General features: G+C 33.8%; 3 protein-coding genes across 7 annotated transcripts; all 3 read right to left on the reverse strand.

Moving 5' to 3' along the window:
• Positions 1-1363: 1363 nt before the first annotated feature.
• On the reverse strand, positions 1364-6510 carry LOC107910543 (probable inactive DNA (cytosine-5)-methyltransferase DRM3). 3 transcript variants are annotated; one of them, XM_016838398.2, is made up of 10 exons: positions 6254-6510; positions 5938-6104; positions 5570-5666; positions 5344-5390; positions 4891-4998; positions 4088-4193; positions 3752-3864; positions 3400-3502; positions 3015-3094; positions 1364-2790 (listed from the first exon to the last, which is right to left on the reverse strand). In XM_016838398.2, exons 2-10 carry the CDS (start codon positions 6055-6057, stop codon positions 1456-1458), a joined length of 2109 nt encoding a protein of 702 aa, XP_016693887.1. In that variant the 5' UTR covers positions 6058-6104; positions 6254-6510; the 3' UTR covers positions 1364-1455. The 3 variants fall into 3 exon arrangements, with proteins under 3 accessions (XP_016693887.1, XP_016693888.1, XP_040944170.1); XM_016838399.2 differs by having other exon boundaries at positions 5938-6136; positions 6254-6450; XM_041088236.1 differs by having other exon boundaries at positions 5938-6107; positions 6254-6442.
• A 3244-nt stretch (positions 6511-9754) lies between these two features.
• LOC107910541 (YTH domain-containing protein ECT4) lies at positions 9755-13740 on the reverse strand. Of its 3 annotated transcripts, none has more exons than XM_016838395.2 (7): positions 13555-13740; positions 12670-12812; positions 12508-12581; positions 11935-12378; positions 11270-11815; positions 10925-11137; positions 9755-10724 (listed from the first exon to the last, which is right to left on the reverse strand). In XM_016838395.2, exons 2-7 carry the CDS (start codon positions 12752-12754, stop codon positions 10122-10124), a joined length of 1965 nt encoding a protein of 654 aa, XP_016693884.1. In that variant the 5' UTR covers positions 12755-12812; positions 13555-13740; the 3' UTR covers positions 9755-10121. The 3 variants fall into 3 exon arrangements, with proteins under 3 accessions (XP_016693884.1, XP_016693885.1, XP_016693886.1); XM_016838396.2 differs by having other exon boundaries at positions 13587-13718; XM_016838397.2 differs by lacking the exon at positions 13555-13740 and adding an exon at positions 12997-13512.
• Positions 13741-34307: 20567 nt separating this feature from the next.
• LOC107910540 (DEAD-box ATP-dependent RNA helicase 46) lies at positions 34308-42671 on the reverse strand. The gene is made up of 8 exons (XM_041088237.1): positions 42314-42671; positions 39284-40429; positions 38464-38679; positions 37835-37903; positions 37047-37316; positions 36559-36909; positions 35945-36222; positions 34308-35861 (listed from the first exon to the last, which is right to left on the reverse strand). Exons 2-8 carry the CDS (start codon positions 40412-40414, stop codon positions 34718-34720), a joined length of 3459 nt encoding a protein of 1152 aa, XP_040944171.1. The 5' UTR covers positions 40415-40429; positions 42314-42671; the 3' UTR covers positions 34308-34717.
• Between the last annotated feature and the right edge of the window lie 29418 nt (positions 42672-72089).

A 72089-nucleotide genomic window follows, 5' to 3' on the forward strand; every position in this document is an offset into this window, starting at 1 on the left:
TTTTTCTGTACACACGTTTGGTTGCTCCAGTATCAATCCACCATGCATTATCAACTTGTGTTGTATTAATTTAGAAATCATGACAACAAACTTTTCATTATTTTTAGCCTTAGAAGAATTATTCTTCTTTAAAAATCAACACTTATTCTTGAAAATAAGCCATTTTGTTTCTTCTTAAACTTAGGTGCTCTAATAGTCTACGTGAACTTTCTCTTGGATGGCTTATTAGTTTGCCTTTTCTCTATAACATGCACTTTAACATTTTCAAAATCTAAGTTTTGATATTGCTTTCTACATTCTTCTTCAATATGAACATGACTTGCCAAAGCTTGAAGAAATATTTTCTCTTTCTTATGTCTATAATGGAGGATACAACAAGCATTTAATCTATATTCATATTATATTTGCTTAAACTGATTTAACAATTTTTCAGTATCACGAAGTATTCCATAATAGAACAACTATCAATGATGTGATAATTATTGATATGACTAAAAGGAAATTTCTTACTTGTAGCATCTACGGTCATGTACCTTGTCTCCAATTTGTCCCATAGTTCCTTACCGGTGATTTCGTTCTGGTAGGTGTCAAACAAACCATCGAATAAACCATTTAATATGTGACTTATGCATATGTAATCAACATTATCTCATTTTTACCTTTCTCGATTTGTGTAAACATTAATTTTCATTCTCTTTTGATCTAAGAGTTTCCAAAACATAAACAACCTTCATAATTGATAATAAAAAGTGAATCTTTTTCAGTCATCGTTAAAATTTGTCACCATCAAACCGATTAAACTTGACAAAATTCAAAGAAATTTAAAATTGATCAATTCTAGTTCTATTCAAAATTATTTTAATAGCTTCTAGTATCCAAAACATCTTCTACCGGTTGGTTTGTATCGCGTGAGTTGGTCAATTCTATAAAAACCAATAAAAATGAAAATCCAAAAAAACATATTTAGAAGCTACTAAAATCTTTTTTTAAATTTTTTTAGTCAATAAAGTGAACATTTAGTCCGTCTATGTCATTTTGTAATTTTTCTTTTACTAATTTTTCTGAAATTTTAAAAACAATCTTAATGATTAATAGTTTATAGAAACAAGAACTGCAACCAATTCCACCTTCGGTCCAATTCAATTTTTCTACCATTAACGATGTCAACTCTCTTAACTAGGCCAGCCTGCTGCATGCTCCCACTTCGCATGTTTGGCTACGGTTTATTTGATTGAGCAAAGGCAGTGGGTGACCCCATGGAGCGGTCGACCTAGGCGGTTCTTTGCATGTATTTTAGTGCAACTGTACTGCGCTTTTGCGATTTGCATGCATTCGTAATAATTCTAAACTTTGACAGATATTATGTTCCCTTACGGTTACTAACATATTAAGATGATAACAAGTACACGGAACCATTGAACAAAAAAGCAAGTACAGGGGATCAGACATGAAGAGTTAGCTGCTCCTCCTCCTCTGCATCATACTTCTTACACGTTGCAGCACACGAACAAATTCATTAAACAAAGAGAAGTCAAAACCTGGCAGTGTATCCTCTTCTGTACTCTTCATGTTTGAGTTTTGACAAATTACGAAGTCAATACTACCTAACTTATCTATCAAGCTCTCCAGTCTTTTACTTGTTAGCTTCTGGATGTCTTCTATGATCACCAACTCACCAGTTTGTCCCGTGTTTTGCCACCAATTCAGAAGAATCTTTTGCTTAGCTTCCGAAGTCTCTACAGCCACAACACCTTTTAAGTGAATGCCAAGCCGATGTAGAGAAATTGCAGCCCCACCAATGCCACTGAAAACAGATAACATTGTTAACCCTCCAGGATAAATTGGCTTCAATACTGAGAGATGATAACCCAAAGTGTCGGTTTGGAAAGATTGCTGGAGTAAGTGTAGCCTCTGAGTCAAGTCATTCTCCAAAGGTCGAGTGTGGTCCGATGGGTAGCCTAGTATGCGCTCCCAATGTTCAGGCTGCGCAAGGCAAAGCTTGTTTAGACCAACCCATATGAGATTTGATATTTGGCATTGACGAAGAATATATTTTTGTTGATCCGATGAGAGTAATCCTCGAGAATCAGCTAACATGTTCCCAAGCCTAGCACACAGCTTTGATGCTCCTAGAACTTCAGACCCCATGCAATTCAATTGTTTCCTTGGATCCCAAGATGGCCACCACTTCTTTGTATTTGGTATTGCATCCTGTATGGTCAATGGTGACTTCGGAAGGATGTGAAACCTATTTTCAGCGGGAAGATTGTGTACATAGCCTTCATTTCTATTAAAAGCCGAGAAAGACTGAGTGTTCACAAATTCAGGCTCGATCCCGTATAAGAACTGAGAAATCTTGACCCAACCGTCGTAAGGCAAGTTGACAACATTTCCATACAAAAAATATGGTGGTTTTGCTACCACCTTGTTCACACTCTTGCATGAATTGGATTTGACAGGTCTGGGTACTTCGAAACTAGGAATAACATTAGGGTCTATTTTCTCTTCAAGCCATGGTGGATCAATGAAAGAACTTGCATTACCTACATGGTCTTGCTTTGGCCTTTTCCCTTCGAGTTTTTTCTCATTAAGAGATTGCTTCATCTGAGGATTAGAAACAGGGATGCCATCAAGACTCTCTTCTTTTGGTCGTTTCCCTTTGGAAGAAGATTCCCCGAGGTTGATATTTCCTGACTGAGGAACAGGAGTTGTACTGCAATCCTCAGTTTTAATATCTTCTCTCTCATTCACATTATGTATCAACCCACTGCCTGAAGCTGCTGATTTTAACTGCAATGACAATGTAAAAGTAACTTGACTATGAAAACTGCCTATAATATGGCAGAAGAAAAATAAGTTATTACGAATAAATAAAGAGCAAAATGTAAACAACTTCTGCATAGTACTTTCCTTTCTTTTGAGAACTTCAATGAATGCAGAACAACTCGTATTATGCACCGAAAATGGATCATATCAACTAATAAATTCAACATCAAACGCTACAGTGCACAAACCTTTTTACTTTCAATATAGCTACGAGAAAGATGACCAGTGAACATTGCATCTGCAAGCTCTGTGATTGGAACATCGGAACCTGCAATTTCAAAACAATTTAAATAAACACAGATTGTCCTAGACTTCATTACTGTTAAAACTCTAAAGAGCATCTCAGAAAAGCTTGTCTTGCAATTACGAACTACTTAAATAAGTAATTGGGACGACAAAATACGAAATGCATTTTTTATCTCAAACTAGTTACAGGAAATGATACTCTACAGATCTAAGCAACATAACCAGCTGAGGATTAAGAATATAGAGTGTGCTTTATACATTTATGAAAACTAGATGCCAAATGGCATTCATTATCACTCAAAAAATGTTGTCAGAATAACAACTCACCGAACTTCTCGATTGCTATTGAAACCTCATTCTCTGAGAAACCCATCTCAAGCAAGGAAAGTGTCTTCTCCATAGTCCCAAACAGTGTTTCATTAGTAGCATTCTGGTGATCATATGGTCAAGTTATTTGCTATTCGTGAAATGCAGTGAAACAATAAAAACCGTAATTTAGTTTACTCAAAACAATATATTAAATATATTCATGCTACCAGGAATGGTATATACAAAATATATAAGACCATCACCAATTTCATTCACGGTTTGAACTGGTGAAATGAAAAACTAGATAACAAAAATTGTAACAAGAAAACACCCCAGACAAATTAGTATAACTAAAATGATAATTAAAAACCTGATCGTTTTCTTCCTCACAGCTAAGTGAATCTTCTGATTCCTCCTCAAGTTTTTCTGCTATTTGAGCAGCGGTAATGAAGTCCACTAATTCATTTATTGGAGCATCTTCACCTGAAAATGGAAATGGTGAAAAAAGGGCAACCTCTATAAATAAACCTCAAATAAAGTGACTTATTCACTCTTCTCCTTTATTGAAGCTCCGAAAAGAGATACGAGGAAAAGAAAATAATGTGTTGAATGACAGCAGTGATTGAACCCAAGGTGCAAAAACGTAAATAGAAAAAAGAGCATTTGAGAGTAAAAGGTAATATGCTTATAGAAAATTTCTACAAACCAAGCTTGTCCAATGCAAATTCAACTTCATCTACAGAAAAATTCATCATTAGTAAAGATGCTCTTTTGTCAATAAGATCTTCATCAAATACATCTACATCTGGCTCCTGAAATAAAATTTAAAAAGAAAGGCAAAAAGGAAGAGAAAAGATGGCAGGTAAGATATATTGTTTAAGTTTAACTGAAAAGCATATGAAGTACAAGTTCTATTAAAGGTTGACACACACAGCACCGAGAAAACTTGGGCATTGAGCAATTATTAAAATATCCAAACCCACTAATATATGTAAGAGGGAAGAGGGAAAGAATCTGGCTCCCCAAGGGCACAAAAGACAGAAAGGGAAAGAATTAGTCCCAACCAAAGGGATCATAGCAAATTCATAATCTGGTCTTGCTCTCAAAGCCAATTGTTGCCTCACCTATGAATTTCACAAATATCCCAAAATAATAATTTTTTGGAACATTTTATACTGAAGAGTCTCAATTGGATAGATTTACTATTGTCTATAAAGCCAGAAACTTCAAAGTTCCATAGATATCTACTCAAATAATCTCATGAAATAGAGTAATTAGTATCATTCATATCACGATGCTCAGGTCTACCTCTTTCTTTCTTTTCATCTTTAATACTATATAAGAAAAGGGGAGCAGAGGTAACATGATCGATTCCAATCTATGGAATAAGACTAACTAGATAAGTATTGAACAAAGAACTATAAGCAACAATGAGTAAAATGCCCAAGACAAGGAATAAGGACCTATTTAGTCCAACAGGAAAAACAAGATCAATTAGCAGCAAGTTACCTCTTTTGGTTGTATATAATTGGCAATTTGTGGAAAATTGCTTGCATCCTTGTCAACAAACAAGCTATTGAGATAACCTGATGACTGAGAATTTGCCTTTTGAGTATCCTATTTCATTCCAATGGAAGGCCACATATAGCTGTTAAGAGTTTGCATCTTAAAGAACAAAAGAAGTTCATTTCACTTGAAACTGCAAATTAGCCACTAGCAACATGGTTGAGCTCATGATGCCATATGCTTCTCAGTTCTCAGCATTCACAAACAACAAAGGAACTGTGAGAGAGAGAACGATGATGATGAAGAAAGATATTCACAGAGACCCCTAAAAGGTTTAGTTATACCAAAAAGAAATTCACACATTGAACTGAAACAAAGTAGAGTGTATCTTTGATAAGTTCTTCTCTAATGCCAAATGAAAATCTGACAGTTTACAGTATAGTGTCTTTTACTTACAGAATATTCAGTAAGAGTCTCCAGTAACAGGTCAGCATCGTCTTCACCTGGTTAAAGAGAAGATGCTTATAAGAAATAAACACTATCATTTCTAATAAACTAGAAAGAAATTAGTGGATTTTCTTTTCTCTCCAATGATACTTTATGATATAAATATCACACATTTAATGTCTCCCAACCATTCTCACTAAAGCTCAAATAGGATAATTGTTTATGCATTACATACCCTTTTCTTGAATGACTTTATCAACGAGAGCTGGTAAAAATCCCATCCCAATGAAAAATGATCTCACATTGCTTCCTGATGAACTTGCAACATTGTCCTGAAATCAAATAACAGAAGAGAGGCGAAATAGAAGTTTCAGACATAAAGGGAATCTAAGAGAATGTAAAGAACCCTGCTAAATTTAAGCCCATTTTACCTACCTACCAACATAAACATCCATTACAGTAAACTCAGAACTTAAGATATTGAAAGTAAACTGTAGGGAGAGGTACCATAAAATGAAGAGGGGAGAAATCTTTATGTTACCCTAAGTAACAGAGATTACAAGGAAATTACTATTAAAAAGGAGAGTCAAAGTGGTATCATACCCCAACATGCTGGGAGTAAAGTGCATCCTCAGGGAAATCAAAATCCAACATTTCAGGCTTCGGCACTATCGGGGTTTTCCCTTCCTGAGAGGAACTTTTCCCATTCATATATCTCGACATGGCGATGACTCCTTTAACAGCATAGAACTATGGGTATCGATCAAATGCTGCTAAGAAGTACATGCAGTTGTAGATCAGCCTTCAAAATAATTAGGGAAAAAAGAGGAGCAAATCAATCATGTTGATGCAATACAAGAACTACTAGTGTATCGAATTTTCCTCTTTTTAAAAAATAGAAAAAAAGAAGAAGCAAAACCTCGTAGCAAATGGTTTCAAAGAGACGAACTTAGCTGAAAAAAAGGAAAGAGGGTAAAAGCAAAAGATGATTGATGAGATGAAGTTCAGTTCCACTATAGCTGAACCGATGGCCGGGAAAAGAAGAGCGGCCTGCGGTGAAGGAGGAGAAGGAACATAAAAATACAAATTTTAAAAGAAAAGGGAGTAAATACGAGAGAATTAATATTAATTAGGAAATTAGGGGTTTTTTTAAGTCATTTTTTAAAAGAGAAACTGAAAACGAGCATTGGAAAAAACGTTTTTGTATTTCGGGTTTGATTCGTCTTCTAATTATATTTTTCTTTTTTATTTATGTTATTTCATTTTTTAATATTTTAAATAAATATATTATTTTTTATTTCATTTTTAATTAATAAGTCAATAAATATGCAATTATATATAAATTTATATATTATTATGTTAAAAATATTTTTAATTAATAATTTTGTTATTTATATAAATAAATTAATAATTATATAGTTATATAATAAAATATATCATTTTTATATTTATCATTGTGATAAATATATTTATTTTATAAAAATATTTATTTATATAATAAAAAAAACTGCCTAATTTGCCAATTAACTTGAAAAAAGGACATTTTTTGCTAATGCTACGGAATTGTAAGGGTTAAATCTTAATTTAATTTTTTTATTTCAACTTCAAATCTTAAATGGTTAAAATGTGTCAAAAATCCCTGTACTTTTCAAAAACTAGAAATTTAGTCTTTGTATTTTTCAAATTTCAAAATTAAACTTCAATTGTTAACACTATTAAATTCTTTTTGTTAAATTTATTGTTGTGACATTTTTTAAAAAACTTACTTAGTAGCCATGTAATTAAAAATAATGACTTTGTACTTAAATTTAACAAAAATGATTTAAAAATGTTAAAAATTAGATCTAATTTTTGAAATCTAAAAAAGTAAAGAGACTAAATCTCATTAAATAAAAGTAAAAGAACTAAATTTTTAATTTTTAAAAAGTATAATAACTCCTATCACATTTTAACCACCTTAAATTTATTTAGGCTTGTTTGTTGGGTCTAAAGTAAATATATCACATATTCTAATAATTATACTCTCTTATATTCATATAATATATATAATATTACAAAGTCTATATGCCACGTGAATTATTTATATTTTAAATTAATTAATATTTTTAATATTTTATGATTAGTTAAAAAAACTTATCGATACAAAAATATTATTTTCATCATTTATCTTATCTTATCTTTTGTTAGTCTAAAAAATTTTGATGACAAATTTATTGTGTCGTTTATCTTCAATATAGTTTTTTAAATTTTTTAATAAATTAATAAAATAAGAAATACATATAATTATAAAATTTAAAAAGTTAATTTTAATCCCACATTAAATAAAAAAACATTCTCATGGTTCACTTTTATAAATAAGTGTCAATTAGAGTTGTCCATGGGTCAGGTCACCTAGTCTGACTTGAAAAATGAGAGGGTTTAGGTAAAATATAGGTCTAAAAAATAAGCTTGGGTAAAAAAAGGCCTGTTTAGAAAATGAGTTAGGCCTCGAGTAAGATTTTTTGGCTCAGGTCCAACTCGCCTCAAATTTGCAATAAAAAAAACCCTGCTATTTTGATGTGGTTTTTTCATGTTTTGATGTGGTTTTTCCACTTTTTGCCATTATTTTGCTACTATTTCAGTATTATTTTGCTACTATTTTATTGTTAATTTTTGGATATTATATATCACTTGTTTTATTGTTAGTTTTGCTACTATTTTAAAGGTATTTATTTGTTAAGTTGCACTTATCTTAGTATTATTTAAGTATAATTTTTTTAATTTATTTTAAATTTGTTGGGAAACATTTATTTTAATATTTTTAGTGTATTTGATGTATTATATATTTTTAAATTTTTTATATATAAAAATGAAAAAAATATGGAAGGGCCGGATTACCCCGAGCTTGAGTTTTAGCATTTTTATCCGTGCCGAGCTTGGACAAAATTTTAGACACATTTTTCAAGTCGGGTCGAGCCCAATCCTATCAATCAAGCCTAAAATTTTGTTAGGGCTCAACCCGGTCTGACCCATGGACAACTCTAGTGTCTATTTATTCACAATATTTTCCTAAACTCTTTAGGTAGTGTTTAGAAAGTCACCTAATAAATGGATTTGAGCATAATCCCAATTATACTTTCCAATTCTTCCAATTTTTGAGGAGTGAGAATTGAAGTAATTACGCAGATAACTACACCTGAATCTAATTTTAAAAAATTATTTTTATACAAATTATAAAAAAAAATATATTATAAGCATGAACATGTATGAGTGTTTAAGATGGTTATGACAAAAAAATTTCTTAGATTATTTTATAAAGTTATCACAAAAAATTATATTATTTAAATCTTATAATTTTTCTAAAGTTATGGTAAAAAATTTTATAATGTTATAAAAGTGTTATAAAATATTTATTTATAAAAAGTTATAGAAAGAAGTATAAACATAACTTATTTATATGTCTATGTTATATGTTATAAAAATAATATACTTATTTATAAAAAATTTTACAATTTTTTTATCATAACTTATTTGGAATAACTTTCTAAAGTTGAAAAAATTATATTACTTATAAGAAGTGTTATGAAAAGTCATAATTTATATTTTTTAAAATATCAATTACAATAAAAAAGATATAATGATTTATTTGGCCCTCAAACTTCACAAAAAAATTATTTTAGTATTTTTTTACTTTTTTTAACTCTTAAACTTGTGCTCTTTGTCAAATCACCTCAAAATAAATAAAAAAAATTAACATATATTCCCTTTGCTGACTTGACATACACATGGATTGTCACGAGAATTTTACGTAAGCAATTAATTAAAAATTAAAAATTAAAAAATACAAAAATATATAAAAACATATAAAAATATTTTAAAATTTTAAATTATTGAATTTATTAAAAAGTATAACTTTGTTAATATTTTTATTTTTAAAAATTAATTAATTACTAACATGACATATAAGTGGTCTACTATGTGGATGCCACATCAGCAAAATAAATAGTCGTTACTACAATAATTAATCTAAATGCGATCACAGCCAATTACCCTACCTTCAGGCTGAAGAAAAGTTTAACATAAATGTCTGGAAAGAGGTGTGTGATATGACCTCCCCAACAAAGATAAAAGTGCCCATGTGGAGAATAATAACAAATGCACTTCCAACAAAGACTCAGTTTACTGTCATTTTGCAAGGATCAACAGATTCCCTCATTAGACCACTTCCGTCCAGAGTCTCATCAAATTCATGGTGAATGGCTGAATGCCTACACAAATCGCACAAATTCTTATCTTGCGTTTGGTGAAAAATGAACTCATACCCTTGGGTACCCTTGGGCATGGTACCACTTGATCTAGATAAAACATGATAAAAAGTAAAGTAAATAGTACACGTACAAAAGAAGAAAGAGTTCACTAGGGAAACACAGGTACAGCTATCTTATCTTTGTAAAAGGAAAGGGAATTCTTTGTATCAATAATCGAAATGCAAAATGTAAAAGATTACACTGTATTCCCACTTATTCCGAGACAGAAGGCAAGAGCACTTCCACCCAAACAAAAATCTAAAACACGGTCTCACTATATTTTTTAGTGTAGATGGATTTGAAACCCAGCTTAGGTAATTAAAGGGTTGAGAAACAGCAAAAGCTGACCTGAACAAGTATTTATAGATTAACCAGCCTGTAACAATGAATATGATGATACACTCGGGTTTACAACAGTCAAGATTGCCACCATAAATACACCTGGTTTGAGTATGTTCCAGCCGAAAAATAAGCCCCAGTTAATTATAAGCCTCGGCACAATCAAGTACCCTTTTTAGCAGACACGCCCCCTTCATCAAGCTGTGGGGTCTTGGGATTAAGAGGAATAGTGCCTACTGTTAAAAAACCAGGTGAGTCAGTAAATTTATTGACTTTTACCGTCACTGATCCTATGTTTACCACCTCAACAGCATCACTTTTAGTAGCAGCATCTGTAGAGATTTTAGACTCATCCTGCTTCGGATTTATGCTGAGTGAACTAATCTTTAAAGTAGATGCATCATCTTTAGCTTCAACTGCAATTTTCCCTGAACTTTCATTCATCCTTCTAGCATTAGTCCTATCACAATCTGTAGAAACAGGCTGATTAGATGAAGGAACAATTGTTCTCAATAGTTCAGGATCACTTTGCTTGGAACTTCTCTCATGTTCATTCAGGAGTAGCTCAACACGGTTTAGCTTATTGACAGGATCGAAAGCAGGTGCTAGGACTGGATTCTCAATGCTTTTTATTAGCTGCATGGCTTTCTCTTCCTGCATGATTCTCTGACGATTTTCATAGAACATAAAGTCATCAAGTAGAGAGGTCTTCATCGCATGATTTTTGAATACTTTCAGCATCTCCATACCTTGCTTGTACATTATCTGCACTTGACAAAACATTTATAAGAAACAAAATAACACAAAGATCTCATCAAGATCATAAACCTGGAGAAAACAATTCAAAATTCACAAGCTCAGGTAGCAATGTCAGGACAGAGGAAGCAACTTTTCAAGAGAATAGCAAACCAATTTTAATATTATTGTTTGCCTTCAATTAGAGAAAGCTAAAGCTCTGAACATACCTCTTGTGTATCCCTGCTATTAGTCACTGGCTTGTTTTCATTATTGCCTAATATGATGTGTCTAAAATGGCTGTTGGGAACATCTTTAATGATGTGCCACTTGACAGGGAAGCTACCGCTCCACTTATCTTGTTGCCAAAAATCCATATCCTTCTGAAAATCAACTGGACCAATCATCTCTGCTACGCCACAAAATTGTCCACTGGCATTAACCTGCGTGACAAAGTACCATATTAGAGTAGTTAATGAATACCAGAAATAACAGAGACCTTCTAGTTGACAAAAATTCAGAAATAGCATAAAATCAACAAGTCCCCTAATATCCCAAACAAGTATAGAACTCACAGAAAAGAAGAGGAAAATGGGGCAGCCACTAGGTTTTCCTGCAGCTATTTTCTCTGCATCTTCAAAAGCACTGCCCAGTTTCTTGTTCCCATGGGGTGTTGAAGACCAAACATTATATTTAATGCTCTTGTGTACATCATCCTCACTATACGATTTTATTACAAAAAACTTTGCTTCAACATAGTCAATTGGAAAATCATCCTTGTTATATTGGTCAGTATAAATAATAATGTTTCCCTCAGCATCGCTATTTCCTGCTTTACTTGTATAGGCTTTAACCATGAGTTGATTTTTTGATCGGTTGGTTCTAGGGCCTCGATTCTGTTCAGCCCATGAATCCAGGGATCCATGTGCATCATTGAAAACTCTGCTAACATGGATCTTGGGTCGCAGTCTATCCAGCACACCTCGTCCAGGTGAACTTGCACCATAGTCAGAAATGGCATTACCAACAGGAAGATCTGTTTTTAGTTGATTACGATAAGATGGGAGTTTCCCACCAGGAATGTTGCCAATGGGCTGAACCGATCCAGAAGCAACTCTAACCTGCAAACATAATTAGCAATGAGAACCATAAAACATGCCATTCAGCACAATGACATAGCATTTCCATGAAATTTCAAGAAAGTCCAATTCAATGTGAATTAGAAGCAATGCAAATGTACCTGATGAGCACGTGCTGAAGCTGACCCAGAACTAGCAGAAATGCTTTCCTGGATTGCATAATGCTTACTTTGTCCATCTGTCACCCTACTCAAGGAATCTGCCTGATTTGGAGCAGATTTTCTGGAAGCGGCTGCAGATGCCGAAGCAAGGTTATATCTCACGCCCCTTCCATCAGGTCGAGTACCAATTGATGCATGAGTATCTAAAAAAGAGTCTGTTGAACTACTTGGAATGCCATCTGGTTGAATGAGAACAGGAACATAAGCAGTTGGTGATACAGGGTTCTGATAAGGAGGAAAGGGGTAATATTGTTGTGCTCCTACAAATGAGCCATCACCCACCACGGCACCAGGTATATAAGGATTGTATGGGTTGTATGGAGACTGTGCATATCCATAGCTAGGTGTGTAATATACATAAGGCAAAGGTTCAGTTTGGGCACCCTGAAGAAGAAAAAGCATGCCTTCAGCAAATTCAGACACGATAAATAAGAAAGAAGCAACTTATCTTGGATGCAACATACGACTATGAAAGTGTATCAATTATAGAATTAGAAAGATCAGCTTGCCCACCGCAAATTGTACATCTGGACCATCTGCACTAAAAATATTCTGGTGGTCCTCCCATTCAACGGGTGATTCAAAACCTATCCAATTACAATCAACGGGTTTTTACTTGAGATTTTGTAAGTAATAGTAACACCATGTAAAATACAATTGAAGCATTTAAATTACCTGTACAATAATATCCATAGTTGGTAGCTGTAGGGTAGTACATTCCCTGATCAATAACGATCTCAGGGGCTCCTTCCTGGTACATAGCTTCTACTTGTTCAAAAAGTGGACTTGTGTTGTGGGTTTAGCAGAGAATTTTGAATCTGAAATCCAATGAAACATTAGTCATTGGTAATACAGTTATACATACAAGAAAAAGTGAAAATGGACAAGCCTATTATTGAGCAACAAATCTCAAGTAAAACCTTTTTTCCCTTCCCATGCTTACATGGGAAGGGAGAAAACAACTCATAGTAAAGTCAGCAGCACATATCAGAGCAACAATACCTTAATTAAAAGAGTCAATCAAAAGAGATGATAAGAAAATCAAAAAAGGGAATCCTATAAGCAAACCACATGGTCAAGAAAGAGGCTTCTATCTTGGTTGGTCAAACCCAAAATCCCCCATGAAATGAACAAAAAAGAATAAGAAAACAATAGAGAACAACAAATGAAAAGGTGAGCAATGGCATACACCAAACTGAAGCAGATTCCATTTAGCTATTAAGATTTGGAACTAAAGAGGGAATAAGAAAAGGGGGGGAAACGCGTCATAAGTCAGCAACTACTAAAAACACCCCAAAACAACAATTGAAATTCTCAAACTAGTTGAAGAAATCCCAACACTTGAAGAATCAAATACCCTTCCAAACACACGCATTCATATAATAAGCTCAACCATAACAGCAGAAAACCAAGTTGCAAATCAATCTTTAAGGAATAATTTCAAGTTTTCAGGTCTCCAGTTATAGTAAAAAGGGGGGGGGGATTCAATCAAAGCAAATCAAGTTCGAAGATTAAAAAAAAAAAAGTAAAAAGGGGGGCTTTACGAAGACAGAATTCTACCGGAAAAATAAAAGAATCAAGCCTTGGTTGACCTGGAAAGTCGCTCCAAAGAAAATTCGTGCAATTTATAGAGACAGAAATGGGTTTTCTGCGACATTTCCTTCAATTAGAAACCCTAACCCCATAAAATAATAATAATATAATAAAAAGGGAAGGTAATAGGACACTTGAAAACGGCGGTTTTGATGGTGTGGAATAAAAGAGAACCAGAGAGACGTAGATTGACGATAAGGGTCACAAGTGGTTTTGTTAATATCGAGATTGCCACTCTCTTGAAACGTCGTCAGTTGGTTTCAACTTCTAAACTTACGACCCGTGATGGTTTTGAGATGACAGTCCAATCATGTTTTTTGAAAAAGGGCAAGAGAATGCTTGCCGACACTGTTTTATGAGAATGGGATTGGTTGGTCACTGATGGATGTATTAAAATATTGAGAATGAGGAAACAGTAAATTCCAATTGGCAGCAAATAGGCAAATAGGCCCAATAGGTATCATCAAATATTAATTGATATTCATTTCTGTATTAGTTGGTGTAATTTTGTCAATGTACCAAATTCAAATCTACTATAATTATATATAAAGTTTGAAACCGAAGTCTAAATCAAAATTAATTGGCACAAAAAGTTTTTAAAAGGGAAAAAAGAATTTTCTTTTCGGCGTGCCCATTTAATAAAAAAATTTTACTTAGTTGAGAAGCTAGTAGCGAATACAGAAAATATAGCGTTAAAAATCTGAATTTGATCATTATTTCGAGTATACCTCCTCATGGACAGGGCCATTTGATTCGACTCAAAAGTCCATTCGAAAAGTGAGATCGTTTGAGTAAAATTATAGGCTCGAAAAATAAGCTTGGGCAAAAAATAATATCCATTTAGAAAACTGATTGGGCTTCAGATAAGGCTTTTTTGGCCAAAGCCTGACCTGAATATGCAAAAAAAAAGTTTTTTTTTGTTATTTTTTCACTATTTTACTACCATTTCATTATTATATTGCTACTATTTTATTATTATTGTATAACTTGTTTTATTGTTAATTTTGTTACATTTTATAGGCATTTGCTTGTTAAGTTGCACCTATCTTAGTATTATTTAAGTATACATATATTTTTTAATTTATTTTTAATTTGTTGGGAAACATTTATTTTAATGTTTTTAGTATTTTTGATATATATATTTTTTAAAATTATATAAAAAAATTAATACGGCCGAGCCGAGGCGGGCTCGGGTTTTAGCATTTTTATCCGGGTTGAGCTTGGGCAAAATTTTATGCCCATTTTCTGGGTTGGGCCTAGACCTAAGAAATGGGCCTAAAATTTTGATTGAGCCTAGTTCGACCCATATGCATCTCTAATTCTGAGTGTCTGAATTTTTTTTATTCAAGTTAGTTCCTCTGATTATTGTTCTCAGATTTTGAACTTTTTTTATTCAAATTAGTCTCTTAACTTGGTAATTGTACTCACATTGGAGTTTGAATTTTTTTTAATATTTTCTTGAAAACCCTAAAGCCTTAATGTAAGAATAATTGCAAAGTTTAGGCCTCAATGTGAGAACAACTGCCAAGTTCAGGGACTAACTTAGATAAAAAAAAGTCCAAACCCCATGTGAGAACAACTGTCTAGTTCAAGTCCTAATATGAGAACAATTACCAAGTTCAAAGGCTAACTTGAACCAAAAAATGTTTAGGCTCCAATGTGAGAATTGTTGATAAATTCAAGCTCCAAATAAGAATTTAACCCGAAAATATATTATCCATAAAATATTAAAAATATCAAAATTGAAACACTCTTTGGTTTGTTCCGCCATCCTCCCCGATAAATCATTAGGATTCGTTTTCAATAGAATCCTCCGCATTCACGGGTTCCGTCGTCCCCATCGCTGCTTAGGTCTGAATTCTCCAATGGAGCCTTAATTTAATATTTAATATTTCTATTTATTTAATAAAATAAAAACAAAATTTGTTCTTGACTCAACCTTCTCAGTATTTATTGACTTAAGTTAAGGCTCTTGATTTTTTCTTCAATGAATAGATATTCATCTAATTATTGATGAATCTTTGTTGATGCTCTATTACATTGCTCTTTATGAGATGTTTCATAGGCCTTACATATTGGAATCCTATATCATTTCATTGCTATTTATGTTTCTCTTTTTCTCTCATCCTTCTATTTATCCACATACTTTTTATTTTGCTTCACAATTTTGATTTATTCATAATCAGATTGGTTAAATATTTATTATGGATTGAAAAACCTCTTGTGACCTTTGCGATATATAAAAAATGATCGGGTTAAAAATGCTATAAAAAATGAAAAGTCACAATATTTTTTTTATACATGTCAAAGTGATGGGAAAGAAAAAAAATATCTTTTACATATCCACCCAGTTTAGCAACTTTTGGGGAAATTATACAAAAAAAATATTTTTTTCACACCAGAAAAATTGTTTTCTGATGAATTGTATAACAAGCGTAGATTTCTTTTTTGTTTTCAATAGCCTTTTCTCTATTCTGAATAATGTATCTTTTTCCTAAGACCGAGACTCCGAGAGTGGTAAAGTAAATAAAAAAGTAAATAATAAATAAAGTAAAATATATAAATATATAATAATCAAACCGCACCATCTTTGTAATAAGTAAATGCCTCTTTTTCTCCTGAAGTTATCGGAATTATTCGTAATAAGATATTGGCTACAATTCAAATGGCCTTATCAATAAAATTTCCATTTATCTGCGATCTAGGCATAGGTAGCAATCCATTCTTTAACTCTTTTCATTACCTCTCATGAGAAAATAAAATGATCTCACAAACAAAGGAAGTGTATAGTACGAAATAACATAAAAGTAGACCCATTCCATTTTTTTTAATTCTTTGAGCCCGGAGGCTAAAGAAAAAGTGATAAAAAAAAGTGATGAAAAGTTTTCTATTTTTATAGCAAGTTTCCTTATTAGAATTGATATTGTTCGTACCTATTGAACAATCTAATATGAATAACTCGCTATTCGCTTGGGGTACCGACCATAATAATTATGTAGGAGAGATGGTCGAGTGGTTCAAGGCGTAGCATTGGAACTGCTATGTAGACTCTTGTTTACCGAAGGTTCGAATCCCTCTCTTTCCGCATCTTCACCTAATTCGCCAATGTAACTGACTACAATGTATCAAATCAAATAAGAACATACACTAAAGAATTAGACCCTTCTTTAGTATAGATTCTCTATTCCCAATTCCTTTTTAATATGGAATACGTAAAATAGCATACAGAGGATGAAAATCTCCTTACATATATATCATACATGAATAGGAGAAAATCTCCGAATCAAACCCATTCCCCTGTCTTCCTTTACTTAACCTTAACTAGGGTGAAAATAGGGCAGAACCATTGTTTTGTTATTTTAGTTAGGTTTAAGTTTGACGAGAATAATATTCTATGACAAGCAATTCATTTATTTTCAAACCAACCCATTTCCTATCTATTATTTGATTGACTAATCCTTTATATAGTAATGTATGAAAGGTCAAATGTTTTGGTAATTCCTCATTGGTGGATGAATCAAGATAATTTTGAATCAGAGTTCTAGATTTTTGTTCACCCCTCGCTGGAATAATATCTCGAGGTTTGCAGCGATACATGTTTATAAAAGGAGGCCGATTGAGCATGGTCCGAGCTAGGATGGCAGTTCAAATTATAGATTCAGATATATGACCTGAAGAGGTATTTATCGAAGGAGGTTTAGTAGGCATGGGTTCTCGCTAGGGGATGACAATTCGAATTGTGGATTTGAGTATTGCGAATTCAAATGTTAAAATTACCATTTGCTGCAAATTCAGAGTGGATGTGGATAACCCCCCTCAAATATCCATTATTATAATCCACATTCCTACAATTGCAAATTCAAAATTAAACATCTGATCCAGATTTATTGGTTACAAAATAATTAATCTTAACAAGGTTTGAACCCAAGATCTCTTACATATAAGAGCATGCTTTAACCACTATTATTTGCCTTAAACATTTATTACAATTTTCAAAAAATAATAAATGATGAATAATGATCTAATAAAATATTTTTTAAAATTAAATATAATAATAAATAATAAAATGAAATATATATTTTTTGAAAAAAGATATTTTCTTTTAACATATATATATTTTAAAAAATCTCATTTTGCTTCTCCTAAATCATATTCTTTTGTATCTATAAACCTAACCAAATGATAAGATGGGATCGTCAGATTCCTTAAGTTTGCGTTTATCCTCTTTATTATTTGATCAACTCAATTAGATAAATTACTTTAATAAAAAACTAATCAATATTTATATAATTAAAATAAATACTATAATATGATTTTATTTTATAATGTGAGATATAATTATATCAATACATATTATATTAAAAAAAGAGTATACATACATGTTTAACTACATATTATATATCAATTGTTATATATAAGTAAATTACAAATGTATAATAATTATACAATTATAATAGTGTAATAGTGTAATGTGCATTCTTTTATTAATGATATGCAACCTAAACCTTAAACGTGAAACTAATTTTATGGTAGAATATAATATATACAATTAACATTATGTAATTAAGGTAGATTTTTAACATGTATCCATATATATCGCTTTGTTGTACATTTTTATATTAATGATATGTAAGCTTAAACACTAAACGTGTAACCAACTCTATGATAGATTATAATATATATAATTAACATTATATAATGAAGTTAGATTATTAATTATATGTAACTCGAAATACAATTATGATATTATAATGTATATTTTTACATTAATGATGCATAACCTTAAACCTGTTAGATTATACCTAAAGATCAATCATGAGATGGTTGTAATAACATACTTGATTTACCATGTTTATTAATATAAGGCGTTACCATTATTATTTCAGTTTCTTTTCTATGTGTATAAATAAACTGTTTTATAATAATGTCCTGAGAGTAATATGATTATTCTTAAAAGGTCCTTAGTCAAGTATTATTGTTGGATAGGACAACAATAATGCATTAAGACTAACATGTAGTTGATTGATGATCAAGAGTTGTCATTGATATGGAATGTAAAAATCGATGCATGAATATGTGTGTTAGAGAACAACATATTGGACTAACCCGTTATGAGTATGTTTCTTGGATTATTATGTAATTGTCACAACATTACTCATAATGATTAATATGTATATGATCCTCAGACTTGAGATCATCATAATCCCAACATCATGAGTTGTATATTTTAATACAGTCAAACATACACCGTAACTGGTTGTTCTATGAAGACTGATGTTGGATATACCACGATCTATGTAGAGGGATATGGTTTATCGATATAAGATAAGTCCCTCCTACATAATAGGAGTAATATCTTAGGCCACTTGATTGAGTGAGACTAGAAATGCATTGCCATGCTCAAATAACCTGATATGAGATGTCATACTTATATCATAGTCTACTTAAGATATCAAGGAACATGGAATGGACTATGCAAGTGTGACTATTCCATGACTTGTGTGTAATCCAGAGATAAAAGACTTAAGGATTATTGCATGAAAGGTTAATCATAAAATGATTTTGTCGAATCATGATTTCTTGTGACTTAGGTAGCAATGATGCATTGCTAGGAGCCACTCATTGTTTGTAACATTGAAATCGTTCTAGTATTACTGCAAATGTTACAAGAACTTACAGGGTCACACCCTATAGTTGAAATAAACGGAATAAAACATAGTTGGTATTGTGTTTGGTTGTCGCTTGAATTAAATTAATTATAGAATTAATTTAATAGGATAATCAAATATCGAACACATTATGTACAAAGTTGTTATACGCATAATAAGAACATGAATTTGGTTAGTATATAAATTCAAAGAAATATATAGTTTACCGAAATCATTATTATAATTAATGTAATTATAATTTTTGGTTTAAAACATTGTTATATTTATTTAATTTCTAGAAACCCTAAATATAGATATAAAAATCTCATTTTTTCTTTGCTTGGAGTCTAGCAGTCATCAAAGTAAAGTCTTCTCCAAAACAGTTTTGGGGATTCCTTCTTTCATTGTCAACTGGATGGATTACGTAGAGGCTAGAATCACGATAGATTGCGGCTTGGTTCGATAGTAGATCAGATTACTCGTTGCTGAGGCGTTGCTGTCTACTCAGAATAAAGATTCGGTAATTTTGAAACCTTTATTTCACCTCGATTCGTTCCTCACACATGGATCCATGGTTAGGATCGCCGAATATTTTAATTTTCTACTGCGCCTTAGAGGTGTCGGCGTTCTAACAATTGTTTCAGAGCCACTTGTGTGATACGTACTCGGGTTTAAATACTTGGGTGATGCAATTGTATGAGATGCATGCTTCAATTTTTATTACGTTTTCGACTGTTAAAATCGTTTAAGAGTAACCTGATAACCGTTCCTTTTGACAATAGATTAAATGTTAATAATGGTGTTATGGCCTATTCGGTTTTATGTTATTACTGTTAAGTGTTAACAGATTTGTAACGGTGCGATGGTGGTGCTTACAGTTTCCAGTAAAAGTTAACTGGTTAGTGGAACAAGGGTTGTTCTGGCATGAAACCTCAAGGACTAAAATCCCGAAAACACGATTTTATTGATAAAAGTATCAAATCGTAAGGTTTCATTTGAATGGGGTATGCGGTTCGTACCGCGAGGGCTCCACCCCGCACCCCTAGTCCATACCCCTTGCTCCTACCGTGGCAGTTCCCTATCTTCTTAAAGTATGTTTTATAATAAATTAAACTTGGTGACCATAAAAGTTGAAAGGATATGTTATAATTCACCTTAACAAGATGTTGTATTATGTATGTTATTATTAACATGCACGGTGTTTGAAATGCATAATTATAGCCCAATGACCCATTTGATAAAATGTTGTAATTTTATAAATACGGCCTACGTGTCGTGCCTTACTACTATTCTCTTGTATTTCTCTTCTCATCTTACTCCCTCGTATGTAAAACGAGTTTTTGCATATTGTAATTTGCAAGAGTTGTTGTGGGCTAGACGAGAAGGGAGATGGGCCAACTAGTGTGGATCGATAGCTTGTGAAACGGCTTACACCTTTAGGTTTCCTTTTGGTTCTCCCATTGGCTTGGGTTGCACCACCTTAGTTTATGAGCTATAACTATTGCATTTATTTATTGCTTTATTTATTCATATATGAGATACTATGGATGTCTAAAGCATGCCAAATTTTAAATATGTTAAAATTTGATAATAATGAACCACATTAATTGATGAGATCAATTAAATAGCTAAATGGACTAAGGTAAACCATAATTGGTGAAATGGAACAACCTTAACAAAATCCCTCTATTAAAATATTAAGTCAATATAGCCTTCCAATTTTGCCCTCGTTAAGGCCTTGATCAATACTGTGTAGGTTCTGCTAAAGCGAAGTCTAGTATTTATCTTGGTTAAACGCGAATAAACAAGTGATATTCGTTGGTTAAAGTTGGTTAATAACTTAACTAGGTTATTCTAATAGGATTAGAAACCTAGAGGCAAGTAATTTGGATAAATCATAATGTGATTAGAATAAGAGTTGTTCACCAAACTTTAGGAGTTACATATGATGTAATTAGCAAGTGTTGCTTACCTAGATAACCATAATCTTGAGAGTAAAGCCAAAGCTGACTTAAGAGGAGGTGAAATATGGATCATTAACCCACTTGAAATACTTTTCGAGAAAGTCTTTCTGAAACTAATATATGAGGGTTATTAATTTTGTAATAAAATAATGAGAACATCCTTTAATAAAGTCCTTTTAATGATTGATATAAATTTGATAAATTTACACACACATATTTTATTGTTGTAGATACATTATGGCTGCAAACACTAATACACTCTCATTGCGATCGGTCTTTGAGAAGGACAAATTGAATGGTTTGAATTTTCTTGACTGGTTCCGTAACTTGAGGATTGTCCTCAAATAAGAATGAAAATTATATGTCATTGAACAACCGGTTCCTAACGAACCACCCGCTAATGCCTCGAGGGCTGATAGAGATGCTTACAATAAGCATCTCGATGACATAGTAGATGTTGGACGTCTTATGCTTGCAACTATGAATCCTGAGCTTTAGAAGCAACATGAGGACATGGTTGCTTATGAAATGATTGAGCACTTGAAAGAACTTTACCAGGGGCAAGCACGGCAAGAGAGGTTCGATATCTCTAAGGCCTTGTTCCAATGTAAGCTGGCTAAAGGAAGCCCAGTAGGACCTCATGTACTTAAGATGATTGGTTATATTGAAAGCCTGTCTAAGCTTGGGTTTCCATTGAGCCAAGAGTTGGCCATTGATGTTATTCTGCAATCGTTGCCGGATAGCTACAGCCAGTTTGTCCTCAATTTCAATATGAATGAAATTGATAAGACTCTACCACAGTTGCTCAGTATGTTATGAACTGCTGAAGGCAACATGAAAAAGGTTGAACCTAAGCCTATACCGATGGTCCGTAATAACAAGGGCAAGGGAAAGGCCAAAGTTCAGACAAAGCCCAAGGGCAAAGGTAGGCCCAAGCCTGGAAAAGTAAAGGCTACATTGAAACCTAAAGGTGGGGTGGCTAAGGAAGGAAACTGTTTTCATTGTAGTGTGACTGGACATTGGAAGCGGAACTAGTTGTTGCATTAACTGTGGGAACATATAATTTATCTTTGCCTAGTGGACTTGGTTTATGTTTAGAGGATTGTTATTATGTGCCTAGTTTGACTAAAAACATTATTTCAATTTCTTGTTTAGACAAAATTGGTTTTGAGATAATTATTAAGAATAATTGTTGTTCATTTTATCTCAATAATGTTTTCTATGGTTCGATACAATTGATTAGTGGCCTCTATATTTTAGATCAAATGAATCCCATTTACAACATAAATACTAAAATATCAAAAATAAATGACTCAAATCAAACTTATCTATGGCATTGTCGTTTGGGCCACATAAGTGAGGAACGCATATCCAAGCTCCATAAAGATGGTCTCTTAGATTCATTTGTTTTTGATCAATTTGAAGTATGTGAATCTTGCTTATTGGGAAAAATGACTAAATCTCCTTTTACTGGTAAAAGTGAACGAGCTAGTGATTTATTGGGCTTAATATATTCTGATGTATGTGGGCCAATAAATACACAGGCTAGAGGAGAATTTCACCACTTCATTACTTTCACTGATGATTTTAGTAAATATGGGTATGTCTATCTCATGTGCCATAAGTCTGAGTCCCTTGAAAAGTTCAAGGAATTCAAAAATGAAGTACAAAATCAACTAGGCAAAACTATCAAGACACTTCGATCTGATCGAGGTGGGGAGTATTTGAACTTAGAGTTTAATGATCTTTTAAAGCAATGTGGGATTGTCTCACAACATACTCCTCCTGGTACTCCTCAATGGAATGGAGTTTCTGAGAGAAGAAATCGAACTTTGTTAGACATGGTTCGATCCATGATGAGTCATGCTGATCAGCCGACTTTCTTTTGGGGACATGCACTTGAGACAACTACGTTCACACTAAATCGTGTTCCATCTAAATCGGTTCAAAAGACGCCATATGAGATGTGGACTGGGAAATGTCCTAGTATGTCTTTTATGAAAATTTGGGATTGTGAAGCTTATGTTAAACGTCAGACGTCTAATAAGCTTGAGCCCAAATCTGAAAAGTGTGTTCTTGTGGGGTATCCGAAAAAAACCAAAGGATATTATTTCTTTAATCCCATTGAGAATAAAATACTTGTTTCTCGGACTGGTGTCTTCCTAGAGAGAGAATTTGTTTCTAGAAAAGGAAGTGGGAAAAAGATTGAACTTGAAGAAATTTGAGAATCACAAAATACCACTGAACCAGAGATAGAACAACAGCAAGTTCCACAAGGAATTGAGGAACAAGTAACTGCTGTAGAAACACAACCACTGCTTAGATATTTAAGAGAACGCCAAGCACTTGAGAGATATGGATTTCTCATTACAACGCATGGTGACGTTCTACTTGTAAATCAAGATAAGCCTAAGACTTATCAAGAAGCGGTAACGAGCCCAGAAACTCTAAGAAATGGCTTGAGGCCATGAGATCTGAGATGGATTCCATGTATGAAAACAAAGTATGGACTTTGGTTGACCCACTCGAAGGGTTTAAACCTATAGGGTGCAAGTGGGTTTTCAAAAAGAAAACTGACATGGATGGTAATGTACAAACATACAAGGGGCGATTAGTCGCTAAAGGTTTTCGCTAAGTTCATGGTGTTGACTATGATAAAACCTTTTCTCCTGTAGCTATGTTTAAATCCATTAGGATTTTGCTCACTAAAGCTGCATTTCATGGCTATGAAATCTGGCAAATAGAAGTCAAAACAGCTTTCTTTAACAGGAAACTTGAAGAGGATGTGTACATGACACAACCTAAAGGTTTTGTCAATTCAGAGGATGCTAGAAAGGTATGTAAGCTACAAAGATCCATTTATGGATTAAAGCAAGCTTCTCGAAGTTGGAATCTTCATTTTAACGATACAATCAAAGAGCTTGGTTTTATCAAAAATGAAGATGAGCCATGTGTTTACAAGAAAGTTAGTGGGAGCACTATAACATTCTTGGTACTGTATGTGGATGACATACTTATCATAGGAAATGACATACCTACCTTGCAGTCTATTAAGACTTGGTTAGGAAGTTGTTTTTCTATGAAGGACTTGGGCGAAGCCACTTACATCTTAAGAGTGAAGATCTATAGAGATAGATCAAGACGACTACTAGGTCTAAGCCAAAGTACATACATAGATAAAGTACTGAAAAGGTTCAGTATGGAAGAATCTAAGAAAGGATTCCTACCTATGAGACATGGTATTTCACTCTCGAAGGAAATGGGTCCTTTAACTCCACAAGAGAGAGAACGCATGAGTAAAATTCCATATGCTTCCGCTATTGGATCTATCATGTTTGCCATGTTATGTACCCAGCCAGATGTCTTATATGCCTTAAGTATGACGAGCAGGTACTAAGTAGATCCCGGTGAAGGTCACTGGACCACAGTCAAGAATATCCTTAAGTACTTAAGAAGAACTAAGGATACGTTCCTAATATATGGAGGTGAGGAAGAGTTAAGTGTAAAAGGTTGCACTTATGCCAGCTTCCAAACCGACAAGGATAATTCTCGATCATAATCAGGTTTTGTGTTTTGCCTTAATGGTGGTGCTGTGAGCTGGAAGAGTTCAAAACAAAGTACAATAGCCGATTCTACAACAAAGGCCGAGTATATTGTAGCCAGTGAGGCAACAAAGGTAGCGGTTTGGATCAAGAAGTTCATTGCTGAACTAGGGGTTGTGCCTAGCATATCAGATGCTATAGAACTCCGATGTGATAACAATGGAGCCATTGCACAAGCTAAAGAACCTAGATCTCACCAGCGATCTAAACATATACTTAGGCGCTACCATCTTATTCGAGAGATTATCGATCGAGGGGATGTAGAGATATGCAGAGTACCTACAAATGATAACATGAATATGTGTGTTAGAGAACAACATATTGGACTGACCCATTATGAGTATTTTTCTTGGATTATTATGTAATTGTCACAACATTACTCATAGTGATTAATATGTATATGATCCTCAGACTTGAGATCATCATAATCCCAACATCGTGAGTTGTATATTTTGATACAGTCAAACGTACACCGTAACTGGTTGTTCTATAAAGGCTGATGTTGGATATACCACGATCTATGTAGAGGGATATGGTTGATCGATATAGGATATGTCCCTTCTACATAATGGAAGTAATATCTTAGGCCACTCGATTGAGTGAGACTAGAAATGCATAGCCATGCTCAAATAACCTGATATGAGATGTCATACTTATTTGTATATCATAGTCTACTTAAGATATCAAGGAACATGGAATGGACTATGCAAGTGTGACTATTCCAAGACTTGTGTGCAATCCAGATGTAAAAGACTTAAGGATTATTGCATAAAAGGTTAATCATAAAAAGTTTTTGTCGAATCATGATTTCTTGTGACTTAGGTAGCAATGATGCATTGCTAGGAGCCACTCATTATTTGTAACATTGGAATCGTTCTAGTATTACTGCAAACGTTACAAGAACTTACAGGGTCACACCCTATAGTTGAAATAAACGGAATAAAACATAGTTGGTATTGTGTTTGGTTGTCGCTTGAATTAAATTAATTATAGAATTAATTTATTAGGATAATCAAATATCGAACACATTATGTACAAAGTTGTTATACGCATAATAAGAACATGAATTTGGTTAGTATATAAATTCAAAGAAATATATAGTTTACCGAAATCATTATTATAATTAATGTAATTATAATTTTTGGTTTAAAACATTGTTATATTTATTTAATTTTTAGAAACCCTAAATATAGATATAAAAATCTCGTTTTTTCTTTGCTTGGGGTCTAGCAGTCGTCAAAGTAAAGTCTTTTCCAAAACAGTTTTGGGGATTCCTTCCTTTCATTGTCAACTGAATGGATTACGTAGAGGCTAGAATCACGATAGATTGCGGCTTGGTTCGATAGTAGATCAGATTACTCGTTGCTGAGGCGTTGTTGTCTACTCAGAATAAAGATTTGGTAATTTCAAAACCTTTATTTCACCCCGATTCGTTCCTCACACATGGATCCATGGTTAGGATCGTTGAATGTTTTAATTTTCTGCTGCGCCGTAGGGGTGCCGACGTTCCACCAAAACCCTGGAGGTGTATCTAACTTTATATTAGATTATGATATATATATACAATTAGTATGGGTTAAGTAATTAAATTATTTTGTATTGTTATGTGTTAGATCCTAAACTACCAAGAAGGGGTGAATTGGTATTTTAAAAATTTCTACAAACTTTTCTAAATGTTAAAGAATGGAAGAAAAGCTTGGACAATTCGATTTATAGTGGTTCGACCCCAAATGTCTACCTCCATTACCTTAGCTTGCCAAAACTGAGGATTTCTCAAATTCAGTATATTTGAACCTTTCAAGGACAATGTTTAACCTTTACAAAACACTATCGTTTCACTAGGAAAGATAGAGCCACTTCCCTTAAGGTTTTTTAACCCAAAGCCTTAAATAACCCCTTACAAAGATAAGAAATAAGAACAAGAATAAAAGACAGATCCCAAGGGAAGATATTATAAGGATAAAGCTCACTCAATAACAATACAACACTTAAGAAGAATAAGAAAGATGGTTATTCAAGTTTGTGTATGAAGAACAAAAAGAATATGAGAAACGACTGGATTTTTGTGCAATTAGCTTTACAAACGTTTTTTCTTGTCTTAAATGTGGAGCTATTGACTTGTATTTATGCCTTCTAACAACCACTAGAATGTTGGAGACTGTTATAGTTGTGTGACCCAAATTCCTGTTAAAGAAATAAAATATAATGGCAAAATAGGAGGATTTGTGGCGGCGAATGCTATAGTTATTGTAGATCCTCATTAGCCATAAAACTAGATTGGGGTCGTAACTGGGGGTACGGTAGTTAAAGGCCCCCGCGGTACGGTACAGGCTGTACAAGTAGAATCTATATAGAAGTACACTTCTTCTGTTTGACATTAATTAGAATAAGGTTTTTCAACCACATAAAATCTGTGTTCTTATTTTTTCTTTTTTATTGCTTTTGCGATCGTTCTATATAGCCATTATCGACGTTTTATTTTTACAAACTAGTATAAGAGCTTTTCAAGTTGTTTGTCCCAATCACGATAATGGTGACAATGAAGTATGATATTCTACTTTTGGATCGTAACACCATATTCACGTTGTAGTAGGTAAAGATGCAAACATTTATTGTGCAGATGGATTTAGAGGATGCCCTACTAGGGTTAGATAAGATGCCTTCGACTTTGATGGATGAAAAAAATAAGCGTAAAGATCGAAAGGCTTTAACACAATTATAATTACATCTGTCGAATGAAATTCTACAGGATATATTGAAGGAGAAGATCGTCGCTGCATTATGGAAGAAGCTGGAGCAACTATGCATGCCGAAAACCCTAACTAGCAGGCTGCATATGAAGAAACATCTTTAAGCTCATCGTTTGGAGGGAGGTGCATCTGTGCACGAAAATTTAACTGTGTTTAAAGATATTCTCTCGGTCCTAGAGGCCATGGAGGTTCAATATGATAAAGAAGATTTAAGATTGATTTTACTTTGTTTGTTGCACATGTCTTATTCAACCTTTAGAGATACGATTTTGTATAGCCGTAAATAGCTCACTGTTGATGAATTTCATAGTTCTCTAACCTTGTATGACAAGATGAAGCATCTTTTGGTTGGATTCGAATCTTAGGGAGAGGGTCTCATTGTTCGTGGAAGACAAGAATGAAATACTGATGATCATCGTGAGAGGATACATAAATGAAATCCTTGAAATAAATTTAAAGGTAGATTAAGATCTTCAAACAAAGGTAAAACCTTTAACTAAATTATAAAAAAGTTAAAATATTAGGGGGAAAATGGCAATTTTGCATAAATATGAAATGTGGATTAAATTGAATACCAGAAGTATTAAATTGATTAAAATTATTTATTTAGATCAAGATAAACCATGTACGGACCTAGATCAAGGTAAAACAAAAGCTTCGGATTAGTTCGACCTAATTTCTATGCCCTAGTCATCGAGGTAAGTTCATATGAACGGTTATCGTATTAATGTTATTTAAATTGTATGTTATTATGTTAATTATAATATTAATGGATCGATGTATAAACAAGTTAATGCTATGATGATTATCAAGTCCCGGTTGAACCTTAGGAATTCTTAGGATACAAATGACATGTCATTAGGGATTTTCTGTTTTAGATGCTGGTCTTGAATGTCCTATCGATGACTGAGGTCCTGCATTTGTTGAGGATATGCCACATCTCGTGTGAGCAGCATCGTGCAGCTTACATTCTAACCCACAACTCGTGTGAGCAAACCCATTTCACAGTTCGTGTGAGCAATAAAGTAAAGGAAATGTTACGGTTATATGTAAAGGCACACTTTGTGCAAGCTTTCTCGAGTATCCGAGCTAATTCTAAATGGTTCAACTGGAAAAAAAAAGGGAACGTAATGGTAAGTATTCAAATGGAATTAAGCATAATCTTATAGAAAGAATTTATGAAATAAATGATATGTTTCATATGGAAAATGATTTGTCTTATGGTTAGTTCATTTGAATTATGTAAAAGTGTGCTAACTTGTGTACTGACGGTGATATATAGGCTTATATCAAGCATATGGTTTGGATTATACTATATTTATGCTTTACATTATGCAAATGAAATGGTAAGTTATGTTTGTTTATACGAGCTTACTAAGCATTGTTGCTTACGTAGTTTATTTCCTATGTTTTATAGATTATCGAAAGCTTGATCGGTTTAGAAGTTTGTTGGAGATCTATCTTACTATCTAGAAGTCTTTTCGGCAGTTTTTTAACATTTTGGCCAATGGTTTATAATGGCATGCATAGGATGAATTGTAATGGTATTTTGATGATTGTTTAGTGGGTGTTTTGGCATGTAGAAGTTTTGGAAGTTAACATGGTTGATACCATTTGATGCCTTGTCAAATTGTGTCATTTTGGTTATCTTAACAGGCATGTTTGTATGGATCTTTATGATAAATTTGGAATGGTATAATAACGGTCAAATTTGTGGCATGTTTTGGTAAGTTTTGAAATAGGATGCGATGCTTGAAATGTGGTAGCATTAACATGTTTAGGTAGGTGCTATTTGTATGCATTTGTGGTACCTTTGAATGATATATTGGTTAGTTGAATTAAGGTCTTGAAATGACATTTTGAAGTGTGTTTTGGTGATGTTTGAGTCTCTATAAAGTGTGCTTAAATGGGTTGAATGATTGTGCATGAAATGGTCTTGGAAATAGCTTGATTTTAGGTAAATTTGGGTCTACACGGCCTGAGACACGGACGTGTAACTCATCCGTGTGAGACACACGGCCTGGCGACACGACCGTGTGTCATCTGATGATTTCTTTAGGTTGTAAGTCAATAAGTTACATGGCATGGCACACGGGCGTGTGGGGCAACTCAGAGATTTACACGGCCTGACACACAGGCGTGTGACATGGCCGTGTAACCCTACTCAGAAAGCTACACGGGTGAGGACATGGGCTGGGACACGGTCGTGTGTCCCTAGTTCCAAGGTTACACGGGCTTGTGTCTAAGCCGTGTGACCCCTGTTTCCAAATTTTTGTGACTTTTCCTAAACTTTCTTAATTGTTTCAAATTGGTCCTAAATTGCTTCTAAGTTATATTTAAAACCTCGAGGGCTCGATTTAGGGACAATATGCATGTTTATGATTGGCTTATGTTATGATTAAATTATTGGATGATTTAAAGTTTAAATATTTTCGATTGAACGGTAATACTCCGTCACCCTAATTCGACGACGAAGACGGGTTAGGGGTGCTACAGATTCCATGCATCAATTATTAATTAATAACTCTGGTTATCACAAGTATAAAGAATTTATGCACGTAATTAAACTCCCTGAGTTTCATATGATTTTTTGCAATTTGACTAGCGCGGGAACATTTGTATGTTCTTCCTAAACAAATCATTAGCGGATATATCTATGGAGGATCGCTCTAAATTGTATGGGTCCCGACGACTCTTACAAGAGATGTAAACTTCATCTCAAATTCAGAGTCTTTTTCACTTGATAATCTTATTGGATATCTCGACTCTTGAGCTAACATAAGTATCATTGGTTGACTCTGGCAGACTAGTAGACACTTCGTCATTGTGGCAGATTCTTACCCATTACTCATCATTTTCTAAAAATTCCTGGTAAACACCCAGTATTATTCGGACTGCTTCGTGTATATAATGTAGCTAACTCAGATACATATCCAGAAGGAAACCCTCACGTACTTAACCTCAACAGGAGGCTTCTAAATCAATTGTTTGGAGTGGACTAAAAATTTCCATGATGTCGCTCCGTAGAGCCAGTAGACCATTTATCCAACAAAACCTCCTCAAATCCTCCTTGTTAATTCAAACACCTAAGTGTTCACCTGCAAGGCCGAGCCATTTCATATTTCAGTGACTCCAGTTCTCATTCCATCCATTCATTCTTCTATTACACCAATTTTCCTATCTTCAACTAACCCATCAAATAATTCCCTCGGTACCCTGCTTTTTATAATCATGCATACCACGCACATCATTACAACAAATACTATTTATTCATATTATATTATGGAGTACGCCACATACAAATTCATCTATACACAACCCTATCATGAAATCAAAGAACCTATTACAAACATTCATGCAATTGCACATCTTTATGCATGTATAATTTTCCTAGTCAACCACAATAATATACAACCATAGACTTAGACCAAACTTAGTACAGAACATGCAAACAACACAGCAACCAGCAAACACCAAAAGGTGGAGTATAGAAAATCACCTGCTGTCCTTCCTCCCTACCAACTTAGCTTTTCCAACAACCAAAGTCTCCTCCATCCTGGTTAGCTAAGCATGACAACCAAATATATCAGTTAAATAGAAGACATTCATGCTTTAAAATCTTGAATCCAAAAACTTGTAGAAACCTTTTAAATTTTACAGAAACCCTCAACTTTTTTTTTCAAATCCACGAGCACAAAAAGATTAAGAAGCATACCAGTTCATCAGAGTCTCATCTATTCAAACTCAATCCTCACATTCATCGCTACATGCAGAGCTTTCCTCAACTATCTCTTCTTCGGAGGAATTAAAGAAAATGATGCAAAAGAGAAGAAAATGCAACAAAATTAAGGAAAATTCACACGGGAATAACACATCTCAGCTATATATATAACCTTCATGCACGACCACCGAAGGCCCTACCAAAACTAGCGGCCGAAAATCATTATGCTCCCATTAAGGAACTTACCAATTCCAACATAACCAAACCAGATTTAGAATACAACTAATTTCGATCCTATCCTTGCATTCTTCAAATTTTACCGTAGATTCCATAGAACCTACAATTTCTTTCAATTAACTCCCAATTCTTCTTTAATTCCTGGCCTTTGTAGAAACCGAGTTTGACACCAACATTACCAATCAAGTATGTTAGTCATGTTTACATATCATGAGTAATATCACTAACATTGAGGAAATCAAATGTCATATGTCAAGGTATAAACTTATACTATTTCATTTCCAAGTTTTCTGTTTCAATTTAATTGAATATTGTCCGATAGAACTATAGTAAAACAAACTCGGATAAATAGGTGATTAAGTTGCTCACACAAGCTGACTTATATTAGGTTACCTGTCCAGGCTAAACCTAAATCACATATAACCAAAGAGTCTACAAAAAATGCTAGACCTCGTTATAACATATCTCATCCTTGATCAAACACATGTATAACCCTATTGGCATGCCAAACGTATCATAACCTTTTACTAAGTTCACATGGGCATCATTTCTATATATATGTCATTATCGATCCCTGTACATGATCACATAGTTCATTTACGTATCCTGTAATCAATCAACTTTCACATTTGTACCCTGTACTATTACATAATAGCCAATAATCACATGACATTTCAATTTAGTCCATAATTAGCCATACATGACAAATTCACTAGAAATCTGATTATATCAAAACATATGTATATATGAAATCAAACACAAATCACACACAACATAAAATCAGCTAATATTTCCATATGAACTTACCTATTAGTAACACCAAAACAAGTTGATTCTTCAAGGACTAATCAACAATTTTAGCTTTTCCCCAATTAACTCCACTTCAATCCAATTCTTGATCTAAAAAAATATTTCATATCACCAATCAATATCAAACATTTTTATACTATACCATGATATTTATGATTTCATATAATTCTATTTTTCGATTCCCATCATATTTATATTTTCTTCAATTTAGTCCCTAAACTCGGAATAAGCATAACTTTTGATTCCTAGCTTCAGGTTAAAATCTGATTTCATATATTCTCATTAGAAACTTTATACTATCTATTTCTAACATAATTTTATGATAATTTTTACATTTATTCAATTTGGTCCCTAATGTAACAAAGTTAACAATAAGCTAAATTAATTTTACAATCTAGTCTTTTCTCATATTCTAAGCTTAAAACCTATCAATTATAAGCCTAATTCTTCATGAAATCAACAATGGTAACTTCTTAAAATTTTAACCGTTTTACAAATTGGTACATAGGCTACCTAAATTAAGCTCTCATGACCTCAAATCTATAAAAATTACAAGAAAATGACTTCAAATCACTTGCCAATTAATGGTCGAATGTAATAGCTTCAAAATGGTTTTCTTCCTTCGGTTTTTCTAGGTTTGTGCGGTTAGGAGAAATGGAGAAAATGAATAAATTCCACTATCATTTGTACTATATTACTTAAGTAACCATTCATTACTTAATTATTTTAATCATACTTTCATTAACATAACTTATCATTTAACCACATATAATGGATTATACCATCATCATCCACTAACTCCTTAGAAATGGATTTATTATCATTTTGGACCTTTATCTAATTGTTGTTTTAATCCTCAAGCCTTGTGTCAATTAAAAATCTATAGTTATAGGAATTTTACAAATCAGTCCCTGAGTCTTAATCAACTATTAATTCGGCAAAATTATTGTATCAATCAGTAATATATTTTATATTATCTCTGTAAATATTCATATTTAATATTTATGGACTTGGTTTACGGAAATAGGGTTCTAAAAATCGCATTTTTTGATATCACTAAAAATTGAGTTGTTACAATTAAAGGTTATGCCAATTGAGCTGAAGTTGTCACACCATAGAGTAGAAATGCCAGGTAATTGAACTCCAACTTCACGTGATAGAGGCATAAACCAAACCATATTGGAAGTGGAATCTACAAGTGTCATGAGTCAAGACTTTAGCTTCAATCTTGTGTGGCGTTAGGCTCAGTTCCTATCACAACCAGCCTAATTTAGTCTTCGATCTTTCCTTGGAGAGGCTAAGCCAAGAAAACTACACGAGCATATAAGAAAGAGTGAGAGAGGCTTTAAGAGAATTTGGAAGTATATTACTTAAAAGCTAGCTTGTATACAAATGAGAGAGGGTAGCCTTCACTTATAGAGGGAAGCCCTTTTTTATCTAATAGTTACAAGGCAAGCCCTTTTTCTTATCCAATAGTCACAATTAATCTAATGGACAACATATTATTAAATGCTAAGTATAAATAGTTATAAAGATTCCAAAATCTTAATCATGAGAAAGTGAATTAAAGAAACAACGTCATTATATTTTAGAAGAATTATTTCTTAAAGACTGAATTAAAATACTTTAAAATTTGGGAGCTAATTTAAAATACGGGGACATCGGATTGATGTAGCCTTAAAAGATACTGTCCAGATAGGGCAAATAAAAAAGGTAAAGGAGTGGGCAGAGGATTTTAGGGAAGGTTCCGTTGGTAGGTATCAGCTTCTGCAAGACGAAGAGACGGGAAATGGGATAAGGATTCCATTGGAAAGTGATTTGCTCATCTTTTATCTTTGCTTAATTCTTTCTTCCCCCAACAACTTTAATTTTCCAGCCAAAGGTGAAATTCTCTTCCCATTTCTCTCTCTCTCTCTCTCTCTCTCTCTCTCACACACACACAAGCAATTATGGAAAATATAGAAAATGAAGGAAAGTTTCAGGATATCTTAGTTGAAGTTGTTTATATCATAGAGCAACAAGAAATTTCAAAATATATTTTAAAAATATTACAAATTCATGATGCAGTTATATATATGTTTAAATCCAAAAGAATTAAGGCAAAGTTCATCTAATAACATGATACTGCATCCCACAACATTAACCACCAAGTAGATGAATGGCTAAGTCTTAAAGGGACCCTCCGATACCATATACCAAAACATCTCTATTGTTGGTGATAATTCTAAAACAGAAACTCCAAACGGCAGCAGCATGTAGTACTAGTGTCAGCTGGTTTGATTAAGATTTTTCACCATTCCAAACCTCATCTTAAAAACATTAGCCGCACCATCACTATAGGAAGCAGGCGCCAACATAAGTTGGGATCAGCTAAAATGCCAAGCTGCAAAAACAGAACTTATGGCTCAGTCACTGATTCATGCACTTTGCCTGCACCCTCCTCTCCTTGAGGTAGCTCAGAAATTCCGACTGTTTGTAACGGTTCTATAGAATTATTTTCAGGCACTGAATTGCCTTGTGCACCAGGTGAATCAAATGCCTGCTTTGCAACATCCTTCTGCTCTAAGTTCTGTTTGTTGGAAGGAGGAGGAGAATCAAATGCTCGCTTCGCAACATCCTTCTGTTGCAAGTTATGTTCGTTGGAAGCAGGAGGAGAATCAAATGCCCGCTTTGCAACATCCTTCCGCTCATAGCTGTGACTACGGCTTCGACTGCGGCGGCCATGGCTATGGCTTCGGCTCCGCCCTCGACCAGGACTACGGCTGTAGCTGCGGCTACGACCACGTGACCAGCTCCTGCTTCTGCTTCGACTCCTACTCCTACTACTCCTACTCCAACTCCGACTCCCACTACGGCTACGGCTACGGCTACGGCTACGGCGCCAAGTTCGAACCATGTCAGGACTTCGGCTATAGCTTCTGCCTCTACTTCTATCACCAATGCCTCTTCTGTTATCAAATCGTCCCCGTCCTCGTCCACGACCACGTCCTCGCCCGTCAAAACTATTATACTGATCATGCAAGCTTCTCTCATTCCTGCCCCAACCAACATGACCACCAGCAGGGCCACCAAATCCAAGTCCTCCTCGGTTTCCACGTCCAGAAAATGGGTCACCTCTCCCTCCAGGACCACCGAAGCCACTATCCCTCATACCACCACGACTGCCAAAACCATCTCTCATGCCACCACGCCCACCAAAGCCCCCATCCCTCATTCCACCACGGCCACCAAAGCCTCCATCCCTCATTCCACCACGGCCTCCAGAATCCCAACGCCCACCACTACCACTAGGAGAATTAAATCTATTCATTCCACCTCGATCCTTCCCAAAACAAGGCCCACCACGAGAAGCTATCTCTCGCACCTCAGGAGGCACATGCTGGTTAGCTCTCTCCAGAACTTGAATCAAGTCAGGGGCATACTTCCAGTCCTGCTCAGAGAAAAAGGTGAACGACACCCCAGTTGCACCAGCTCTTCCAGTCCTTCCAATTCGGTGAACATAGTCCTCAATGCCGGTAGGGAAATCAAAATTGATAACCACCCTGTAGCAAGGAAATGCTAAGAACAAAATATTTTCATTTACTGAATAAACAGTTGCAACTACAGAAATTAAGAGCAAACTAACCTTACATCTTTGATGTCAAGCCCACGAGCAGCAACATCAGTGGCAACCAATATGGGGGATTTCCCAGTTCGGAACTGACTCAACACCCAGTCCCTTTCATTTTGAGATTTATCTCCATGGAAAGCAACAGCTCCAAAGTTGCGTCCAAGACTACGAGCAAGCTGGTCACACAACCTCTTAGTGGAGCAAAAAATAATAACCTTTGAACCGCGCTCTTGAGCTTGGAGAACCTGCTCCAGGCGCCTCTCCTTCTCCATCTGGGGAACAACCTCAACATACTGCCAAATCATGAAAAAGTTTGTAAGCTAATGGGGAAGGTATTTGTAATCTAAAAAAGCAATGGAATATTGAACTTCTGGAAATACATATCCAGGAATAACTGAAAAAGGTGCCATGGTTTCCAAGGATCTCAGATCAAGAATTTTTTAAGACTTCCAATAAGAATTGACAGAATAATTAGTTAGCACATATCTCAAAAGGAAAAATCAGGATGCAAATCTTAAATCAAAATGAAAGAGCATTTCACATGGCAATTTCCTGCATACAACATTCAATATTTTGATGGTTACCCATCAACCGAATTCCAATAAAACCATCTAGGCTTTAGAGAATACCTGGGTGATAGACTTATTGGCAGCAAGCTCATCAACACTGCCAATGTTCACCTGGACAGGATTGACAAGGAGGTCACCTGCTATTTTTCTAACCTCCTTGGGCCATGTTGCAGTGTACATCAGAGTTTGTCTGCGAGGAGGTATCTCATTAACAATCTTGCGAATCTGGGGCTCAAAACCCATGTCAAGCATTCGATCTGCTTCATCAAGAACAAGGAGTGACACCTGTCCAAACTCAATTTTCTTCATTTCAAGGATGTCATTTAGCCGACCAGGAGTTGCCACTACAATATCAGCTCCTCGATCTAACTCTTTCAATTGATTAGCCTTTGGAGCCCCACCATACAAACACTGAAGAAATTTGAGAGAACCGGAAAACCAAATTCAGTTGAAAGGAAAAAGTTAGCTCAGTTTTGTCTGCATGTTTGTATGAGTAAGATGTTACTATAATCTTTTCTTTAAAAAATAAATGAGCAGTCAAGCCCCACCGTGCAAGAGACTCTTGAAGATCGGCCAAATTTTATGGCCTCTTCCTGTATTTGTGTAGCAAGCTCGCGAGTTGGAGCCAAAACCAACACTGTTGGGCCATTCAGAGGGTTGTTATGCCGTTGCCTCAAAAGCATGAAAGCGGGAATCAAGTAGCCCAATGTTTTACCAGAACCAGTTTTAGCAATAGCCACAATGTCCCGACTTTGTAGTGCAATGGGCCATGTTTGTGCTTGTATTGGAGTGGGAGAGGAAAAACCAGCAGAATGAATCTGAAAGGAAGCATAAATCATAAATAGTGAGTATTAACTGAATTTGCAATGGATCTTATATGTTCTTAGGGAAAAAAAGCAAAAACACACATTTCGGTTATCATGCAGTTTAACTCAAAATCCATAAGTATATGTTGCTTACTGAAGCAACTTGAGGCAACAAAAGAGGGCAATATAGAATTAAGAGGCGGAGCCATTAAGCAAGGTCCCAGTCACATCCAAGTGTGATTTGGATTAAGGGCCAACCACCCTTCTAGAAGCACAAGAAAGGCTCCAACTATCCATTTTGCATCCTCCAAAAATGAGAATTTTGTTGCATTTGTAAGTGTACCAATTGCAGTGCAGCGTACGACATTTGCTCCTCCTCCGGAGCAGATATCGCACCTGCGACAAGCGAAAAGAATAAGTTTAAATTAAATTTAAAAAAGAAAAGCAATAAAAAGCACAAATGGTACAAGCAGCATACATATTTCATTTCCATACCAAGGCTTAGGGATCATAACATCTGTAGAACTTACCTCTCTCAGTATCTCTGGAGGGAAACCAGTATCTTCAAATCTTATGAATGGTGCTGGAACGTTGTCTCCCTATGCAATTTAATAAACAATCAAAGTCATGAATAATCTTGAATTGGCAAAATGAATCATTTCTTCACCATTAAAACAAAGACAGCTCTTCAAATATTGTAATGGAAGAACAATTAAGTGAGAATTAAAAAGAACAAGGCACAAAGCAAGAGATTTTCAAAAAATGATATTTATCCAACCCCCTTCCCCTCATGAATGGTGCTGAAACGTTGTCTCCCTATGCAATTTAATAAAAGTCAAAGTCATGAATAATCTTAAATTGGCAAAATGAACATTTCTTCACCATTAAAACAAAAACAACTCTTCAAATATTGTAATGGAAGAACAATTAAGTGAGAAATTAAAAAGAACAAGGCGCAAAGCAAGAGATTTTCAAAAAATGATATTTATCCAACCCCCTTCCCCTTCAGCAGTTTCCCAAAATTAAGCTATAGCTCTTACAAAGAAATTAGCCTCAAAATTTTAATATCTTAGGTATTGGTAATTTATTCTATACTAGTCACACATTTTCACAATTCACTAATCACACATAAGTTAACAAGAACAGATGTAATACAGACCGTTGCTGTGACTTCATGCTGCTTACGATATGCATCAGCTGGAGACAGATGATTAGCATCTGCAGATGCAACAAATGGAGGCCTGATCAAGGCATTATTGGGATAAGGTGGACCAGCATGACCATACATGTTATGCACCGCATGACCTCCAACAGCATTAAATCCCCCACCATGACCAAGCACATTTTGATGTGGCAGACCACTCATCCTTGTCTCCTGACAGCAGAAGCAGTATTATGAGGAAATTGCATTAACATATGAATTATGAAATGGTATCTATTACCAATTTAGTCGTATGAAGAAAAGAAAAACACCTTCTCATACAATAAATGAATAAAAATACTTAATTTCCCAACAAATCATTTTAAAAACTGGAAGAAAAGAACAGGTTATATAATGAATGCTCTATCTTGCACTAGGTGCAAATGAGTTGCATTTATGAACTAACATAAGAAATAAGAAAGAAATCAAGAACTACAAATCTCTATGTCCTATTTGCCAGAGACACCAAAATGACTACCCATCATTTCCAAACAACTCTCCAAGAAATGATGAAAATTTTACATGGCAGCAGAGTAGGTATATTTCACAAGGATCCTAAATTCAGTTGATGTGTGAAAAGGACAGTTAATTCCATGCTTTTGATTTCCAGAAGTAAAATGAAACTGCATTTATACAGGTATCTGGAAAATAAGTAACAGTTGGCATTTGCACAAACCAACAGAGGAGAGATTTTCAAAATTAGCACCAATATAACCACATTATAATGCCAACATATAAATGAATAACCTGAAAACGAAAACATTAGTTGATATCTCACCATGGGTATAGCAGAAAGAGATGGCTGCTGTGGACCCATCATTTGCCCATCTTTGCTACCACTAAAGTAGTAATCATTTCCAGATCTGCCGTGTAGTTTATCTTCATAACCAGTATTTAAACCAGGAGGAGGCATACTAGACTGTATAACGGATGGGCCCATCTGATTCTGAAACCTATGACCCTGCTGCCGCTGAACCAAATCTGTTCCAGTTTGCTGTGAATGAGTCATAGAGGTTGGCTGTTGCATATTGACAGAGGAGCCTGTAAACTGCTGTTGTTGACCTGAATATAAACCTGCCGGTGGAGTCTGAACTGAATTAGTTCCAGCAGAGTGGTTCTGAGAAGATGTGCCCATCTGTTGAAATTGAGCAGGAGAAAACCCAGTTTGGTTCCCTAGCTGAAAATCAACATCCTCCTTTTTCGGAACTGCTGCTTTATAATCTTCTCGATTTGGATACTGCTGACCCTGGTGTTGTGCACCATGAGGAGCGAGCTGCTGAGAACTTTGTTGGCCCTGTGGAAGCACACTTTGTTGATATGCCATATACTGCAAATGCTGATGTGCATATTGTTGTCCTTGTGGTTGTGCCATTTGTGAGTTTTGATGCTGCATTGTCTGCTGCCCAATTTGAGACATCATTTGCTGATTTGGGTGCTGCATTGCCTGTGGCCTATGTTGCTGCGGGATAAACTGCCCCTGCTGTCCCATTTGTGGACCTGGTTGTTGTGCACCCTGCTGATCCGTAACCTGCGCTACCATTGAACCCTGTTGCTGCCCAACTATTTGTCCTTGCTGTTGAGCTAATTGGCTCATTTGCTGCCCCAGCTGTTTTGCACCCTGGACAACTTGCACCTGGCTCATCTGTGCCACCGCACCATTAGGTTGTGCGGAGTGGGCAACAGAAATTGGAGTTAGCTTAGGTGTGGAAACTGCAGGAGGAGGTCCCAGTGGCAGGGGTGGAGGCAAAATGGTTGGCCTTTCGTATTGGGTGACATTGTTCTCAGGGTTCCAGTAATAAAGGAGGCCAGTTGTTCCATCAATCAGCCCCTTCCAAGGTTTCGGAAGAGTAGGATCATCCGGTGCATACCGCGGGCCAAGATTGGCTGCTGCTGCTTCTGCAGTCGTCATTTGTCCAATATATATCTAAAACCACATAAAGTCCTTAGATTCAGAACAAGGGTGGAAAAACCCATGCCGTAGATAGTCTAATGCAATATTTTTTTTAATGTGAATCCACTCAACCGAAACAAATACGAAACGCACCCACAAAAACATGTAAACTTTCCCTCCAAAATCAGCAAATTTCTAATCAAATTACAGAAATTAAGACAATATTGCATAAGTCATCAGAAAAAAACTCTAAAAGTAGCAATACTTATCTGTTATATGTAATCTGAAATATATATATAAGAAATCATATCATATGACAGAGAGATTTTTCAATCAGTAGCAATTCAGACTACTAGTCATATATCAATTAATAAGACCCTAAAACAAGAATTACATAAACAAAGAAACAAGATAATTGAATCTGACATCCAATACACCAAATAGCATTGGTAATACAATTATACATACAAGAGAAAGTGAAAATGGACAATCCTATTATTGAACAACAAATCTCAAGTAAAACCTTTTTTTCCCTTACCATACATAATGGGAGGGTAGAAAACAACAGAACAGCAATTCCTTAATTAAAAGAGCCAATCAAAACAGATGATAAGATAATCCAAAAAGGGAATCCTATAAGCAAACCACATGGTCAAGAAAGAGGCTTCTATCTTCGTTGCTCAAAACCAAAACCCCATGAAATAAACAAAAAGGAACAAGAAAACAGTAGCAATTCAGACTACTAGTCATATATCAATTAATAAGACCCTAAAACAAGAATTACATAAACAAAGAAACAAGATAATTGAATCTGACATCCAATACACCAAATAGCATTGGTAATACAATTATACATACAAGAGAAAGTGAAAATGGACAAGCCTATTATTGAACAACAAATCTCAAGTAAAACCTTTTTTTCCCTTCCCATACTTACATGGGAGGGGAGAAAGCAACAGAACAGCAATTCCTTAATTAAAAGAGTCAATCAAAAGAGATGATAAGATAATCCAAAAAGGGAATCCTATAAGCAAACCACATGGTCAAGAAAGAGGCTTCTATCTTTGTTGCTCAAAACCAAAACCCCCATGAAATAAACAAAAAGGAACAAGAAAACAGTAGCAATTCAGACTACTAGTCATATATCAATTAATAAGACCCTAAAATAAGAATTACATAAACAAAGAAACAAGATAATTGAATCTGACATCCAATACACCAAATGGCATTGGTAATACAATTATACATACAAGAGAAAGTGAAAATGGACAAGCCTATTATTGAACAACAAATCTCAAGTAAAACCTTCTTTTCCCTTCCCATACTTACATGGGATGGGAGAAAACAACAGAACAGCAATTCCTTAATTAAAAGTCAATCAAAAGAGATGATAAGATAATCCAAAAAGGGAATCCTATAAGCAAACCACATGGTCAAGAAAGAGGCTTCTATCTTTGTTGCTCAAAACCAAAACCCCCATGAAATAAACAAAAAGGAACAAGAAAACAATAGAGAAAAACAAATGAAAAGGAGAGCAATGGCATACACCAAACTGAAGCAGATTCCATTTAGCTATTAAGGTTTGGAACTAAAGAGGGAACAACAGAAGGAGGGAAACGCGTCATAAGTCAGCAACTACTAAAAATCCCCCAAAACAACAATTGATATTCTCAAACTAGTTGAAGAAATCCCAACACTTCAAGAATCAAATACCCTTCCAAATACACGCATTCATATAATAAGCTCAAACCAGAACAGCACAAAACCAAGTTACAAATCAATCTTTGAGGAATAATTTCAAGTTTTCAGGTCACCAGTTATAGTAAAAAAGCGGGAAAATTCAATCAAATGAAATCAAGTTCGAAGATAAAAAAGAAAAAAAGAAAAATTGGGCACTATAAGAAGAGAGAATTTTACCGGGAAAATAAAAGAATCAAGCCTTGGTTCACCTGGAAAGTCGCTCCAAAGAAAATTCCTGCAATTTATAGAGACAGAAATAGGTTTTCTGCGACATTACCTTCGACTAGAAACCCTAACCCCATAAATAATAAATATAATAAAAAAAGGGGAGGTAATAGGAGAGTTGAGAAGAGCGGTTTTAATGGTGTGGGATAAAACAGAAAACCAGAGAGAAATAGATTGACGATAATGGTCACAAGTGGTTTCGATAATAAAAAAGGGAAGAGGAAGACGAGGCTGGTTTGGCGGCGGGCGATGTGTTAAGAGAGATGAGAGTGGGTCGGAAACTTTTAAAGGGAACTAGAATGAAGCCCCGCTTTCGATGGGGTTTTAGGAAATTCTAAATTAGATATTTATTTTATTTATTTTTAATATATTAATAGTATTAGGGTAAACTACTTAAATGGTCACTAAACTTTCTGTGTGATCCTATTTTAGTCACTGAGTTATAAAAATTTTCAATTTAATCACTAAATTATCCGAATTCGTTTTTCTCGACAACAGTTTCATTAAAAAATTAATGGTATTATGGCACAACAAATGAAATTCCTCCATTTTGTTTTAATTCCTTGATAGAGAGTTGACTTGGTCAACTCAACATTATAAAAAATTAGAAGGAAAAAGAAAAAAAAACAAAAGATAAGAGAGTACCCATACCCATTTTGATTTTTGTAGGTTCAAGTCCTCCAGTGCCATTCTTGATGATCCGAACGGTCGAACAAATGAGATAGGCATGGAGAGTAATATATCTCAGGTTGACAGTAATCTAAGGGCATATGACAATGTATTAAAGGTTTTTATTTCGAGCCAACATCTAGGTTTTTGGCCATTGTAGTTCTTGTTTTCAGAAAACTAATTGTGTAATTTAAATATGGATAAAAAAGGAGTCTTTTGGCTGCGAGTTTGGTCAAAGACAACGTCGAACAGCGATAGCGTAAGGCGACAATAATTAGGGTTACTAGAAAGAAATGAGAAGAAGAAAATGAAAAATGAAAAAAATAAATAGAAGTAAATTAACATGGGGAATATAAACAAAGAAGAAGAAGAAGAAAATAGAAATATAATAATGTGGTGGAGCCTATTGCCTTAAATACTTTTTGAAATTCCATGTCATCTAGTCGTTTATACTTTAACGGTCTAATGACTAAAAAATGAATTTGGATAGTTTAGTAATTAAATTAAAATTTTTCATAGTTCGATAACCGAAACAGAAACACACAAAATATTTGATGACCATTAAGGTAGTTTGCCCTTAATATTAATACTAAGTTGTTGTAATTATTTTTTATTAATTATAAGAATTAAATTTAGGGAAATATATATATTCATTCGAATATATACATTAGATGATAATTAGTGACTCGCTTTAGGTCATAATTATACAAAGCCAAGTCAAAGGAGCGAAACCATAATAATCCTTTATGCGTTCGGAATGTTTTAGGGTCAGTTTAATATTACTTCTCAAAAGCACTTTTGGGACAAAAAACACTTTTGAGATAAAAGTATTGATAAACAAGATGCTTTTAGGACAAAAAAATGCTTTGCAAAAGCACTTTTTGGCTAAAAGTGGAAGCAAAAAATTTTAGCTTTTACTTAAAAGTACTTTTTGGCCCAAAAATACTTTCTGGCCCAAAAGTGCTTCTAAGAAGCAATGCTAAACTGGCCCTTAGTATCCTTTACACTGTGTTGGATTATTTCAATAGTTGGCAATGGTGATAAAAAGGTCTTACACTTGTTAATAGTTGAAGCAAGATTGAATTTGATAATGGTAGATTTAGTGAATGAGTGATGGAGAGAAATCTTTAGTATTTGCTTTCGTTTTGTTTCTATAAAGTTTGGCTTTCTTGTGTTGGTCCATTATTATAGATGCTAAAACAACTCACTGTTGTTGGTAATTTAAATTTATATGATTATCATACTTTCCAAAAGCAGGATATGTTTTTAGAGGAACTAAGTAATGAAAAGGATTGGTTAGATACCTTCATTTTCCACGATTATGCAATTTCCCTAGTAGAAAAAGAAAAATGGCATAATAGAGATATAACAGGCTTAGGTAAATCACCTTTCATACACAACTCTCTTGGCATTTTTAAGATATGTTATACTACCTCCATAGGTAGCTACACATGTCACCATTGTGCGAACCTCATACTAGGTTCACCTCCAACATAGAGCGGACCCCATACTTGACAAACCTTTGTTGTGGACTACCTTAATTAGGAGCGTATAGAAACTCACACCCATTGATTACTAAGTCGTCTTAAGATGTTACATCATTGATCTATAGTATCACATCATCACCTTGCAAGAAGGCAAAATATGACCTTGTTACTAGTGAGTGTTGGACCTAGTGCCCTGAGTGTAGTATATTCGTTTGTAAACTTGTAATTTTTTCAAACAAATTGGTTAATAAAACAAATTTATTAATTATAGTTAATATACTTTGTATTATTATCCTCAAATGGTTTTTGCACACAAAGCAAAATGGAAGCAAATGTTGCTCATTGGTTATCTAATGTTTAACTAATACTAAGTAGTATTACGTGGTCAGATCGTGATATGAAAAGATAACTTATATTAGTAGACGAACCTAAACATGTCCTTAGCAAAATGGAGGCAAATGTTGCTCATTGGTTTAACTAATACTAAGTGGTATTACGTGGTTGGATCGTAATTCGAATAAACAACTTGTATTAGTAGACGAACCTAAACATGTCCTTAGTCTAATCGGAAATGAGCAAACCGATTAAAAGACTAATATGTCGTCTATTAAGTCCAATTGGGGAGATGCCTTATCTTGGGCATCAGAGCGGATGACTCCTAGAAGATAGAGACATAGATGTGACTAATTGGACTGACAGTACATCAGACAGAACCCAAGTGGAATAGAACATGAATTCGTTTATGGACTTGTTCACTTGTAACGTTCATAGTGTGGCATACCTAAATCTTAAGTGGATGGCGGACTATGTATGCGTGACTCATACACTTTGATGTAAGTAAAAGCCTGAGTTTGAATAGATAAGGAACCGAAAGCTGGTGCGTTGGGTGTATGACTTCTATAGTATGTAGCATCATTTATAACAATGGAACTCATAGCCCGAGACATGGGTAAATGATATCCCCTCATTGGCATTACATGGTTGATGAAAAATAAATGTGTCTACGAGTCATTCGTCTTTGTGATGAATGAGTTGATCGCTATAGTGATTAACATTTCATGAATGAAGATGTAATGGTTACCATGAGATAAAATAAAATCATATTGGGAGAGTGAATATTATCCCAAAGAGATCAAAGATATCCTATGAGGGTAACACACTTATGACAAGGTCATTGGATGAGCACTGAGTAGATGCTTTCGTAATGGTATGTCATTGGGGAGAGCTCAGTCACGATACTATAGTAGGATGTTTTCGTGAGTAAATGAGTTTATAATTAATAGGCGAAAAGTCAAAACGTAAGTATAAATCATTTGAACCCTAATTACATATGTCAATCGGTCCCTCCACTAGCTTGTTGAAACCAATAATGAATTGCGTGTTGAATCGAAAATGAACGTAATGAATAGAACTAGAGAAATTAAAAACATTCAGAAATTATTATGGTTTTCTCCAAAATGGAAAAATTGAATTATTTGGAAATGAATATGGTTTTCTCAAAATGAAAATGGAGATGAAAATGAGAAATGATTCATTTGCAAATGTACGTGAATTACTCAAAAATTATTAGAAGAATGAGTTCATGTTTTTAAGCAGTTTTAAAGTCCGAAAATGAAAATTATGGTGCCCCAAACCCTACCGGTCTGAGCATTACTTTAGCCACTTACGTAACTCTCCTTACCGATTAACCAACACACCACAAACCAACCATTACACCAATTAAAAACATGCTTAAACAAGTAATTTTAAATGAACAATCCTAAATCATGCTTCATCTATCACAATACAATGAAAAAGGACAAGAAGTAAAATCATCATTTTATGCACTGTAAACAATAAATACGTAAATCATGAATTTGTACCAACTAGTGCCTTGGGAATTTTCTTTTAAACTATTTGTGACCAATTCAGTTCAAAATGACATTTAAAACTCACTTAATTTAAAAACGAAGTTTTAAGGACTAAAACATAATTTTTGCAAAATATTCAGGTAAACCATTTTAAGCAATTGAAACTACCATACTAAAATTCAAGGAATGAAAATTAAGACATTAAAATTCTAAAACATTTTGTGTAGTTTAAAGACTTTAAATGCATCACCTTAAATTTTCTAAAACTTGCGAATTCACACAACACATACATTAACAATAATAGACAGACTAATTCACAATAACATAGCAAACTAGTTCGCCAAGTCCACACTGTGCATAACCCTATGGCGAACTCCCTTATGATGAACTCTCCTACGGTGAACTCCCTTATGGCAAACTCACCTATGGCGAACTCCCTATGGTGAACTCACATGTGGCAAACTACTCTATGGAGAACTCCCTATGGCGAACTCACTTATCGTTGATCTGCCGCAATTCATTGTAGTAGATTAAACAAGTTTTCGTACTTAAAGAGCTTGAATATAAGCAATCTTATTATGTTTTATTTAGTTTTTCTATTTTAGTTTTAATTTAATAAAAATTGTGATTTGAGCTGATTTTATGACCTTAGGGGCCGAAATAGGCCTAAGAGAAGGCTAACGTGTTTGGTGAGTGTGCAGGACATCATTCAGAGGCATGAGAGCTAGAGACTGGTCGTTATGTTACAACACGGAGGTTCAACATCGGAATATCGTGAAGAGGAACCAAAAATACCAAGTCTACCTTTGGTGTCGCGACATATCCAATGGATGTTGTGACACACCCATGAAGCTAAGCCTGAGCCAAGTAAACTGCGTTTAGCGTTACGGTATAAATAGTAGATGTCGCGAACCAGCCCTGTATGTGAAAGCATTAACGAGTTGAGGGCATTTTGGTTCTCACAATGTATTTTAACGTAAAAGAGTCAATCGAACTAAGGCTAAGGATGATGGCTAACCCTAATATTATAATAGGATCATTAAACACTTGAGAGATTATCTTTTTTATAACTTAGACTTTTTCCTTCAGTTTAGTTTTTCAATGTTTAGATTCCTTCATACTTGGGATTTATTTTCATTTTATCTTTGTTCATGTTCTTCGAAGAATCTTTTTTGTAGACTTAACACAAACTCTTTATGGATTTCTACACTTCATTCAAATACAATTCAAGATTCTTCTTAAACTTTTAATCTTGATCTGATCTTTATGTTTATTTGTTTTATCCTCTTATGGAGGATGAGCGAGTGAAAGTGTAATTAATTAATCTCTATGTAGGGTTTCTTAGCGGATCAGCTGTTTAGGATACAAAGAACTTAAACCCTAGGCCTGACAACCCTAGGAAGTCATTTAGGTGGGAAATAAACCATTGTTGGTATTGCCTATCCGTGAGCCCCTTACCCCAATCAGATTTAGACTGTGAGGTTGAGAGATAAGTAGTTCTTGCCGACTCATTATTTTAGTGGAAGATCGAGAGATCCTGCATGAGTAAAACCTAGTTGATTGAATAGAAACTTGAAATAGGAATTAGTTATGATCATCAATGCGAGTTAGTCACCCATGCTTAGATTTAATTGAGTTTACATATTAGTTCTTTGTTTTCATTCTTTTATGCCTGTTTATTTCTTTTCTTATAAAAACAAATATTTTTCACTTTATACTTTGTCGTACTATGATTTATTTGCAGTACTAAATAGATCTATTTACGTTTAGGTTACTATTAATTTAGTATTCGCCTCCCTTGGGTACAATCCTTGGAATAGTCACCTACTTTTCTGTGAAAACTATATTACAACTTGACTCATATACTTGCAAACGCCACCTCAATTCCATATTTTTAGCAGCAGTATTCACACTTTGGACATTAGTACATTCGAAGGCGATCAAGTAATTGGCACTATTATCGGGGAGGCAACGTTGGTAAATTAGTTTTAACTTTTGTGTCTAATAGAGTAATTAGGAAAATTTTAAACTATAGATACGATCTTTAATTTCTTCAATTTATTTATTTATTTTACTTTGCTAAAATTTTTCTTTTCTTCAAGAAATCCCATCACATACTCCTAAAAAAAAGAAAGTTCCCTACAGAGTTAGTCACTGAGACCAATTTAGAAATATTATGGACGAAATTTATTATATGTGGTCCGATGATGAAGCAAATTACAATGATGAATTTTAAATAGAGGGAGTATATAAAGAATGGGAAATTAAATAAAACCAAATATTGCTAATACTATAATTGAACCAGCTAAGAGGTGAAGTCTCAACATTTCTACAGAACAACAATCGGGGTATGAATATAGATAGATCTTGCCAGAGGTTCGGTCAAATCCAGGGCAAAAGTAAAGATGAGTTTTGGATAAGTGAAGAGGAGAACCCAACCGCAATAGCATCTTGGGAAGGTAAAACCTTGAGTAGCCGGGCAACCCTAATTTTGGAAGACACAGAGGAGACAATGTTGCAAAATGATGTCAAAGCTGAGATAGAACCAATAGTTGAGTTGACAACTAAATGTAACAATAGGTCAGGTACTGAATTTTCTATCCTAACAACATCGGTCCCATCACAATTGGAGAATGAAAAACATCAAGATATAACTGAAGGTGTAAGTTTTTCAAACCTACTCCAATCATTTTGTGAGATGTTAACTCTTATAGAACAAACAGAGAAATTGCCAATGCCTTCAAAACCTGTAAAGGAAATCATGGAAGAGCATAAGAATTTTGAAAAGGAAGACCCGTTCAACATTGATACGTTTTGTAAAGTGATAATCCTTAATCAGGCACCCCAAAAAATTTAAAGGCTAAGGAGTTTTACGATGTTAATCAAGCTACGAACTATATGTGTCAATAGAGCTTGAAGTGACTTAAGAATTGTTCCTAATCGACTGACCCTACCAACAAATAAGAAACTAGGGTTGGGGAAATTATAAAGAACTCACTTCCTACTAGAACCACATAACGAATTTGTATCCCAATCAAAAGGGATGTTCGAAGATTTATTGATCGAACAATGTAAGATTGATTCTATAACCCTAGATTTTGAAGGAAACTCTGAAATATCTAGTTTGTTAGGGAAACTTTTCTTAGACTCCTCTAGGTTTATTACTAATGAAGTCAAAATAAAAAATAAAAGTAAGATATATAAAAGTGTTGTTTTATAGTATCAGGAGTCTGAGAAAAATTTAGGACCATCAAGTTATCGAATATGTATAAACGTAGCTAATAACTTTGATCAGCGAAAAGTATTTATTGTGATCAGTGCAAGTCAAAAGGAAAAGGTCGAGGACGGGATAAACGAAAGAATGCAGAGTGCCATGACAGATGCTAGACTGATACTGATAGACAAGTAATAAAAGAACACTCGTGTGTACACTGATGGAGCTGACCATAAACTTCCATTGAAATGATGCTAAGAAGAAGTCCCAAGTCAGACGATCCAGTGCAGTAGCCCTCTTGATAGTCATCCACCATCTGTGAACCTTGTCCGCCAGTAATGATACGACACAACCCAACTTATCCTAGTCAGAACAACCAATCTAACTGATAATACGAACGACGCCCTCCAACAATACTCTGCACATGTCGGATTACCGCACCCAACACCACGAAACTCCTTACCACTAATAGCTCGTAAATGCTCTAGGCCAAACCATGACAAGCTAGGGCAGTGTTGGCACCAATGATACACTATAGTGCTGCTACCATCTTAGACATGAAGTGCTCAACGCAGCCCATCTGAGCATCGTCTCACAGCAATGTATCATCATTCATACTACCCCGATCATGATGCGGAGGCATAACAACTACCATATACTAAAGAGAAAGAGTAAATAACACGTACCATGAGTGAGTAGTGGTAAGTGATCCAAGATTTAACTAAGTACAGTTCCTATAGGGTACTGTGTTCCCAGTCCTACCCCTAAAAATAATTTATATCACAAAGATATGCATAGGCAAAAATACAAAATTTTTAATCAAAACAAGCAAGCAAACATCATAATCCAAGATCATTGATATTCAAGCAACCTAGGCTAACCTAAGGTTTTAAACCTAGAGCTCTGATACCATGAAATGTGACACCCAAACCCAACTGGGACGGACCAGCCCGAATTCAAAGAATTAGATTAGCTACCTAAGTGACTTTCCAGCAACGACCACCCAAGACACACCTTGACCTTATAACACCTCAATATTATCTAATTATTAGTTATTTATTAATGCAGAAGCAAACTATGAGCCAATTTTAAACTTTTCCTAGGTAATTTAACCTAAAGGCATTTTCGTCATTTTACCACCTATGGTAAAATTAACCTAATTTTATATCTAAGTGTTTATTGACCTTCTTTTAGTTGAATTATGTAAACCTAAAAATTTCAGCTTAATTTGAGTTCGTTTACTATGTCTAATTCAAGTTTTATTACTAGGGACTAAATTGTAACAAATAAAAATATTAGGACCTATTCAAAATTATGAGTTAAGTGTTTTCCTATTTAATTTTACCCATTAAAAGACTAATCCTAAAATTTTACCAAGTTTCCTTATCATCTAAGGCACTAATTAGACTAATCAAATTTAAGGACTAAATTGTAACTTAAACAAATTAGAATACCAATTTTAAAAGACAAAAATTCAAACCCCAAAACCCACACGGCCATGTTCCCAAGATCATGTGTCATTAAATAACTGTGTTCACGTCGTAAAAAACTTTTAGGTCGATCGCACACTTCCGTATGGAAATGCCACACGCCCGTGTAAAAATCACTGCACCTATTTTTACGAAAAACTCGTTTTAAAACCCGATTTTGCATATTTTAATGGTAAATTAAACTCGATTTAATACTATTAATTAACATACATATACACCTTCAGTTAAGTTTATTGACATCAATTAAGCCTCAATTATCTAGAATTAGGTAATCAATTTCTTGCATAACAACCACTAAATAAATCAAACAAGTGGCATACCTTAGTCGCTAGTAACCCACTCCATAGAAGCTTCATTTAAGTAATCGTTAGTATAAATTTAATGCCTTACACACCGTGTTATCAATCACCGTGTTATGAAGCAACAGTACACCATAAACCATTCAATAATTAAACTCAAACATGCCTCAAAATTATTATAAAACCATCCAAAATAAAATGTCCAATGTCCAATTACAACCAAAATTAAACTAATTCTCGAAAGTTTCACAATGCCCGATTACAGTCTCTAAAACATGTAATAAAGTCTCTACCATGCTTAAATCTCTTGGAACTCTCTTTCTCAGCTCCTTTACTCCTCAAGCCCGACGATTATCTGTACGAATTGTGAGGGTGTGAGCTTTAAAAAGCTCAATGAATGTTAATAAAAATGACTAGTAAATCAGCATCCAAATCATGCTTAAATTACATCCAATCAGTCACCAATTATCAGCCATAATAAAGAAACATGTTACTTTAATTTCCATATACTTTATCAATATCAAGAACCAATTATCCATGGCTTACAAACATCGAATGATATAACAATAATCACACATAAATATATTGGCATACAATTCTCATGGCTTAATCGGGTGATCATACATCAAAAAAATAGATCTCCGAACTCCCACAAATATCAATTACAATCCACTGAGTTGAGTGAGCCAAAGCACACGCTCCCTTATAGCACCTCAAATAACCCAATAAGTGGAGACTCATGCTCAACACGCCTTTATCTACACCAAACAAATCAGTCTACCTAGAGCCTTATGCTCACAATGTCACAAATAAAGGTGAGTACTCACAAATCCTATAGCATATAAATTAGTCATTATTGTGCTCAATTTAATGTGACAATATGCTTATGTGTAACATGTAACATAGTCATTTAACATCCAAATAAATCAAGCATTTCATTTGCCATTTTCTAATGTTCAATTACCAATTGTAACACCAATATATCATAATAAAAAACTTCAGTAAACATGCTTTAATCATCAATATAATTAACCTAACTAAATTGCATAAAACCACCTAAATGCTTACTTACCATTATTTAATAAAAATTCAACTCTTGTACATATAATATCAATCTTGCACAAATCAGCCATTCAACCATAATTACTCAATTGAAATAATCAATTAAGCTACTACTTAAACATAAATGAGGGTCAATTTACCAAATCGCCCTTAGAAACACTCACCACACAATTTGTTTTACCACAAACAAGTGATCAACCAAGCAAAAATCCAAGCTTCAATTCTGGTTAGCTCAGTGATCTTCAAGATTTAGAGCTTCAACAGAGATAAAGTAGACATTACCACCTTTCTAATGCTATAATAAACACGAATTTTAATTAACTATACTAATCAAAATCCTCTCACAAAGATACCTTACAAGATTTGTAACATCAAGTCGAAAACTCGATTCCTCACAAAATCGATCTCTCCAGCCCTCCTAAACACTTTCAATCATCAATACTAGACCAAATACAATTATACTATGCATCAGTTACATCTTTAAATCAATTTCACAAAATTCTAGAAAATCGATTCATGAAGATTATGAAATTCAGATTTCTTTAAATTACCTCACAAATCATGTTTAATCTTGATAAATAAGATCAAAAACCTTTTAATAGATCCATTTTGAGTTGGAACATCCATTGATTTGTGGATTTACTCTCAAAATTCAAGATCCATCATTAAAGAACCATTTGTTCTTGAAAGAAGTTGACATTGATAAAAATCCTTTATTTGACTCCTAAATCATGTAAAAATGTTTCTAATCATCATAAAAATAAGTTTAGCATTGAAGATTACCTTTGGTTCACTCTAAATTCGTTGATCGAAAATCTTGATTCAAGAAACTTGAGAAAATTCAGAACATTTTTTACTACTTTTGAGAATAATTTTAGGTGAACTGAGAGAGTATTTTGGGAAGGAAATTGGTTGGATCTATTCTATGATGATAGATCTTTAAAATCATGCAAAGAAAACAAATTTTAAAACTCTCTAATCTGATGTAAAATGTGTGAAAATTGGGCTAGATACATTAGTTTTAAATCTGAAACCACCCATTAGAAATTTAAAAATTGGGAAATTTGCCTACTGACCACTCCCACATTTCCCTTACTTTACCATTTAATGATTTCCCTCCAAAATTTTGAATTTTAAGTTTTATTTTCCATATAAATACTCTAAAATTTTCCTTATTTTACAATTAAACCCTATTTAATTAATATTTAAATTTTACCCAAATTACCCCTAATAAAAACTATTTTAAAATTCTTTTTCAACCAAAATTGATGATTTTCACTAATAATTATTTAAAATCTATAAAATTAATTTTTAAAAAATATTTTTTTCCGGATTATTGTTTAATCGATTTTAGATTAAATTAACCTCCTAAATTAAATTAAAAATTACTAGAAACCCTATAAATTCCTAGTTTTACACTCGAAACCCGAAAAATATATCTAAAACTACTAGATCCGGTTTAGGGATATTACAAACTTACATGTTGAATGGAAATGATGAAATGGTTGTGTTGCAAATGTGAATATATAGATATGGTATTAATGTTTAGAATTGAACCCATTGGAGATGAGTTTTTTGCTAGAAAAGTCAAAAGAAATGTCTTTGGATTTGTTTAGGTAAGTGCATATTGACATCATTTTGGGCCATTTGCAAAACAAGTAGTCACTTTGTAACGTCAAGCCCTTGTCATCATAATGAGACCATGTCAGTGAATTAAATTGCAACGAGGAACCCCCGAAGTCCCAACGACAACCTTGTATTTTGTAAACTTTACAATTTAGTCCTATTTTGATCATGGGTTAGCAAAAGACCTTTCGCAAGCTCATATAAAACCTGGAAATGATAGCATATCATATTGATATTCATTAATATGGTTAATGGTATACATAAATGGAAAATTAAATTGTAGTTACTTCGTCAACCGATGTGGCATCCCGTAGCTCAAATCCGATGATCAGATCAGGTTTGGAGTGTTACATTTAGTGGTATCAGAGTAACATGTTTAGCTAGTTCTTAAACTAAATCAAGCTCGAAATTAAGTCTAAAGGTACATGCCAACATTGAGTCGAGTCTGAGTCATGAATTAGATGCTGATTATGAATTGAGCTACTATATAGCTGATAATGTTAGGCAAATTGATAAATGTTGTTAGAGAAGAAGTTAACAACAGTAATCACCCCATTGAGGGTGAGAGTAAAGTGAGAATTGAGATATATGATATTGATCAAGCCGGTGCTCAAAGCAAAAATAGAGTTAATAAAAGTCACCATAAGGGTCGTGGTGATAAGGCTTTACTTCACGTTATAACGGAAGTTTTTTGGAGAGTAGCAAGTGTTTCCTAGCAAGTTACACTAGTAGCTGCAGCTTGGCGAGTCCTAATAAAAAAAGTTACGAAAGTATGAAACAACTGATTTCTAAGGGCTGAATGTGTTGACTGTTCATTAACTGAAATTTGGTTGGAATCAGCCGAATTAGTTCTCCAATAATTAGACTACTCACCACATGTGTGTCAGGTGTATGGTATCTCTTCTAAAGAGAGAGGCATATTAGTGGTAGCTAACTTTCACCTATCTTGTGCTTTCGAATCGAATTTCTTAGATATTTTGTCAGACCTAAGAAAAAGACTGAGTTAGGCAACTATCCATGCTAGTTATCAGTACTGGTGGTCGTGCTAAAGACGTTAGTCTTCCAAACTATGACTTTGTGGAAGAAACCATAAGGGTGGGTGTTGGAAAAAGACTAACCCATGTTGTTCAATGCAGGTCCCTAGAACATTTAACTAGTGAGTTCCTATGACTACCCATAAATCTGCTCATTTAGTTAAAGGCCAGGGAAATAGTCGTAGAGAATCGATAGTGAGGAATAGTCAAATAAGGGAAGCAGGTTTTGCAATCCAACAATCTAAAGCTAGAGTTCTTACACAAGCCTATGTGGTCTGAACCAGGGAAGAGGATAATGTTACTGATGCTATAGTAAGAAAATTGAAATCGGAGTTGTTAAGTATAACAAGATTTGTTCCAAGTCCTTTGAAATAAATTGTACTCGTTGATCAAGTGTACAAGTGAAGCACATTAGAAATCAAGAATAAATCATTCCTAGTTAATTTGTTAATCATATCGTTTGATGATTTTTATGTAATTATGAGAATAGACTGGTTGACCGAGCACTGTGCTATTTTGGACTATTGTAGAAAGAAAGTTCTTTGTGAAAATCCTGAAATGAGAAATTATTAAAGTCAAGGGCATAATATCGAGTAAATCTACTTATTTTTTTCTACAAAACAGCATATAACCAAACCGCTCGGGAAGTAATTACTTTAGAAACAACTTAAAACAAAACCTCTTTATATAGTGGTAGATCTATGTCCCGATACATACCTATTTTTTCTACAAAACAACATATAACAAAACCGCTCGGAAAGTATTTATGTTAGACACATTTAAAACAAGAGCAATTCAAGTGCATAAAAATTGCATTCACATTTTCTCTACAAGAAACAGAATTGCTTGATTAAAAGAAGTAGGATATTAGTGCCACGACGATGATTCCATTCACCCCTACTTTCTGTTAAATATTTTATAATGTTATCCATATTAATATCTTTAAAATATTCAAAATCACTGTTTTCAACAAAAATCAGATTCATAATATGGAGATTATAAAACTCACAAATTTCTCTAAGGGTGACATGTACATCTTTACCCTACATCGGTAAGTTTTCCCAAACAGCACCATAAGGTCATTTAGACTCTCGATCCCTAAATGATGCATAACTCTTGTACTACAAGGATTACAGTGGGGTCTTTAGGAGTTACACAAAAATATTCCCACCTATGATACTGAACGAGTGCCCAAATTTCTTTGCACAAGACCATCGATGACTCGAAGCCCTTCTCTTGTATGAACGTCTTTCTTTGAATTTCTAAGAAGAATTATCGACATTCGAGTTTGAAAAGTTGGAGGGATTCACATTCACTGGTGCCTCTTGTTCATTAGTTCCTCTAGTTTTCCTATAGGGCATTTTCAAATGTATTTGACTAGATGATGTAAAACAAATCGAGCAATATATTTCTCAAACCAATAATGCAATGTAACAGTAGAACTTAGAAATGAACCATTAACCTTAGTATGTCAAATATTTGTTGTTCCTTATGTAAGTTCATTACAAATTCCTCGTCAATGTGGAGTTTTATCACTGCACAAAATAAGAACAAAAAAAGCAAAAGAAAAATTTGTAGCAAAAAGACAAAGAAAAGGCATAGTGAATAAAGGTTTTGAAGTTAGAGTGTTTTAAAGAGAGTTGAGAAGTTTTAGAGTTAAAGAAAGGTAATACTTAGTGGTTTAGTTTAAATATGACTGTTATTTTTGGTTAAAATCGGGTAAAAATAGAATGTAGGCCGGCTGGCTGCGCAACGAGTCGGGTCGACCCTGCAGAAAATTGTAGTGATGTAACAACATAAGGGTTCAATGTCACGACATTCTCAGCAGTGTCCCGATGCCGCGACATCAGGATTCGGTGTCGCAACACACCCTGAAATTTTTTAATTTTGAGCCTACTTGCTATTATGTCACGACACAGGGGTTTCATGTCTTGACATCGAGCTGCATTACTCAATTTCTCGAGTCTGTGGTCGGTGTTGCGACACGGGGTGCCATTTTGCGACACCGACCCGGTTTTGGCCCTTTTTCTTGAATTCTAAGGTTCTCAGTACATACCTAACCTAATTCCAAGTAATTTAAGGAAAAATTAAGTCTAAATCTACATATTCTACAATGTAAGTTTATTAAAATATAATAATTTACAAAAATTAAAATAGTTTAAGGAGGATCAAGTGTTCTACTGGATTCACCCGTTAGCTTTTTCAGTTTATGCATGGATGGGTAATTTATTGATTTTCTATCTACATTAGTCCAATGTCCATCATGCCACTCCACCGTGCTCCATTTGTCTTGTTCCCTAAATTTTTTTCTATCCTGCACTAATCATAGAAAATACATTTTTTGGCATAAGGTTATTAGGTTTTTACATATATTCATAGCACGCCTTCCTTAATTTTTTCCCACTTCCCTCATTTTTTGGTGACCGCATTTAAATACTTCAATCTCACCATTAATTATCATGATTAATTCGTTATTTTTAGGACCAATGTTTAGCTACTTCTTAGATTAAATCGAGCTTGAAATTAAGTCTATAGGTACATGCCAAGGTTGAGTCGAGTCTGAGTCATAATCGGATGTTGATTATGAATTGAGCTACTATATAGCTGATAATGTCAAGCAAATTGAAAAATGTTGTTAGAGGAGAAGTTAACAACAGTAATCACCCCGTTGAGGGTGAGAGTAGAGTGAGAATCGAGATATGTGATATTGATCAGGCCGGTGCTTGAAACATAAATAGAGTTAATAAATGTCACCATGAGGGTCGAGGTGATAAGGATTTACTTCGCGCTATAGCGAAACTTTTCTAAAGAGTAGCGAGAGTTTCCCAACAAGTTGCACTAGTAGCTACAGTTTGGCGAGTCCTGATAAAAATAGTTGCGAAAGTATGAAGCAACTGATTTCTAAAGGCTGAATGTGTTGACCCTTCATTAGCTAAAATTTGGTTGGATTCAACCGAACGAGTTCTCCAATAATTATAATGCTCACCACTTGTGTGTCAAGCGTGTGGTATCTCTTCTAAAAGGATAGGCATATTAGTGGTGGCTAACTGTCACCCGTCATGTGCTTGCGAATTCGATTTCTTAGATATTATGTCAGACCTAAGAAAAATACTAAGTCACGAAACTATCCATGCTTGTTTTTAGTACTGGTTATCCTGCTAAAGACGTCAGTCTTCCAAACTATGAACTTTGTGGAGGAAGCCACAAGGGAGAGTGCTAGAAAAAAAACTAACCTATGTTGGCCATTACCAGTCCCTGGAACATTTGACTAGTGAGTGCCAGAGAAATGTTACTAATGTTCATGATGTTTCTGCGACTACTCAGAAATCTGCACATTTAGTTAGAAGCCAAGGAAAAAGCCGTGGGGAACAGTCAGAGAAAGGAAGTTGTTCTTCAATCCAGCAGTCTGAAGTTAGAGTTTTTGCACAAGCCTATACGATCTAAACCAGGAAAGAGGATAATGTTATGGATCTTATAGCAAGAAAATTGAAATCGAAGTTGTCAAGTATAACAACATTTGTTCCAAGTCCTTTAAAATAAAATGTACTAGTTGATCAAGTGTACAAGCGATGCATATTAGAAATCCAACACAAATCATTCCTAGGTAATTTGTTAATCATGTCGTTTGATGATTTTGACGTAATTATAGGAATGGACTAGTTGACCGAGCACTGTCTGATTTTGCATTATTGTAAAAAGAAAGTTTTTCGTGCAAATCCTTAAGGTGAAATTATTGAAGTCAAAGGCATAAGATTGAGTAAATCGAACATGGATAAAAGCTAAATGAGTAAGATCCGTACAATATGTGAGTTCCCAAAAGTGTATCCAAAAGAATTACCCGGAGTGCCTCTTGATAGTGAGGTTGATACAAGATCTTCTAGATTGCATCTTTATATGTTTTGGTATATTGTCTTAGAGGGCTTCAGTATTGTCATTAAGAAGAAATATCGGTCAATGTGGCTTTGCATTAATTTTTTATTGTTGATTAAGCTGGCAATCAAGAACTGATGTTCGTTACTGCATATTGATGATTTGTTTAAACGAATGAAAAGTGCATTTGTCTTGTAACAACCCATTTTTCAGTGGTGATGGAATAGTGGTTTTGGGACCACAAGTTTCCGTTGTGTTAGCTTACAAATATTATTTATAGAATGTTTCCAGAGTCATTAGGGTCGTATTAAAATTTGGTTAAGAGATTTTAACATTTAGATAGTTAATTTAAGAAGAATGACTAAATTATAAATGGTGCAAAACTTAGTAATTATTGCATTTAAATGATTAAATAGCTTAATAATCAAATAAGGAAGAATCTAAGTGGTAATTTAGCCTTAGTTAATATGTAAGACGACATTATGGATGAAAATTATAAAATAATATAAGATTTAATGGCAAAATGGTAAATATTATAAAATTAAAACAAAATTAAATGAAGTAAAAGACATTTTCTTCTTCATTTTCACTTCACCTTGCTGAAAACACCATGGAAGCCTAGTTTGGAGGTTCAGTTAGTTCATCTCTTGCATGAGTAAGTTTTTTAGCCCCATTTTTAATGAATTTTATGTTTTTAAGATCGTTGTAACTAAGTCTAGCTAGCCTGAACCTTTGTTTTTGAATATGTTAAGAATTTTTGAAGTTTCCATTAATGAATCTTGAATGTTTTTAATGATAAATATGTGTTTAAAGCTTTGATGATGGTAGTTGGTTGTTTTGTGAAGTGATTTTTGTTAGATTTTGACTAAAGGATTAAATTGTTAAAATGTCAAAATTTCAAGGTTTGATGGTGAATTTAATCTTTAATAGGGACTTTTTAGGGCCTAGAATATTCGGATGTAATTTGATTCCTAGAAAATGGTCAATTTGATAATTTTCGAGTTAAGGGACTAAATTGCAAAAGTTGTGAAAGTTAGGGGAAATTGTGTAAATTTGAATAATAAAAGGTATAAACTATAAATTAAATTGGAAAATGAAATTTAAGCTAATAATTGAGAATTTTATATTTTTTATCAAGATCCTGTTGATTTACGTGAAAAAAGGAAAATAGCGAAATAATCCCTGAACTTTAACAACTATTACAACTTAGTCCAAGTAAGTTCGTACGGTTTATCATTTGATATCTATACAAAATGTTTGATGATATAATATGATATAATATATAAATTATTTTATTGTTGATGTAAAGTTATTTGAGAATTATTTTTGAAATTCAATACTTTGATCGAATGAACGAGAGATAGAGTACAATTGAATGATGGCGTGTTATGTGGGGATTAGAATGGAGATTAATGTGGAGTGATATATTTATTTTTCTCCAGTAGGCTAAGGTTCAGCATTTTTTGTGAACTCTCATATTATACTTCCTGTTTTGTTGTGCTTTCGGTTGGACTAGTTCTTCGGAGCAATTGGCGTGTTATCTGGTGGATTAATGTGCTTGTATCTGTAGTCGTTCATCAAATCATAAATTATTTTATTACACTTAAATAATGACTTTGAATGTCATGACATGTAATTGATATCTAAACTTGATTATATTGTGGATATATATATTATTCTCAGAGAACTTTGGTTAAGTTTTGGATTGAATTATACAATTCACCGGGTTGAGATTTTGGATGATAAGAAACATTGTAGTTGACATATTATTGGTTGAAATGTTGTTTTTACTTTGGTAAGGTTTATTGATTCTATATATCGAATTTACTAAGCTTCAATAAGTTTACTGGTGTTATTTTATATTCCTGTAGATACTTTTTAGGGTTGGACAGTTGGATCAGCACTTAAGCCACACTATTCATCCATTTTCGATAGTTTTTGGATCGTTATTTTGGATTATATGGCATGTAATAGGCTTGTGGTCATTGCTATTATTTTGATATGTATAACTTTAAAGTATGGCCCGAAATGCAAGTAGTTAACTTATTATGATATATGTAAACTAAGGAAGATATTTTTAGTCCAAGTTTATGGTATGTGTTATTGGAATGTTGTGATTGAGGTGCCTATGATAGGCATATTGGTTCGATGTTAAATTGTGTGAATTGACATGCTTTAGGTGATAGTTCATATTTTTGTATAATTGTATATACTTGTGGTACCAATGAGGGAACATTGGTTAGGCACTTAGGATAGTTGATTTAGCATGTGTTAAACTTTTTTAATGTCATTTTGAATGGGTCTTATGGCTGGTAAATGGATTACTTAGGGTCTAAGTAAGCTTAAAATGGTAAACCTGTTACTTAAGGTTCATTTAGGTACACACGGCCTGAGACACGCCCTTGTCACTTGGCAATATGCCACACACGGTCTGAGGCACGACTGTGTGTTTTATCTCAGTGTGTTACACGACCTGCGATACGGTAATGTGTCACAAGTCAGAGAGTTATACAATCTGGCACATGACCTGCGACACGACCGTGTGGTCTAACTCAGTCAGTTACACGGGCAGGGACACAGGCTGAGACACAGCTGTGTGTCCCTATTTCGAAAGTTACACAGTCTGAGGCATTCCACCCGGCCTAGCCACATGGCCGTGTGTCCCTTATTTTGAAATTTTTCATATTTTTCTTAAAATTTATGTTTTGCTTCAAATTGATCCCAAATTGCCTCAAAGCTATTTTTAGGGCCTCGAAGGCTTGATTTAGGGACGATATGCTAATGTTTGATATGTTTTAAATGTATTTTATTTAATTATTATTTATTGATAAATGTTTCTTTATTTTACAGAAAATTTCCATAACCCCTAATCCGACGATGGAGGCTGGTTAGGGGTGTTACAAGTCTTCTCTAAGACTGATTTGAGATCTAGATATTGTTAATTAAAGGTGGAAAATAATTATGTAACTTGGTTTGGTCGTTGGACCCAAGCTATAAGATGTTACAATAGTTAATAACATTTACCATACATGAATTCATCTTAAATATCAAGTTAAAACAACGAGCATTCAAGAACATCATTCTGTTGTGATTTACAACCAAAATCGAGCCTTAATCGAGCTTACAAAGCTTTTAAACTAACTTTGGAACAAATCAAGATCAATTTGAAACTTTTACAAAAGATATGTAAAAAAAATTAAAACAAAGGTCACATGTGCCGTGTGGACAGGCCGTGTGACAGGCTGAGGTCGTATGAAGTCAAGTGACATGGTTGTGTTTCCAAACCATGTAACAAACTACTGTTGTATAATCCTGGGTCACACGGCCTTGTCGTTAGGCTGTGTAATAGATTGTGGCCATGTGGATCACCGTGCACCTAAATTAAATAGACCATGCGGTCATACCCTATGCCCGTGTATGGCACACAACCGTGTGGCAAACCGTGTGTGCCTAAAATACCTTCCAAAACAAGCAATCACATCCTAGGTTCACTTAAGCCACAAGTCATTCAAAATTCAAACTTTTTAACCTGCCAAAATATACCAAATAACATCGATACTAAGTGCCTAACCAGTATGTCACAATTGGCACCTCAATTCAACCATTAATCATCAAACATTTATGACACTCATGCCATAATGTTCATACCTGAACATTCACATACAATTACCATTTCAATTTCTAAAATAACATCAAGCAAATTTTACAAAGACCTAAAACATAAATACCAATTCACCAAGTAAAAGGCATTATAGGTACCAAAACATGTATATATCAACATAAGCCACAATCAATCAAGGCAACCATCATGTTTATATCCAAAACACATAATTTACTTTCAAGATGGCACAAATCATTCTTAAACTACTGATAATAATATATTTCCATTAACATATTTACATGCCACTTATAATCAGGCCAAAATGAGTAAAATTCTACCAAAAAAGTTGACGGATAATGTGATCCCCAAATTCGATCAAATCGAAAGCACGAATCCAATAATCTACAATGATGAAAATGAAACAAGGTAAGCTTACGTAAAGCTTAGTAAGTTCATATAGTTTAAACACAACATACCTATCATTTAAAATCATATTAATTGAAATTAACAAAAGAAAACTTAGTATTCCTTGCCACGTTACATATTCCTTACCATACCAAAATGGTTAGTCATGAGCATATAGCATCCTTAAAACATATAGAAAACATAATACTGACCACCTCTGGACATACTAACATCTAGAGTGTAAATCCTGCAACCAAATATTATTGTTAGGCAATTTTCGCAAGTATATGGGTTAGATTTTAATATAGAATTATACAACAAAGTATTGGAGTACTCCGAGAATCATACCCAAGGTAGGCAAAACTAAACTAATTTTAACTTATATGTTCACGGATCTAATTAGTAATTTAATTAATTTATTTTATGATAAACCCTAAGGTGATGAAAAATTATATTGTATGAGAATAATTAAAGTGCATAAAAATAAAGACGAAAAACTAACTTGTAAACTTGATCAATTCTGAGAACAGAAGACTAACTCACTTCGATGATCATAACTAACTCCTATTTTGGGTTCTATTCAATCAACTAGTCATTAACCTAGTAGGATCTCCCGATCTTCTACTAAACTAATGATTCAACAAGAACTACTTATCTCTCAATCTCACAGTCCAGATCAGATTGGTTTAAGGTGTTAACGGATAGACAATACCAATTTTGGGTTCATTCCCACCTAGAGTCACCTAGGGTTGTTAGGCCTAGTGGTTTTAACTTCTTCTTATCCCAACCAGCTGATATGTTAAAATACCCTACATAGAAGTTAATTACTCCCACATCCACTCTTTAATCTCCCATAAAAGGATTAGTTCCTTATGGATCTAATAAAAATTATATACTTGATTGAAACGATAACCATAAATAATAAATCAATAATAAAGTTTAAGAAGAATCTTGATATGTATTGATAATTGCGAGAACAAAAATCCACAAAGAGTTGACGAATCCACAAATCAAGTCTCATGACAAATGAAAATAAAAGCTAGAATAAAATTACAAATGAAAATAACCTAAGTAGAAAATAAACTAGAAAGAAACTGAAAATAAAACTAAATGAAAGCCCTAACCTAGAACTTGAATAAAAATTGATTATGAAGTGCTCAAAGATGTCTATTTGTAGGCTTAGGGTTCATCATCGTCCATTGACCTCTGGTTTGTGTCACGACATTGATAGCAGATTACAAGCTCAGGCTAGATTGTAGGGACGTGTCACGACACCTTCTATCTATGTCGTGACATTGAAGGCAGTTTGCTCCTTTTAAGTGCTCTGCTCATTATGTTGCGACATCGACACTCTGTACTGCAACACTGTGGCCATTTCGTGCTCCTATGCCTCTGAATGATGTCCTACACACTCATCGATTGCGTTAGACTTCCTTTAGGCTTATTTTGGCTCTTAAGGTCATATAAATAGTTCAAATCACAATTTTTTATCATTTATGAAATGAAAATGAATACTAAGTAAATATAATGAAATTGTTTTTATACAAGCTCCTTAAGTACGGAGAATGGTTTAATCTACTACAACAAATTGTGGCTGATCAAAAACACAGGTTGTAACCACCCTAACCCGGCTCGAAGAGATCACATTAATCACTGAAGTGATCCTGTCTTTCTTTTTTCAAATCCATTCTCAATTCTAAACTTGTTTTAATATAATGAATATCTCATATTAATCAATTAAAAACTAACATTAATTTAGCAGCGCAAATAAATCAATAATATTTGTATAATAAATTAACCTATTTAAAACACTTAATAAATAAACAATATTCTAAAACCATTATCAGTAAGTAATATTAAGTATAAATCATTCCATCTATATAAATAACTATTAATAACATGCATCGTAATTGATGTAATTAAAAATAATTGCTCATACCAGGGTTTTTAATAAAATAAAATGATAATCGTAATAATAAATAACAATAAATAATTGGCGAGAACAAGCCGAGACCTTCTGCATGTCAAGTCCGCATCCGAATCCGTTGAGTTATCAGAAAATACAGAAAATAAGAGGAGTGATCTATGGAAGCGTCGTGGTAGTCCCTTTACAATAAATCAAATCAATATTTGAATATGCATGTTAATCATAATAATCAAATCTATACGAGAATTCAGTTTTGTCACTTGAGACAAGCAAAACATTAATAGTCAGTTAAAGTTAATTGACCAAATCAACTATAGAGTCATAATATCATTCATATTAGATATATGCACCTTCATTAGTTTAGTCGTTTCATAATGTACTTTTTAATAAGTACGCATAATATGTCATGCAACACTCATTTTGACATTTCATTTAGCATTCGTTAATCCTACCCCCAGCCATTAGCACTCCAAATCCCTCTACCCTTGTCGCTCCATGTCGTGGACTTAATACCACTACATTTATTGGGTGGAGATAAAAGATGTCGTTTGGGTGAGAATCCACAATTGCTCACAGATAAAAGCTGTTAGAGGGATCGTGGCCACCTAGTAAAATAAAATTACAGTTTGAATCTGTCATTCTTTGGGTACACAACAAGATCGTCACAGTTGGAATCTTTTATGGCTGTGAATACATAGCGAACTTGCATTTATTCAGTTAATATGAACTATCGTTCTTCCACCTTTCATATCCTTCCCCCTATTCATATGCAACATAATTAGATCTTTTCAATTCGTTCATTCAATAATTCTTTCAACATTCTATCTCATTGAAAAAATAGGGACAAATAACAAATCAATCATTAAAGCATGCAAAACATTTATTCGGCATGAAAAACATTAGTACACATCTATAATCATTCACAAATTTAAATAATCAATCATAAGCAATTATATCACATTAGTAACCATACAATGATTTATGGATTTATGTCATCATTGATAATGAATTAAATTATAAATTCGTTCTGTCATGCATTTACTCATTCTACTTCTAGTTCAGGACCTAATTGTAAAATCTAGTTTTCCAGATGCCATTAAAAACCTAATTAGGGACTGAATTGCATAAAATAATTAAAGATAAAACAAATCTAAAATTTTTCAGTTTCAAGGGCCACACGGCCGTGTGATCAAACCATGTGTGAAGCTCCAAGCCGTCTGCGATGCAATGACACGAGAGGATACCGAGGGACATGGCCGTGTGTGATGTAACGACACAAGGGGATACCGAGAGACATGGTCGTGTGATCCACAGAGGCTGGCCAAAAGCCTGTGTGGTCGACCGTTTCAATTGGGCAACTTCAAATTTTGACACGATTTTTCATAAAAAGACACATACCTGATTTTTTTCGGGGTCTTAGGTAGTTACCCTTCACTCAAGCTCGATCCAATCTCCTAAAAGGGTTTTTCAATTGACAAAACACAAGAATCAATGACGGATTTACAAGATTTGAGAGGGGTTTTGGAAAAAAACGTTAAATATTGATAGCAGATTGAAATATTTAATGAAAACAACAAAATTCCAAAATTGACGAGTTCTAATAAATCGAAACAAGAATTTTTAGCAAAATTTTGATGAAAATACGAGACGTAATTGACGAAAAATCAACCGGTAGAGAAACGAGTTGAAATCGGGAATAGATTATGGTTTGGGAACAAAAATAATTATCAACAATGGAGAGAAAATATTTTCAAAGGAAAAGATAAAGAAGAAAAAGAAAATAAATAAAAATAAGGAAGATAAATTCTATTAGGATTTGAAAATGAGTAATTTAAATTCTAGTTAAGATAAGAAGAAGATAAAAAAAATATGGAAGGATAAGAGATGAAGTTTTGTTAGGATTGGATTGGGGTGAATTTCTAAGCTTTACAAACTCTTGAGGTGTCCTTATAATTTTTCCAAAGTTGAGGGTTTTACTACAATTTTGCCAAAGTTAGGGCACCACCTACAATTTCCCCACTTTGGCCGAATTTAAAAGAAAAGGGAAAAGGGAAATATGATTTAAACCCAAATGCTTAAGAGTGCCAACGCCTTACCACTCAACCAAAGCCCATTAAGTTTTTGCACTAAATTATACCTATTGCTTATTGCTAGAGGCTTTTGAATTTTCAAATTAAAATTTAAATAAATGGAAAGAGTGAAATTTGAACCAGAGTGAAATTTGAACCTATGCTCTCTAATGATGGAAATTAACACTTAACCCTTAAATCTAAAGTTTATTTCTTATTTATTTTCGTCACTTAATTATATATATTAATTTTTGCTTCCACTTACTTTTTTTTTATTACCTTACATATTTACCTAATTTTTCTTTAACTTATTTAGCCTATAGTTTTTAATACTCTCATATTTTAGTTTATTTACAATAATTAATGCTCATAGTCAAGACTCACTATTAATATTTTCATTCAATTTTACTGTGTCTTTCCATTTAGGTCCAAACTCAATCAAAACACTCTATTTTCCAATTAGACTTTCTAATCAAGTTTTGTTTTAGATTAATACAATAACATCTAAATATTCTAAACCGCTAAAACTTCTAGGTGTTACACATGCCATTCGCATTCAATCAATGAATAACATTCCATGCCATAAGATCTAATTTCCATTCATTTGACTAACTTGTTTTGGGGGAACTTTAGTAAATTAACTTTGGATACACAGGATAACTTTACTCATACAAGTTGACAATTGGGACATTAATCGTTACTCGATGCTGCTCAGAAAGCTGTCGAGAATAAGCAACAAATGTTAGATTCTAGCCATCGGTATGGTATCCACCACCGGTACATAGTACCTGATAAATATAACATTGGCACAGAGTGCCTGATAATTGTAACATCGGTACAAAGTATCTGATAAATCTAACCATTGACACATAGTGCCTAATAAACACTAATGACATGTCATTTGTATCTTAATCATTCATTAAGCTCCCCCGGGCATTAACTCAATTCCCACACTCTTTCAATCTTTATAACATTATACCATGTTCAACTTGATCATATGCATTCCATATAATAGTACAATTCATTCCAAACATGTATAATAGCCATACTTTACAATTTAGTCCCTTAATTCCATTTCAATGCTTATCTCAATTCACCATAACAACATTTACATATATATACACGTACATAATTCAAATTGAAATAATTATTCAATAGAATAAACCTAATATGAAGTTACCTAAACGAGAAAATTACAAATACCACATCGAGGACAACTCAACAATTTTCTCGTTTCCGCGATTATCAACTGGTTGGTCTGTTTCCTGATCTATATAATAATTTAACTCAATATCATTTCAAATACCGTAAAGTATATACCTGCATTTGAACATTTAATAAAATTTTACATTATTACCCTAAACTTTTATCTATTATTCAATTTTGTCCCTAAAATTGAAACTTCAATATTTATCACAAATAAGCCCAACACATGTTAGCCAGATTCATCCTCATTCATTTGCAGCCCATAATTGATGAAAATTTACAAGAATTTCATTCAAAATTCATTATTATTTTAGTCCCTAAACTTAAAACTAACTAAATTCACTATACAAAATAGTCCTAATTCAACACCAAGCTTCAAAATCAACCATTAACATTAAAAAAGCTTTAAGAATAACGATGGTAAATTTTCAAATCTTTAAAAATTTTACAAAATAGTCCCTACACTAGCTAGATTAAGCTACAACGATCTCAAAAACATAAAATTTACAAGAAACGAGCTTAAAATCAACTCACTAACAATTGTCGAATATCAATGGATGTTTGAAGCTTTCATTTTCTTATCTAATGGAGGCTTTTCGGTGGTAAAAAAGAAATGAAGAATATAATAATGTTTCTTTCTTTTCTTTTATTTTTATTACTTAGTTTTTATATTATTTAATATAACTTAACATAAATTAAGCACATGAAAACATGACTAATCATCCATAACGGTCCATTATGGTCTAATTTTCTTTTAAAACCCTCAAAACATACTTTTATACGCAATAGCAATTGACTTTTGAATTATTTATGATTTAGTCCTTTTGTTAATTAACTAGTCAAACATTAAAATTATCTAACCAAACCTTGTAAATATTATTTAAATAATATTAGTAACTCACTGGTCAGAATTGTGGCCCTAAAACTACTCTTTTTGGTACCACTGAAAAATGAGTTGTTACAAATGTCGTGCTAAAAATAGAGTCTCGTACGTGATCTAGACACTATGAAAATTCAGCAATGCCAATTGAGCAGTTGAATGCTCTTGCAGCTTTCATGGATCTCATGAATCACATTTTCCAGCCATATTGCGATCAGCATGTAATGGTGTTCATTGATGATATATTTATTTAGAGGAAGAGTATGAAAAGCACCTGAGAATTGTTTTATTATTTTTGCATGAAAAGAAACTATATAGAAAGCTCATCAAATGTGAATCTTGATTATTACAAGAGATTAGTAAGTGGATTCTCCAAAAAAGCTTTGCTCAAAACAAAGCTTCTACAAAAGAATATGTTATTTGTATGGATGATCTTTGCCAAGAAAACTTCGAAAAGTTGAAGGCCATGTTGACAAAAGCACTCATTTTGACCTTTCCCGAATCAAGGAAGGAATATTTTGTGTTCAATGATGCGTCACTCAATGTTTTGGAATGTTTTCTAGTGTAGGATGGTAAATTAATTATGTAAGCATCCTGGTAGTTAAATCACATAAATGCAATTATCCAACGCACAATTTAGAGCTAGTTGTTGTGGTTTTTGCTCTAAAGATCTAGAAGAACCATCTATTCGATGAAAAATGCTATATTTCTTCGAATCATAAAGTCTCAAATATCCCTTATCCGAAAAGGGGTTAGATCTGAGACGTCACTAGATTGAATTGTTAAAAAACTATGATGGTATAATTAATTGTCAACCAGGAAATCAGATGTAGTGACTGATTCCTTGAGTCAAAAGTCAGTTTTTAAGTTGAGAGGAATGTCTTCTTAGATGTGATGATGGCAACTTGTTAGTTGAATTGAAAATAAACCAATTTTTGATTGGTCAGAAGGAAAATGCGTAATCCATAAGTATTAAGCTGACAAAGGAAAGTAAACTTTCTTAGACAAGAGATAATAAAAAATACAGTATCAATGTGAACAATTTTCTTTGATTGCGTAATTGAATCTATGTATCTTTCAAAGCTAAAATGAAAAAAAATAATTTTGTGCACAACTCACGATGGTTCTTTTGTTATGCATCCTAGTGGTGTAGAAATGTATCATGATTTGTGTGAATTATTTTTTTGTGGAAAGGTATGGAAAGAGAAGTCATCAAGTATGTTGCTAAATACTTCACTTGCCAACAAGCAAAGGTTGAACATCAAGTTCCCACTGGGTTGCTTCCCCCTATTTCGATTCTCGAGTGGATATGGGAACATTATTTGCCACTAATCAAATTTGTCTATAATAATAATTTCTAATCGAGCATTCAAATGGCTATGTATGAAACTTTCTATGGTCGACAGTGTAAAACACCTTTATGTTGGTCAGAGTTGAGTGAGAGAAAGATGATTGAGCCAAACTTGATGCAGGAAGTGGAAAACATGGTAGAGCTAATATGAGGCAGATTGAAAGCGGCCAAAAATGGGCAAAAATTTTATGTTGATCTGAAATGGAAAGATATAGGTTATGCTTTGGGTGATAAAGTATTATTGAAAATCTCTCCATGGAAAAAGATCTTGTGCTTTGGTCGCAAAGAAAAGCTAAGTCCCAGGAATATTAAGCCATATAAGAGCATTGATAGAATTGGACCGATTGTTTACGGTTTAACCCTGCCATCAGGGTTGCAAAAGATCATGATGTGTTTCATGTATCTATACTCCAACGATATCGATCCAATCCTTCCCATTTTATATCGAAAGAAGCAATTGAAATTCAATATGACCGATAACATGAAAACGAACTGGTATAGATATTAACTTGATAAGTAAAAGAGTTGAGAAATAAGTCCATGCAATTACTGTAAGGCTCACAATTTAATTATAGTGCAAAAGAAGCTAGTTGGGAACTGAAATAGTCAATGAGGTCCCAATATCTTGAGGGAGAATTTTGAGGTAAATATTGAGAATGAAATTTCTTAAGGGAGAGAATTGTAACAACTCGAAATTTAATTGTACCGGAAAGTGTGATTTTGAAACCCCATTTCCATAAATCGTGTATGTAAATATAAAATAAAAATATTTACAAAGTTATTATAAAAATATATTGAAATTCGGCAAAATAATTTAGCCAAAAAAGTATTTAAGGCTTAGGAACTAAATCGTAAAAGTTCAATTGCTAGAGAGTTTTAATTGAAAAAAGGCTTGAAGACCTAAATGGCTAATAAAACATTGATTGCATTCAGTGGGTGGATGATTGTGATCATGCTGACTTAGTTACTATTAACAATTAAAATAATATAATAAAAACCTTAATTTAATTAACTAATGTTAGTTAAAGGTTAAATATATATAATGTTAGTCGAAAGAAAAATTATTTTCCATCATTTTCTTCCACCATTTGAGAAAAGAAAAGAGAAAAGATAAAAAAACACCAAGGAAGATTGCATTCAACCAAGCTAATAATTAAGGTAATTTAAACATTTTTCTTGTAATTTTTATAGATTTATGGTTATGGGAGCTTGATTTAGCTAGCTCATGTATCAATTTGATCAATTTTTAAAGTTTTAGCAAGTTACCAAGGAAGATTGCATTCAACCAAGCTAATAATTAAGGTAATTTAAACATTTTTCTTGTAATTTTTATAGATTTATGGTTATGGGAGCTTGATTTAGCTAGCTCATGTATCAATTTGATCAATTTTTAAAGTTTTAGCAAGTTGCCATTATTTGTTTAATTGATGGTTTAGACTTGAATTTCATAGATATTGAGTCTAGATTGTAAAAATGACTGAATTATAAAGTTAATTAAGCTTTAAGACCAAATTTTGTAACACCCCTTTACTCGATCTGACCGTCGGGTCCGAGTTACAAGATGTCAAATTTGTTGCCAGAGCAACTTTTGCCAAATACATAGAAAAAAAATCATTGCAATTTTCATCATTCAGGCAAAACAATAGTTTTAAAAACATTACACATCATAAGCAACCATTTTTTAGGTC

The sequence above is a fragment of the Gossypium hirsutum genome, chromosome D02 (genome assembly GCF_007990345.1).
Source record: "Gossypium hirsutum isolate 1008001.06 chromosome D02, Gossypium_hirsutum_v2.1, whole genome shotgun sequence".
NCBI lineage: Eukaryota > Viridiplantae > Streptophyta > Magnoliopsida > Malvales > Malvaceae > Gossypium > Gossypium hirsutum.

Bases quoted from the DNA above. Each gene is read 5' to 3' on its own strand.
- LOC107910543 (XM_016838398.2), bottom strand. From the start codon at position 6,057: ATGTCGAGATATATGAATGGGAAAAGTTCCTCTCAGGAAGGGAAAACC. The intron at 4,999-5,343 runs GTAAGTAAAAGA...GGAATGAAATAG, and splicing joins AGACTCTTACTGAATATTCT to GATACTCAAAAGGCAAATTC. The intron at 3,865-4,087 runs GTTTGTAGAAAT...TTCCATTTTCAG, and splicing joins ATTTGCATTGGACAAGCTTG to GTGAAGATGCTCCAATAAAT.
- LOC107910541 (XM_016838395.2), bottom strand. From the start codon at position 12,754: ATGTACCAGGAAGGAGCCCCTGAGATCGTTATTGATCAGGGAATGTAC. The intron at 12,379-12,507 runs GTGGGCAAGCTG...TTTCTTCTTCAG, and splicing joins GTCCAGATGTACAATTTGCG to GGTGCCCAAACTGAACCTTT. The intron at 11,138-11,269 runs GTGAGTTCTATA...TTTGTCACGCAG, and splicing joins CCATTTTCCTCTTCTTTTCT to GTTAATGCCAGTGGACAATT.
- LOC107910540 (XM_041088237.1), bottom strand. From the start codon at position 40,414: ATGACGACTGCAGAAGCAGCAGCAGCCAATCTTGGCCCGCGGTATGCA. The intron at 38,680-39,283 runs GTGAGATATCAA...TTCTGCTGTCAG, and splicing joins CTCTTTCTGCTATACCCATG to GAGACAAGGATGAGTGGTCT. The intron at 36,910-37,046 runs GTGGGGCTTGAC...AAATTTCTTCAG, and splicing joins CTTCAAGAGTCTCTTGCACG to TGTTTGTATGGTGGGGCTCC.